We start from the raw sequence: 72,089 nt of genomic DNA on the forward strand, positions 1-72,089 counted from the left end.
GACTCTTAACTCAAATATTTATAAAGCACTTTCAAAACCATAAAAGTGGAGCAAAGTGCTGTACATAAATGCACATTATTACATATTTATTAATTGAATAATGAAACGTGTATTGCAGCAAATGGCTCAACAAACAATTATCAAATATAAAAATATCAAAGCTTCTTGATTGGACTATAGTTTTGTCACTATAGATGTTCATGTTGAACTCTGGAACAGAATTGTCTGTTTTACATTCATGGGTTCAGGAATTACAAATGGGTTTTTAGTATAGCAATGGTTTCAAAATGAATGTTTCAGATGTGACTGCCTGTAATTTATAGAACAAAAAACGAAAGTTTCTTCAAGTAATGTTAACCACAGTCCTTTTTTTTCTCAGAAATCGGAAATATTTTTAAAAACCCTCTGAAATTCCCAAAGGAAACCTCCGGTTCGCCTACAAGTTAATGTCATGATTGAGCAGCTCTGATGTGTTTGTATCAAATTCATGTTTATCTGTTTTCACGTTTATCTCCCTCACACATTCTGACTAAACTTTGTCTTTGATTGATGCCAACTAATCTTTAACACAATGCTCCATTGTATTAGTAGCATTATCAGATAGGAACATCAACCATATTTCCTTGAAGTATGAAACTGGTCATGTTTATATCTGTTTGCATAAAACACATGGGCTTCTAAGGAAACGTCAAAGGATGTTTTCTACAGTCCAGAAGATCCGGTCCAAGTTCATTAGGCTCTCGCTTTTTTTGTGCCTCACATCTGGCCTCTCAGTGCTGTCTTTAATGGCAAACAGAAACTGATGCAAAACACATTCGTATCTGATGCTGTGTCAAGTAATGGTTCTGGAAATTACACATCACATGTGTTGTATTAATGCTGAAATTAAGGTCTCATGCACACATGCACATGTGAATTTACTGTGAAGGAATGTTGTGTCTGTTTGTTCAATGAAAATCACACTTGGGTTGAGAATATAAAAACATATGCAGAGAATAATGTGAACATTCCACTCTTTCACTTAACAATGACAGAATTTTGATTGTTATATCTTTCACAGATATATCTTTCACAGAATATTGGTTACACAGATCTGTTAAGAGACCTGCTGCAAATAGACCTGTTGCTCACTAAATATAGCACTTCTTCAAGTTTTATTTTAGAAATACAAAGTAATGCGTGGTTATGCTATATTAACCAGAAAATGAAAGCAGAATAAATTACAAGGAAATAATGAACATGTATTTACTGTCATTTCTCGCTATAGCCAACACAGATGTCATACTGGCGCAAATAAAATCCCCAAACATTCAGAGCATTGGGTCTGGTTATTCTACAATGACTTACATTTTAAACATCCTCATTTTTGTCATGTTCACCCACCATCTGTTTATTTACGCACTTACCCACACAGCTGAAGAATGAGTAATCAGGAACAAAATATGTATGATTTAAATTTGCATTTACAAATAAACACTACACACCTTTGACTTCATCTGTTAAGGTTAAGTAATTCGGAAAAGTCACACAATGTATGCACCTCCTAAATATTTACTAGTTTTATTTATTCACACAAAACAGAACTCATGCACACAACCTTCCCTGTCACTACATGCCTTGCCTATTTTTGTTTTCACATTTGTCCTGGTAGGAAGTTCACATATAGCTTATACAGTATAGAGAAAATGCAGATAAACATCAGCTCAGTGGGTTCTAGTTTGTTCTTCCTGCTGCTTTCTGCAAACACCTGACCATCTGTTCTCCTGAGACTCTGATGGAAAACACAGATGTTTGTGTGGTGCAGAGGTCAGTCCATACTGCAACGCATACATCATTTATATTGCAAACCATTTTCTTGCAATGAACAATATCGACATATCTGATCCGAAGAGACTGTTATCTGTTTGAGTGATCAAATATCTGATCCATCATTAAGATCAAGAGAGTGAATCTTATAGGGAACGAAGAAGTGGTGTGTGGCCAAGTATGGTGACCCATACTCAGAATTTGTTCTCTGCATTTAACCCACCCAAGTGTACACACAGTATTGAACAAACACCTCGAGCAGTGGGCAGCCATTGCTGCGGCGCCCAGGGAGCAGTTGGGGGTTCGGTGCCTTGCTCAAGGGTCTCACCTCAGTCGTGGTATTGAGGGTGGAGAGAGTGTTGGTTATTCACTCCCCCACCTACAATCCCTGCCGGACCTGAGACTCGAACCCACAACCTTCGGGTTACAAGTCCAACTCTCTATCCATTAGGCCACAACTGCCCTCAGAGGTGTTAATAAATAAAACATTGTAAAATAAGGCTCAGACACTTTTTACATGAAGTAAAATGCTACATCATATACATCATAATTAAAAGTACTGATATATAATATTGTGTGTGTGTGTGTGTCTATAGTGCTACGTCTATTTCCCAGCCTCTTTCTTTTTGTTCTGCTGTCTTCTGCTCCCCTTTTGGAAAAGCACTCTCCTTAATCAGATTCCTCGCATTGATTATTTAATGTATTCCCTCTACGACCAACACGACACCACCAAGGACAGAGAACAGACAGAGAGAAGATGAGGGGAGAAGCAGAGAGAGAGAGAGGCAGAGGCAAAAACAGCACAGACAGAGCGCTGTCTAAAACCAGCAGCCTGTATAGTAACGCATTATGCCTTATCAATGTCCAAACTATAACTTTAGAAAACAAGCTTTTACTTTTAACGCAGTACTTTGTTACATTAATAAGAATGTATTTGGGTGATTTTAAAACATTACAGTTAAATTATGGATTTCCTTCTAAATGTATTAATCTCTGGTCTGAAGACATGAGAATTGCTGCATTATATAACTGACCTCTTGTTATATATATTTAATAAGGTTTTCTATTTATCTGTACCAAAGGCACTTGTTATGTTTATTGATTGGTTGATTGATTGATTGATTGATTCATTCATTCATTCATTGTATTCAAAGCCTTTAAACGCCTGGTCCAAAATTAGTAAGGTTTGTTCCTGCCAAAAATTTGCCCTTAAGGGGCATTCATGATGACATCAACTAAATCTGCCCGCAGTGTCCAGCTGCGTTCAGGGTGGATCACTATCTGTATACCCATTTGTAGTCACCCGTCTGCTTGCTGCACATTTGCATGAGGTCACTATTGCTCATGTCTCATTGAAAATGAAGACAATTACCTGCTTAGTTTCAATAAATGCTCTTTTTGGACTGGGGAGGAAGCTGGAAGTTTCATAGTTTTGAAAGTTACACTTTGATTTTACCTTTTAACCCTATAAAGCATACTGTATATGCAAATTTTAAGGCCTCTAAATCATCAACATGATCAAAATTTTGCTGAAAAACTTTGTACATAGGCATTCTTTCTGCTATGTGATTAATAGGTCTTACTTTTTTAGCAAGGCATTTTTATATCATTTTAGAAATGTTTTTCTGCAAAAGTTTTCAAACAACTTTTATATGGTCACACTTACTGAAGCATTTAGGTTTACTTGAATATGTATAATCGGTTAGAAAAATCATGTTTAAATGTGAGTATCAAATATGATACATTTGAGGAACACAATAAAACTAGAGACCTTTGAACATAAAACCAGGGTTACAGGGTTAATGTATCTCCAGAGGTCATGAAAATTTGATTCTTCATGATTTGACCCTTACACATATGTAGGCTACTAATATACACAGTTACTCATTTTGTTTGTTTGTTTTTTGCTATGTTCCTGTCCTACATGTGCACATCTGTAAACCTAATGGACTCTAATATCTTGATTGCCACACAGTGACACTTACGGAAAGAATAATGCATTATTTTTAGGAATGCCATGTCCAAATTTGCATGCTATAATGTCCACATCCGGCTGCAGATTCCTTGCTGGTAGATCTTTATATTGCTGTGTGTATCATGACTGCTATATCTGTACTGAACAGTGGGTGGCCCATGCTACTTTTCACTACTGCTCACCAGAGCAATAACACATGCACTAATGATCGACAGCAGGGCTGTCCTTAGCTGATGCGGTGCCCGGTGCGAGATAGGGAGCAGGGCACCCTAGGTCTGATCATGTTCCGGGGGGTGGGGGGTGTCCCCCTTGGTCCATTCGCAATCGCATTCTGGAGGGGGCCCCTTCAAAGAGCAGGGCCCGGTGCAACCGCACCAGTTGAACCGCCCAGAGGACAGCCCTGATAGACAGTGTGCAATTGCTGTTATCTCTAATCGCTGTAAATATGTCAGTAGAAACAGAGAATGAAAGAGAGTTTGCCTACATTGTAGCATTTTGATTTATTCACAAAAAATCAAGCCTCAGGTCTCACAGCACAAAGGTGGACACTTTTATTTGTTTATTGAAAGCAACCTACACCTAAAATCCATTTATACAGCCACAAATCTCACAAGGACAACAGCAGAGCCATAAGCAGCTTCATTCAGACCTTCACACCTAGAAAACTATTGCCCATTATGCCTGCACATGTTCATAATAGCAGATCATAAATAGTGATACAAAACGTGTTTTCAGTTAGAGTATTGTTTGTAAAAATTAGTCTATTCACGCTATATGCAATAATGTGGGTCTATTGTTTAACATGAACTCACTTAAAGTACAAGGAAAGATGAGTAATTGAGCTGAATATACTCAGACAGGGTTGAACTATGTGTGTTTCCCTTTACTTCAGTGAGCTGGACTACACAATGACTATTATATCAGCACTACTTTTCCATAGGTCCCTGTTCACCTAATACCTGTTTTTGTGTGTGTATATGAAAGATATCTTTTACTTTGAGCATGTTAAAGCGTATATGTACAAACAAGGTAAACAGTCAAATGAATTTACCTTAGAATGAATGAAACTGAATTCTGAAAAGTAACTTTTTCAGAGACTGATATTCAGCTTGATCTTATAGGTTTTAAGAACTTCTTGTTTACATACATAGATCAAAGATCAAAGATCAGATTATACCATCTGTAGACGTCAATTGAAGCAAGTATTTTACATAAAGTCTGGGTCAGAGAGTGAAGCATTTAAAACCTTTGGAGCTTGGATTACATTCAAACCAGTGATTAGACCACAAAACAACTCGCCTTAATCACGTCATTATTAAAACCTTCAGTTTCAAAAGAAAAAAAGTTCAGTCAGCAGTAGTTATTTGTAATTCTTTCTTTCCTTTTTTTTGTATTTTTACTTCAATTAGAATATTTCACAACTCACTTTTCCTCACAACAAGATTTCTGTCAGACAACATACTCTCTAGCACCTTAAAGTTTTCACTTTCAACAGCTTCCAACAGTTCATTCATGGCATTAAAACACAGCCTAGATCTTCTGCAAAATGCATAAGGCCTGCTATTAATTTTTACTGTTGAAATTAGCAGTCATCACATCAAAAAAAATAAAAACACAAGGTGTTCAATAAATACAGGCACGTTAATATAAATTTATATTGGCAATATCTGGCTGTAACCAGGTAGCCTTGATTACAAATTAACAAGTTAATATTATATGTCTAATAGGAACTAAATGCCATGAGAGTGTTTATGAAAATATTCTTGTGGAGTGCAAACCTCCTCACATCCACCAATAATATAACATTATTATTATTATAATTTTTTTTTTTTAAGATTTCAGATGTTGATTAAGTGTTGGTAATCACATTAATTGAGTATTATTCAGTTCTAGACACAAAATTGACCATTAGTTGATTTAAAAATTGACAACTGAACAAAACAAAAAAAGCAACTTTGGCGTTGAGAAGATAATAAGAAAAAAAAATCAAACAAACAAACTAAATGTTCAGCCAAAGGTCCAGTCGACTCCTTTAATAGAGCGGTCTTTAATCTGTCCTCAAGCACATCTCAGTTCCCTACATCCTTTTAGCCTTATTTATCTCCAGACCTCCACATTATTTTTCTGTGTTGAGCTTCTCCTAGGGCTCAGCATGTTGGATTTACTGGCTGGCCTTCTCCCTTGGCCTCACCGTCTCCTGGAACACCAGCCGTGTTTGATCAGCTGCCTCTAGTAAGGCCTCCATCTCCCGGCTGTCAAGACTGACCAGTTCACCTTCCTCCACCCTTGACACTAGGCCTCCTTCCTGCACTGCAAGATCCTCCTGGACCTCCTCATTCTGCTCCTCGTCCTCTTCCTCTGGTTCTGGTGTGGGTTCGATCTCACCCTCACGGACCTTCTTGACGTGGAAGGTGAAGGGTGGTACGCGGTAGGTGGTTGATTTGGGGCGGATTTTGTGCTCAGGATTCAGTGACTTCTTCATCTTCTCTCTGGAGCTGCGGATCTTCTCACGGCGTTCGGTGCTAGGCGTCATCTTTGTTCCTAGCTTACCCATCTTCTTGCCCAGGGTCTTCTTGGTCTTCTCAAGGTTCTCTCGGGTTCTCAGTCGGGTTTTCTCCAGGTTCTCCTTGGTTTTCTGTCTGGTCTTCTCCATCTGCTCCTTGCTGAAGGCCATCTTCAGCTTGTCCACCTTCTGCAGTCCGCTGCGTTTGATGCGCTCAGCACGAGATTCCTCTATGATCTCCTCAACCTCAACTTCCTCCTCAGAGCCATGTTCTTCCTCTCCTCCTTCACTCAGCACCTGCTCTCCTTCCTCTCCTGCAGCCACTGGCTTCTTAGAGACCTTCACAGGTTTCACCTTGTCCTAAGAAAAAAGGTGAGAAAAATGAAGGAACTAAAATTAGATTAGACCAGACAGTTTAGAGTATTTTTCCAGATATGAACCTAAGCAGTTGGTGTTAAATTAGTCGAATATAAAAGCAAGCGTGTGCAAATACATGTTTCATAAGAGCGTATTCAGCAGACTTTGTTCCTGTCCGTAATACTCAGGGGGTTCATGACCCTTTAAACTAGTTTCATGATCCTTAAACTAGTAAATTAGTTTAACAGTTGCTTTTGAGGGCCAATAACAGGGGTGTACAGGTGGTGAGCCCAATATTTGAGCAATATTTGTCCCTTATATATTCAATCAGAATAATAAGATACTGCCTATGCTTTCATCAAAAGTTGACTAAGTATTAATATTACTGTAAGCCTAGGATTATTGCAGTGTTTCTCTTGTTTTTAAGATGATTGCTTTGGACTATTTTTTTCTTGGTGGAATGGACATAAAATATTGATTGTGGTTGAAATAATTTCATAAAATTTTTAGTATCCTGTTGTTTGTTGTATATTCTGCAATAAAGCGGCTGACTGTACACTCTGCTGACTTAACTCATTATGAGGAGCTAATATCTAATAAGAGTTTAATGACTATTTTGACTTTGAACTTCATTCTGTCTCATGATTTATAATCGCTCTATATTGTTACTCCTAAACCTGTTCTTAACATGTTGTTCTATATCCCTTTGAGTCATTCAGTCCTCGTTTGCAGATCATGCTGACAGACTGATATTTTGAATTCAGGACATGCTATAACTCGTCTGAGCACTGAGAAAGATAATCACCATGATTACACGGGTGGAGGAGATTTGTAGTAAGATAATGAACTGATTTCTATGCAACCAGAATGAGAAAATGTCAATATGATTCATTTTAAATACCGGCCTTTACTAAAATCATATCGAGTCCACAGACGAGTACAGCACTCCATCTAGAGGGCACTGTAAATGGCATGGTCACATGTAAATTTGAGGGGAAAAAAACACTTTTAAAGCAAAACATTTTGCAAAGTTAGTTTGGTTGAAAATTATAAAACAGATAGGCCTACATGAATTACAAATTTGAATCATATCTAATGTGTGTGTGTGTATATACATATGTGTATGTGTCCGCATGGGTTTACACCGGGTGCTCTGGTTTCCTCCCACAGCCCATAGACACGCAGGTTAGGTGAATTGAACACTCTAAATTGCATATATATATATATATATATATATATATATGATTCAGTCTCTCTTGTGCATTCAGCTAGGACTGTATGAGCAATCCAAAGAGATTTATGACCAGAAAAAACATCCCAGAATTCCCATAGAGAACTGCTTGCAAATAAATAACTCCATTCACACACACACACACACACACACTCAAATGCAAAGGCATCTACATTTGAGTGAGGCAAGCCAACATATCTTAGCCACATCAATTAAAAGGGAATGTCAGCAGATATTTGAACACGATATGTAGATAGTTGAAAACATTAATATACTCTGAAAAAAGACGAATCTGCTCTATCCATAAAACAGATGTTATTTTGAGAAGGATAAGCACAGTGATGGTCTCTTCGCTCATCTTATAATTTGACATATAGGCCTAATGTTATTTAAGCATATGCCATGTAAAGACAGCTGGTTTATTCGTTCTCTTGATCATAATGGCTGTATCCAAAAGTACAACACACCCTCTGGTGGTCAAAAGAAGAACTGACACTTGCACACATTCAGGGATCTCTTTACAATTTACAATTAATCATCTTTGTTATCCCTGAATCTGTTTTTTCTCTGGCCCCATGCCAATGGAAGTCCTTTTAAACTTACATGTGTTTGCTTATCTGGTTGTGAAGGCTGAAGATGTGTGTATGTGTTTATTTTAGACCGGCCTTTCCTCTCTTTGCATTCCATCTGTTTCATTCCCTGAACAGTGCTCATTCATTCACTCCTTAACCTATTACTGTATCACTCTACCATTCTGCACCCTAACTAGTAAATACTGATGCTGTCGCTATAGTAACCGCATCCACTGACTGACTCACAGGCTGCCCAGAGGACTGAAGACCTGCACGTATTGTGCTGTGCGTATGTGTGTATGTGTGTGTGTGTGTGAGAGAGAGAGAGAGAGAGAGAGAGAGAGAAAACAGACACCTAATAAACATCCCAGATGAACGGCATAGTGTTAGATGTGCGCTTTACTTGATGTCTTGGCTGACTTTGGTGATGACGCCTCCGTATGAGTTTAGCGGCTACTGTTTGTCTCAGTCATTTGCAATGTCAAAACAAACCATTTCCGTTTTTGATCCAGAGAGGTTTGTCCTTATGTGAACCTGGGTTCAATAAACACCCTGAAACTCCAGCACAAGTCAGAATATAGAGGACTAGGGATGTCTGAGGTGTTACACAATGCTGGAAGTGTGCACTGATCATTGCACATGCACCGCAAACACTCCAAACAGCCAAAGCCAACAGAGAGAACTCAATGTAAACACACAAAGAACTACTGAGAATTAAATCACATAACTGGAAAGGTATTTTTCCATAACAATTTGCCAAGCCACAACAAATTCCAGTAACGCGCTGCCTGGTGAGTAATACAGATTTAGGGAATACCGTATGGATTGCATCATATTTTGCGGTTGAATCACAGATATTATAGCACAGTTAGCAGCTGTTCCAAATTATTTCCATACATCTCCATGTCTTCTGTATTAAAAGGGTCAAGATCCACCCAGAAACATAAAGGTAGTTTGTAATGTAAATTTACAGATGAGATCTCTAACAGCAAGGAAGTCAAAGACTTACTTTTTAATAATAAATAATGCAATTTTACTTATTGAAAATATGAAATTAAACAGCTAACTGGTAAAATACCATGCAAAATATATTTAAATAAAATATTTTTTTATTCAACTTATTTTTCAAGTACAATTAAAATATAATATAATTGCAAAATCAGTATATATTATAGAGCAGCAATTATTTTGTATAATACCATGTTCTTAAATAGTTATTAAATCCATTAAACGAGCTTGTATTATACTGTGAATTTTAAAATAATTATGATACAGAAAATAACTGTTGGCAGAGACTAATTGAAATGAATGGTAGAACTGTAAATAAATATCTGCAAATGCCATGACTTATCTTATAAAGCAACAGGCAACTTTTCATGCAGTAAATCATTGAAATCACTCAATTTTTTTACCAAAGAGAAATAAGAAAATTCATACTGTATATTGTGGCCATTCCTGGAACATATCACCCGATACTAAGACTAAAATTGTCAAAACCCAATCAATGCACACAGCAAAGTCAATATTTAGACACATTCTTGTAAACAATTTCAGTTATTGTAAATGTAACAATTTAAGCAAACCAAATGACTAGAGTTGAGTCACTGGCTACAAGTCCAAAACTAAAGAGTCCAAAATTAACACTTACCATACATCCCAGTCAATATAGAATTTTTTAGAACTACTATTATCATTTCAGGAGAAATAACAAAATACAGTTCCCATGGCTGAGAAGACATATTTATGACCAGTAAATTCTCAAATCACACAAAAATTTCATTTTGGATCCAGACTGCATTTATGTAGTACTGGCTAAAACAATAGTGCAAATACAGTAATCATAAACACCACATTAATACTGCTGCCAGAGCATCTGGTGCCATGTAATACCCTCAAACTCCTGTTCAAAAGCTCTAAGCTAAAAAGAATGTCAGTCCACACTGTATATATAGAAGGGTCCCCATCTAACCCCCTAAAAGAGGCGAACAATTACCCAGATTAACAGCTGTGGACCACGGCCCCATGACAACCGTTACCAAGACAGTGGCAAACACATTTGGTGCAGTAGTTCGCATGACACATACAGCCAAACAAAATCAGCCGGTGATGAGTAGATAACAGCTGTGTGTGTGTGTGTGTGTGTGTGAGGCATGATGTTGAAAGGCACGATAAGGTTGAGGCACTGAGCAGCTGTTGACTTCTGTTGCGTTCAGAGCAGCAGCTGTACAGCAGAACTCCGACCTGAAACAACCATGCATAACTTTAACCATGACTTTAGTATGGGTTTCATGATAGGTATTACAAAAATATGATCTCACTTGCATAAGAGACAAGATCTGTGTCAGTGCCCGTCAGGACACCAGAACCACAAGTGCAAAAGCACTAGTTTTTCAAGGGTAAGATGCCATTAACCAATGAATCAAACAGACACAATAACACACACTATTGGTTCTGTCTCTGATTGGCTAAAGGCTTTATTAAACTACTGTGGCTGAAACAGCAGCCATCTGTTGTTTTGATTTATCTGACAGCTTCATAATGTCAAAGCGGTAAAGGCTTTTCTCCCATTAACCTCCTTATACATAGGACTTCTGGATATACAATTGACAGTATGTATACCAGTATTAAGCAGCTCAACTGTTTTCAACATTGATAATAATTCAAATAAATAAAATAATTTTGAGCATCAAATCATCACATTAGAATGATTTCTGAATGATCATGTGACTGGAGTTATGATGCTGAAAATTCAGCGCTGCATCAGAAATAAATTACATTTAAAATATATTACAATAGAAAACAGTTATTTTAAACTCTATTAGTATTTCACAATATTACCCTTTCTACTGTAATTTTTGATTAAGTAATTGCAGCCTTGATGAGCATAAGAAACTTTTAAAAACATTAATTAGTCAATCACCTCAAAGAACCTTTTTAGTGTGTGTGTGTGTATAACTGACCCTTCGCAAAGACCCGCCCCCTTCCTTACTTTTGCTATGTCTGACAAGCCATGTCAGAGCAGGTTACTTTTGTGAAATAAAGTCTCAGCTTTCAAATTGCCATTTTGTAAGAAATTCAAACAATAAATACAGTTTAGTGGCTCTTTAATGTGTCGTGACAGATCGCTGTAGCAGCACTTGAAGCGATCATCTCTTCCTCTTTATTAGTTATAACATGAAATAAACATGAATGAACATCAGAAGGTATCTTGTTTCAAGGTATCTTGGAAAGATGTAAATATACCAATTTTGAAGTCCACTGATATTAATCTACTCCCCTGTCTGGTTTGTTTGTTGGACATAAATGGCAGATTTGCCGTTATGATTGGTCAGATCGCCTGTCAATCAAACTCCCTGTGAAGGGTCAATTGGAATAGAGTGACTCCTAATCCTGGTTTATTATAAGTAAAGGTGAATTTTAGCTTCAGATGTGCGTGGCTGTGTCTGGCTCCGTATTCATCTGCAGCCCTGCCCCATGCAAGCCATATGAAAGAATGAAGTAATTCCAGGACCAGCATGCAGTTGCCATTTCCTGTATCCCATATTTGACATATTATGTAACATATTAAAAAACAATAATAAGTTAAAGTAACCATCTCTTGTGATGCTTTGTAAACACATGCACACACAACATACCGGTGGCAACTCATGCCTCATTTATTCTCAGCCCATTCATCAAACAGCACATTCTGGCCCAGACTAACACACAGTCTACCTCTACACACGCTCACACGCAACACACACTGCTGTCTGGGTAAATCTGATACCCTGAATTCAGTGCAAAAATAGATCAGAGGCCACCCGTACTGATGGAGATCATGTAAAACCCCCATAAGTCACAGCCACACCTCATCATCATCTGCCCAGCTCACCACTACCCAGCAAACTCCTCCACCAAACCCACTTAGAATCCAGCTTTTTCTTAGACTGCAAGAGATAGTACACAAACAGTCCTTGTCTGTGTGCACGAGGAACCTAATACCATTAAGATGATGTGCATCCCTTAAATAATACAATATTGACATGCATGTTCACCATAGGTGCACAGCTGCAAAAGCAAATCATTTCAAACATTTCAAAAAGATTTGGTACCAGTATACTGAAACAACCAAGAGGTCAGAGGTCACTGGCTATTTCATCCAATAAACTAAAAGGGACCTTATATAGCTCTACTTGTGTTATAAATGCAGCTGTTCTGATACTAACTTCCAATGAGAGTTTCTGAGCATAATGATGTTAATGTCAGTTCTGAATAAATCAATTAAAACTTCTATTTATTTATAGCATAGCAAATATTAATGTGTACTTTCTCTCTCTCTCTCACACACACACACACACACACACACACACTTGTCACCTACAGGAGTCCAGTTTTACAGGGGTAATTTATGTAGGTCTCAGAGGTCTGTGATTAGATATCTGATAAATGCCAGTTGTGTAACCTGCAGCCTCAGTGGACATTCCACCAGAGAAGACTGAGACTTCATGAGCAATTAAATCCACACACACAAACACATATGCACATGGACACACACATACACTCATTGTGAAATATTATAACAGTATAAATAACTGTTTTTATTTGAATATGTATTATATTCCTATTTATTCCTGTGATGCAAAGCTGTGTTTTCAGCATCATTACGCCAGTCTGCAGTGTCACATGATTCTTCCTTCTCAAGAAACTTTTGAAATTGTTGAAAACAGTTGTGCTATTTGATATTTTGTAGAAACAGTGATACATTTTTTTCAGGATTCTTTGAATAGAAGGTTTATAAAAAAAGCATTTATTTGAAATATAAATATTTCGCAACATTATAAATGTCTTTACTGTCATGTTTGATCAATTCAATGCATCTGTGCTGAACAAAAGTATCCATTTCTTTAAATAAAAAAATCGGACACCAAACTTTTGAATGGTACTGTATATAGTGTCCAACTCATTCAAAAGTCTGCGATTACAGTGCAAATCTATTTTTGTTCCCCTAGAAATAATTTTATTGTAGTAAAACCATTTATGCACATCATTTATAATAATAATAATATATATATACATTATCAAAAATGCATTTAGCGTTGAAACCAGATGCTTTTTGGATCATCTTAACAGATTTTACACAGATTTGTGGCGTTCAGGCAGTTTAGGTTTAGGTGCATGCACAAAAAAGACTATTTGATTTCCAAATTCAGTGTTAATTGATATACTAATGATATAGTTTGTAATTGTTTATATTGATTTTGGAAAATTCCAAAATCGAATTGCATATATCTACAGTGCCCATATTTTTCCACATGTGTGTTTCAGAGTTTGCTCATTCCCATGAGAGATACACGAAAAGTGTTCTTTCTGGTGCATCTTCTCTGATTAGCCCTAACAGACTATAATGAACCTCATTAGGCAGCATATGCCCAGAGAAATGGGAAATAGCTAACAGGACATAATCTCACAAATATACCAACATATGACCTCACTCACTCCTGTCATCTTCCATCCTTCAGTTCCATCTGCATTAAAAACATTAGAGACCAATTGCATCAGCACTGTTTCCCCCCTGCAGCCCCTCAGAGCAGCGCTGGAAGGAAATGACTCGTTAGTGGGCTAAATGCAGTAACGCTGGTGCTGGGTAAACAACAGCAAAGTGCTGGAACACACTGAACCTCAGCCTGTCCATGTTACATGCACATTAGATGCTTCTGCTCCAGCGCAGTAATGTCAGATCACAAATAGAAAGGAATAATAACATAATGACTGGCACAAAATGACATCTGTGGGTTTGAAGAGTCATTAAACACAATTATATAACGAAAAACATATTAATGTACTATCCACTACACTGTCAATCACACAGCTAATGATTTTACCATATAGGTGGACAGAGGCTGATATAGGTGATTTTCTGTATTTAATACTGTAAAATGGTGATATAAAAAGTGCATTTATAAAAATAAAATTTATAGTTCATCAATAAAATACAGTTATTTTATATTCATGTAAATTGTCACTGTCAATCACACTGCTATAACGATATTATTATATGTGACAATGGCTGTCATGCAAGGTAATTTATTGTATTTAATTATATAAAATGTAAATAATTTATTGTATTTAATGCTAAAAATTTATATACAATTATATGTATTACATTAAGATATTATATATATATATATATATATATATATATATATAACCAGAAAGGTCTTAAGTCGCTGGGGTATATTTGTAGCAATAGCCACAAACATATTGTATGGGTCAAAATTATTGATTTTTATTTTATGCCAAAAATCGCTAGGACGTTAAGTAAAGGTCATGTTCCATGAAGATATTTTGTAAATTTCCTACCGTAAATATATCAAAACTTCATTTTTGATTAGTAATATGCAGTGCTAAGAACTTAATTTGGACAACTTTAAAGGCAATTTTCTCACTATTTAGATTTTTTTGCACCCTCAGATTCAGCTTTCAAATGATGTATAAATCTCAATTTCCCAAAAATTTACTCTTATGACTGGTTTTGTGATCCAGGGTCTCTTTCTCTCTCTCTCACACACACAAAAACACACACACACACACTATATATATATATATATGGAACTGTGAGAAATGACAAAGCTCAATGCAAAAGTCAGGCGGTGCTTCTAAAAGTGAAGGATTCTCTTTCCCTCTGGACTGATGGTAGTGTCATTATGATAGCCTTGCAGACATTACCGCATTCTGCACTATAATTAGACTGTAAGAGAGAGTTTGAAGGGGGGTGGGGGTCTCAGAGTAAGTCTCCATCCATCCATACTGCGATCCAGCACGCTCTAAACACATTTAATCTGACTCCAACACAGTCCAGCTCGCTTGCACAGGACTCTTTTTACAACTGCACTCCACACAGCTGCGAAATCCTACACCCTACACACTCATCTAACATTTTAGCAAAACACGAAAGAAAGAATACACACTCTCTACATATGAAGTGTGTGGTGCTATTTTTAGAGTAACTAAACACCATTGCACTTTTGCACATTTGCTAACCTCATTCACTAAAACATCTTATTCCCACAGTTTAGTTGAACCAAGCGTGAAATCAGTGTTTAAATAATGTCAAGGTCAATCTTTCAGCTCAAATACGCCTATATGTCTATTGCTCAATTTTATGAAAATAAAAAAGACATACGTTCACATCATTTTTCTTGATCATTCTTTGCATCACAGCCTACATGGTGAAGAACTGCATTAAACAAATTGCATATTCATATTCTATACAACAGTGTGAGTAAACCATACATTCTCAATAAAGAAAGGTTCACTTGGGAGGTACCATAATGTACAAAAGCCAGAATCTTTATTCATCCTTAAATGATATATCAATACCGGAAGTGTGCATGTTAGTACTTTCTGAAATGGTACTGATCCAGTTACATTTTTTTTAGTTATGCAAAAGACATAAATCTTAATGTCTTCATCCTATACCTCAAATGCCAGCCAACTATCTGTCTCACCCAGCTATCGCAGACACAACAGCGAGAGAGAGACACAGGCACATTAAGGAAAACGTATAGGCCTTCTCTTTGCGCAGGCAGTGTACAATTACTTTATTTCCCAGAAAGCACATGTACATTGCTAAGACATCTGTGAAAGAGTGCATCATCTGCAAAGCATTGCGATCTATTTTAAGCATCGCATTTGCAAACAAGCACAACAATTAAATCTCTTCATAAACATCTTCATTCAAATAGACTTGTGTGGGGTCAGTAAGTTCAAAGAAGAAATTAATACCTTTATTTGGTAAGAATGCATATAATTGACCAAAAGGGACAATAACGACTTTTACATTGTTACAAAAAAATGGTTTTTAAAACAAAAGCTGTAATAAATCAGCATATCATAATGATTTCTGCAGGATCATGTGAGACTGAAGACTGGAGTAATGATGCTGAAAATTCAGCTTTACATCACTAATAAAATAAATTCAAATAGAAAACAAATAGTTATTAAACTTGTAATAATATATCACAGTATTACTATTTTAACTGTATTTTTTTATTAAATAAAGGCAGCATTGGTGAGCATAAGAGACTTTTTTTCCCCAAAAACATTAAAAACTAAAAACCCCATATTTTGAAATATACAAATTATTTTGTTTTTGAGTATGGATCATGGTTTCATATATTACATAATAAATAAGATAGATAGATAGATAGATAGATAGATAGATAGATAGATAGATAGATAGATAGATAGATAGATAGATAGATAGATAGATAGATAGATAGATAGATAGATAGATAGATAGATAGATAGATAGATAGATAGATAGATAGATAGATAGATAGATAGATGAACAAATCGTAGCCATATGCTCTTTTTTTCCATGCATTTTTTAAAAACGCTCCTTTTTGATGAACATGCAGTATTTGCAGTTCACTCGTGGTGTGTGCTGATCCAGCATTGTTCAGAGGTTGCTGTGAGGTTAGACAGGAACCTTTGAAGGTTCACTTACGAGTGGATTGGCACTTTATGATACTGAGTGGGGAATTCAAGGCCAAGCCCTGCAGAGGAATCCATGTGTACTCCAAAAGAGACCTGGGAAGGAAGACTGCAAATACACACTCATGCAGCAGAACTTAGCAAAACAACACGATCATGCTTATCAGTTATATTAGTATAGCACATTATATTAGTACAGTACATGAATTATATAAGTTGACTAGCAAGCATATTATAGCAACCGAAGTGTTTGATTGCATTATAAAAAGCTAAGTCAAAGGTAACAGTGTAAGGTCATGATTAAGGTCATAGGGAACACATCACATAAGGTGGTCTAAGACTTTGCCTATTGTTTTTTTTTTTTGTCTATCCACCCCAAATACACTTACTGTAGTAAAAGCCTGAACATGAGAAGCAGAAGAAGAAGAAAAAACACATGGAACTGGATTTATACATGTATAGGTAATTCGAAAGCAAATCATTTGTTAATGCGTCTCAGCCTCAATGATATGATCGAATTTACATTTTCCCCCAAATTTCTACAAGCGTGCTTCATTACTATGACACCAGCGTGGAAATGTCAGCAAAAGCAACTGCAGTCTGAATGAATGAACGAATGAATGAATAAATGAATAAATAAATTAAATAACATCTGTCCACACTAAAATTGCCGTTTCAACAGTCGGATTTGTTCTAAAAAACTAGACTACAACAGCAAGAAAAAGACCACAGACCACCTGGACTCCAGTTTTTATAACCAACCACAATTAGCTCCAGTTCCACAATCAGAAGGTGGTGTAGTCCATTGGTTAGAGCTGGGAATGGTAACAAACTACTGTAGGTTCAAACCCTTCAAGAAGTGAGCCATGCAGTTGAGTAAAGCAATCAACTACGGGTTGCTTGAGGATTCCTTTAAGTTGCTTTCGAATGAAGTACGAACTAAAAGACTAATTAGTAGCCATTAGTTAGGACAAATGAAAGGAGATGGAATGCCAGACCAAAGACTTGCATATCAAAGACTTCGCAGTCTGTCAAGCACTCACCTGAAAGATAAGCACTTTTAAGTTCTTCCTCTTGAGGAGCTCATGTTCATTGTTCTCCAGTTTTTTTATCTGTCCCGCTTGCTTCTCCAGGTCCGTGCGCACGCTCTTCACGTTGACGTTCACCTTCCGCACCTTGTCCAGAAGCTTGTTGACCGTCCCGGCCGTCCCAATGTGACTCTTGGCCAGCTTGGCTAGCTCCGTCTGGATGCTGCTCATGTTCTTCTCCATGGTCTCCTGCTTGGCCTCCAGACCTGTCTGAGTCTGCTGGATCTGGTCCACCACACCTATGATCTTGTCTAGGAGAGCCAGGACCATCACGCCTGTAGCCTGGGCCTCAGACTTCTGGGCCTCATCGCTGACGCCTCCATCAAGTCCTGGCCCCAACACCAGGTCCACCTCTTCCTCCGGGTCGTTGTCGTCGCCTCGTTTTGATTTGAACACCTTGGAGGTGGTGGCAGGTTTGGTGGCAGCAGGCACCAAGGCGACCTCCTCATCGTCATCAGAGACTTCGGCAAAGACGGCACGCTCCAGTCTGAAGTCTGTGTTGGCCATGGCTCGATTTCAAGTAGACTCCGATGAAACACACACAAGCTTACTTGCAGACAGAGGGCAGAAGCATGCACACTTGTGGCCCGGTGTGCAAGAACGCAGTCCTAGGGTAAAAATAAAGTACTAAAAAAAGACTTGAATGACAGTAGACACCCAACGATCACAGTGCAACGACTCCAACTTGCAGAAAACAACTCTTCTTGGCTACTCCTAACCAATCTTCAAGTTATCTGCACTACCTACTACCACTAAGGACTACTCTCTAGGTCTGCTGTAATGCCTCAAACTTTCCCTCCCTTCCTCTTTCCCTCAAGTCTGCTCTGGGACCTCAGCCAGTTGGTGGAAGCAGACTCTCTGTCCAAGGTGTGTGAGTGTGTGTGACCACAGCTCCCTTGCGAAGCCCGTCCGTCAGGTCTTCCCTTTCCCTCCTTAGTCCAGCCCTCTGCTGTGATCACTTACTGTAAGGTCACACCCACACTGACCCTTTAAGGGGAGTCTCCACCCTTCATAAAGAGCCTGGCAAGGGACACTAGAACACACACCCACCCACTCATTTACGCAAGGGTATGAGACAAACAGCTCAAATCGATTTATGACTCATTAAAGCGTAAACCTGATCCTGAATATTACTATCAAAGACACGCTGCATTACTGGAAACACCATAAGCATTCCAATATAACTTAATAACATAATAGCATCCTAACGTGTTGATATTTAGTTCAACAGGATTAAGACGTTTCTGTTCGTATGGCTCCGATGGTGTTTGCGAAGTTGTGAGTGTTGTGGAGTGGAAGCAGTTGTTGTGATTTTGACTTTAGCGAGGAGCGTTTTTTGTTTGAAAGTTAAATGTTTGCTTATCACCCTAGCTCTAGCAATTGTGAGCGATTAAAGGAATTTTATAAGATGAGAAAGGGGAAACTGTAAAGCTTGGTACATTTTGTTAGCGTAGAAAAATACAAACTGGTCCAATTTTGTCTGAAATGTAATTAAGCAATATCACAAGAGTACAAGTGCTGTCGTTCCAAATATCAGCATGGCTAATGTGAAACAACAGCAATAGCACTTAAGAAAACAGAAATATTATTTAATCATTTAATGTTTATTAAAATGTATAATTATGCCATAATGCTTAATTAGGTTTAAATTAATTGTATTATACATGTATAGACATATAGATATTTTCAATCATGTAAAAAAAAAAAGAAAAAAAAAAAAAAAAAAAACGAGTTCAGATCCACTCTTCACTCTTTATTGACAAATAAAACAGACATAATCATTCAGCTTCATTTACTGCTTTTACTTGGTGTAGTTATTTTCTCCAAGACTCCCTCTGACATCTATCAAACCAACACATTTTTGAGGAGCCAATGCATGTTCATGATGTAAACTCATTTATAAACAAAGATTCATGAGATTAACGTAGTTTAGATGTGTATTTTGCATAAACTGCAACACCGTTCAAGGCCAACTAAAATATAATTACTCTTTACTTACATTTTCTAAAGGAATGCAAAGATCTGCAATACATCTGGGGGAATATCTGCATCTGGTAATCAGATATGCTTGATAAGGATATCCTCTCTGCAAAACTTGTGAAATGCCATAAAGTGAAGCTTTCTTTGCTGCATTTGAAATGAGGTCCCTTTGCATAAGAACTATTATATAAATGTGTCAACATAAAGGATAAAAGTTACATAAAAAAAACAAACTCTAATAATTTAAGAGACTGGAAAAAATATAGACAAAATCTCCACCTATGCAATAATGAGAGGGCAACTGTAATGATATTTGCCTTGATTGAGGAGTACAAATTTATGAGAACAAAAACATGCTGTTCATAATCCTGTGTGATGTATGGCAACACCACTTGAGTTTGTATTATTACAAATCAATACATATTGCTGCAAGAACTGAACAGTTATGAAATCATTGCAAATATGTTATGCAGTTCTAGCTCAGATTATTTTCAGCTTCAACTAATTACATCTAGTTTACCTGCTTGTAAATTATTCCATTTATGTCCTGATGTAGAACACCTGAGAGAGATAGAGCCTTACAAAGTCACAGTGTTCACAAGAATCATGAAATCTCACAAGCAATCTGATGGGCTCCTGTAGTTTGGAGGTGTGGCAGTTGGGGAGGGAGAGAATATGGGTGTGGTTTAGTCTTCAAACTTGCCCTCCAGAATGCTGTCAAAAGTAAAAGGCATGAACTTGAAGCCCTGTCCAGTGTAGAATTTATTCTGGAACTCCACCCTATAGAAAATAAGTTGGGGAACAAGGTCAGTGGATTGCAATTCTGAGTTTAAAATAAAATAAAATAATAAAATATATATTTTTAGTTTGGTTTTGTACATAGATTTGATAATAATCTTGATACCATCTTTTCAGGAAGTGAGTTTATTTTCAGAATGCAGTTCTCTCGCATGCAACTAACGTTTTTGTGTGTAAAGAATAACATTAAGCACACAGAATAGTCAATGTAACTGTATTTTGCTAGACTAGCAGTGTGTACGTAGCCACTGAAAGGGGGCGGCATCTGTTCTTGAAACTGTTCAACTGTTTTAATTTATAAAGCCAATCATTGTATGTGTGCCCTTACCAATGCAATCTGAGAGCATGAAGGAAGGCGGACAGCCCTTCCATGATCAACAGAATGAACACTGTCAGTGTAGCAAAGAAGGCAAAGATGATTGACAGCGCAAAGAATCCACCAAAATTCCTAGACGCCAGACCCATGTGCATCACCATTGTCCACAAGACCTCAGAGAGCTCTGGAAGAAAACAAAGACTTTTTAAGAAGTTTCTTGTAAACAATTACTCAATTACAAATTGCAAAGTGAGAGGATAAACATGTACTGGCATTTGTACAGGGCTGCAGTTTATGAATTAATTTAATAGAGATTACAAAGACTTTAATTATTACTCTACAACTGAAGAAGAACTGAGCATAATCAAATTTCCATGTATTTTCAATACAATAAATGCGAGTATGCGTGTGTGCATTACTTACGTGCATGGGCCAGACTCAGCGCCCAAAGCCGTAGATAAGAGGCAGTATTTGAGATGCAGCCTAAGCAGTATTCTATAGTGTGAATGGCTTGATGCACTGCAACATCTGCAAAATTAAACTAAAGAGAGAGAGAGAGCAATAAGAGCTTTTCAGACTAATGAAGACACAGAAATCTAATCCCACTCCCAGCTCAATCACAGCATGATTAGCAGCCTTGAATCTCACAGGCATGAGAACAAAATCACAGCGTGGGGCCTTTCAGATGATCGGCATCACTTGATATGATATATATCTTAATCACAGCACGGCTCACTGGATCATTCCCATGTAATAATGGTGGCTAAAACAAAGGAAAATGAGTGTCTAGAAAAGAATCTATCTAGATGTACTGGAAAAGGATCGAACACCAACTACAGGAGATTACCCAACACTGAAGCCAGCAGGAACACACACACACAAGCCGCAGAGCAAGAGGACTGTATGGGGTGATGGCACACATACACATACACACTCACAAACACAAATGTAAAAAACATCTACACAGAGTCAAGAAGGCTGTCTGCTCTTACCACTTCCTCCTCTGACTGCTTGAAAGGTAATCAGACACATGCACAGACAGACACACAGGGTTAAAAAAGGGTTAATGACAGAGTTAGAATCTGATGAAGAGATGGTGAGAGGAAAAATACACTTTGGGTTACAGAAAATGCACAGATCTAATGACCAACACATTTATTGTCAGTCATAACAAAATGCAGTGGCCCCAAAAAGTATTCAGAAGCTTAAGCCACACCTACAAATGCATGAATGACTAATTAAACAAAATACAACAAAGCAAGTGGCATTTATTTTAAAGAAGCACAGCACACTAAATAAAATATTTCATAAAAAGATTTGTTAGGTTTGAAACAGACATGATTTGGACAACAGTTTGGGCATTTTCTGTTTGTCAAAAGAGTGACGTGATGTGACTAACTACACCTGCTGCTAGGACCCCTTTGTGAAAAGTGGCTGACTCTGCAGCTATGTTCACACTGCAGGCAAATTTATTTTTTTTGCCCACATGTGACTCAGATCTGTTTTTCTCATGACATTGTGAACAGCACAAACCACGTGGAATCTGATCTTTTCAATTCCGATTTGTGCCACTTCCATATGTGGAACTAAATCCGTTACACTTCAGATGCTTCGCAACAGTGGGAGGGAAGCAATGGGAGGATTTTGTTGTGAGAGCTTGGCAACCCTGCTTGTATTTTTTTTTTCCAATCACGTGTGCTTCAGTTCAAACCATGATCTGTTCACACTGTAAATCTGATATTGCCACATTTAAAACAAAAATGTGAACAGCTATACAAAAAAATCTGATCTGAGCAAAAAATGGAATTGAGCACTGAACCTACTAAATGTCTACTAAAAGTAATTTGAGACCAGTTGGTTGAAAGTAATACAAAAATAGCTGAGGAAATTTATGCCATTTATGAGGTCTAGCATCATTTGTTTGCAGATGCCACTTGATTTTTGTAAAAATGAAGATGCGTTTTTAAGTGCAGCTTCAGTGACCAAATACTTTATAGGGTCACCGAAAACGCCAAAATGAGAGAGAGAAACAATCCCAGGGATTTGACTTCAGTCTCCAGTAAACTGACTTTAGTGGCTGGTACCGGCAGGTCTGTTCGGAATGGAAGGAGGAAGATTATTTGGCACTAACGCACTGAAAAGACTGCATCTCAAACCTCAAAATAATAATGCAGGTTATCTGCCTCCATTTTCTTTCCAGTGTAGAGAAACCCAATTAGCTAGGTGGGTGTTTGTTTAGTGTTTTGAGGCTGGTTGCCACGGGATACAGTGGTTGGGGGGGAGAGCCAGTGCTTTTAAAAGGGGCTGCCCCAGTTTAGACCAGCACTGGTATGTAGATCCCAGATCCAGTGAGTCACAGAATGGAATGCCCACTGCGGCCATTTTTGGTACCTGGAAGTTTCACAAAGACTACTATAAAGAAATTCACTTTAATTATTCTTATGATAAAGCGTCAAGTTATTCTCAGGATCAACAGATCGACAAAAACTCGACCCAAACAAATATCCAGATAAATGGGTGGGCAGAACACATGTCATTCTATGGCTGTAGAAAGACTATTGTTAGAGTTCACAAACTAAAGCATCTTTGTAAAATTAAAAATAAACAAGGATGGGTAAAGTATTTAATTAGTAAAATTATTAGTTATTCAACAGGCTAGTTTACAGACAGACAGATAAAAAGAAAAGAAAAAAAAAAAGACAATTCCCTCACCTCAGGTGAGTCTTCTTCTAAGTTTTGGGAGAGCTGGTCATGTTCGATGATCCCAGCTTCATCCTCTGTGGGGCCGTTGCCCACATGGATTCCCCCAAAGTTTTGCATTCCCTGCAGCAAAAGTCACACTAGGTCATGGTTGTGTGTACAAGTAATGTATACGTTTTACCTTTCAAAGATTGTATTAATTTCCATGACCTTTCCAGGCCTAATAATTATACTTAATAGACATTCATGTGGACATTAACGAATATTCTGAAGAATTTCACGACTGATGTACAATGATCGAAATTAAAATAAAAACAAAAAAAATAACGAAAGGAAAATAAAAACAAAAAACACTGTCTAAAAATAAAAAAAATTTAAAACTGGACAAGTAGGAATCTCTAATGTGGCGTGTCCAACAGGTCCTTACCAGACGTCTTCTCCAGAGGTATTGCCTGCGCATTACCAGCGTCTTTACTATGAGCATACACGGTACACAGGCGAGAGCTATAACAACTAGCAGACACTGAATTGCAACCTACAGAGACAGAAGAAAAGAGAGAAACATCAGTTTTAAATGTCAATTTGTCTCATTTGCCACATATACTGATGAATTTACATGATATTGGTGTGTGTACCTGTGCCGTGTAAAATGGCTTGTTGGTGGGATCATTGTAACTGAAGAGGCACATGTTGATGAAGGTTATAAGAAGACTGGGGGCTTCTTTTGAGTTCTTGGCATCATACGCCAACCACTTGTAAAAAATGAGCAGCACCAGGTAGCCAAACAGACTGACCATGAAGATGATCTCAGGAATAAAACCCAGGTAGATGTTCAGAGGTTTTTTGAAGTACCTTCACACGTAGACAAACAGACTTAAATAAGCATTAAATGTCGATACAGACCTGTTAAGAGTAACAACAGACAAGTGCGTACAGGTGATTGAAAAGACTGAGAGTAACTCCAAACGTCATGTGGATGACTCCAAGAATAATTGACATCTTCATCTTGAAGGAGTTCAGAAAGGTCAGCTTATTGGTGGCGATGTTCCAGATCTGTAAGAAGAGAAAGGAAACAGCTCTCAAAGGGCTGAAGTTAGACTATCTTTGCCACAGAACTGTTTAGATGTTTTTACTAGGTGCTTACTGGGTCAATGCCAATTGGATAGGGTCCATTAAACACTTTTGGCACAGCAGGGTCCAGCTGTAATACGTGGTTATCCTTCAGTGTTGTAGGCCTGAATGAGTTAATGGAAAATCAGTGTTAAAAATAATAATGACATGTGATGGCCACACATGAAGATCTGACTTGAATGATCAATTCAAACAAGTGGCTGATTATGAGAGCTACATTTTCTGAGGGCCATAAAAAATAACAACAATGAACCTTTAAAGCAAGATCGATGTAAAATCAATGGTTTGGAATGAACTACTTACGTCCAGTTGCCTCCTCTCTCTCCAAACATGGGTCGGACACTCCAGCCCGAGCCAAAGACATTGAGAGATTTGGAGAAACAGTCATTGTAGATAATCCCAGTATACACTGAAAATATTCCCATCAGGAGAATAATGTAACGACCCGCAAAAACCATGTTAAACATCTAGAGAAAGAGAAAACACCGTGATTTGTAGTAGCCCAAATGACCAAGTAAATGTAGAATCGTTAAAAACAAAGTATATTTAGTATAATGTTTGTTAAATTGCTAAATTCCTTACTTTTTTTTTTTCATTTTCTGAGTAAAAGATATAATTTATGCCTAAACTGTACATTTTCAGACCATGTTGTTTTATTAACAGAAAATTATAAATCTTATAACTTTAAAACTAAACTTTAAACAATCATCACCCAAACACATAACAAATGTCCCATTTATCTTTGCCTTTATTAAAAATAACCCATAACAAAAGGAGTCTGTTTTATTCTCCACTTCAAAACTTTAATTTTCATGCTAAATAACACTACTTAAAAACAATTAGGATCAATATTTTCTGTATTCAGGATCTATACGTAAATAAAGCTATATGACATGAATATTTGATTTGAACAAAATGATTAAATAATAATTATGAGATGGGTGGATAAATGGATGGGAGTATGGATACCTCATTGTCGTTTTTCTGGGCAATTAATCTGCTCTCTCGCAGTACCAAATAAAGTGCAGCGCAGGTCATGAGTATGCCATGACCTAGATCGCCAAACATGACCGCAAACAGGAAGGGGAAGGTGATGATGGTGTATGGAGCTGAACATAGGAGCACAAACATGGATACAAACATTATGCTGAGACACCCACAAAATAAATAAATAAAAAGGTAGCACAGCAGGATCTGTTGATCTGTAGCTTATTTTAATCACTGCAGAGGATTTTGGGACAAAACTATTGAAGGTCAGGGTTACCTGGGTTGATTTCCCGGTAGTTGCTGATGCCGTAGGCATCAACGATGCTCTGAAAGCCAGAGGTGAACTTATTGGTTTTGTTGTAGGTGGGTGGGGTCTGTTTGGTCTGCATTCTGTTTAGGATGGAGGGAACAGTGGATCCACTTCTCTCCTGCATGAAATAGAGCGGAATTTAAGACAAACATTCATGCATGAAAACAAATGCTCCAGTTTGCTTCCCAGTAAACAGTGGCGCAGTTGTACGCATGCCTCTATATTGCATTTATGTAAATGCTTATTTATCTGTGGAAATAGTGTCACTTGTTTGCTTAAATTTCAAACAGATGCTGCATATTTTGAACTGAACTTGAACAGCATGTAAGTGCATATGAAGGCAATGTGTAAGACAGCTGATATTAATAGCTGCTAGTTAAATAAGGCATGAGGAAGAATGCCATGTGCAAGGACAGGCTTTGAACTAGCACGCAAGCACAATCCTTCACATTTCAACACACTGCCTACATGAACTTAACACTATTACACTTCTAGTTTAAGTTCAGACGGAAGCTGCTTTTTTGTTACCAAAACAATGCTTTACATGGATTAACAAATTGTCTGGAAGAATCCATCTGTAGGTTGCTGGCTGTAAGTCCAGCATTATATAAAGAATATATAACCCCGTTTTAACTCTATAAAGACAGAGGCAGACACAGAAGAACAGAAGGTGAATTTGTGTGAGCAGTTAATCCTCTTACAGTGTGATTATTACAAGGTTAACACTGCAGTGACCTCTGACCCTTATACTACATCCTCTCACCACAGGGATTACAGGTATCACACCTGCTCTACCCTTACTGTCCTGCAGTAAGGTGTGACATCCCAGACGCCACAAAGGTATCACACCTTCTGCTGTGAATAAGCTATGAGAATCTAGAATCCATCACTCAAGTGATCTTCAGCACGCACTATATCAAACAAACAAACTTATCAAATTTTGGTTCATGTGTTAAGTCAAAGTTCAGACTGCTGTGCCAAAGCGTTGACAAACAATCATTCTTACTCAGTGGATATTAAATGAAGGCACTGTATACTTGTATGCAATAAAAACACAAAATAAATGTATTTTAAATACATTCAAATTTTTCTTTATGTATTTTCCAATTAATCAAAATCAAAGAAAATTTGAAAAAAAAAAAAAAAAATCATTCACTATTGGAGGAAAAAATGCAAAAATCACAAACATTATGAAAACTGAGGGAATGGATTGCCTCTGCCTATCTCATCCATCGTTTTATCAGTTTTCTCATCAGCAGAAGTGATGGACAGAGTCCACTTGTGGTGCTGTGAGAAGGGGATCAGGTTTCAGCAGCTCTAGACCACAGGAAAATTAAAACTTTGATCTGAGAGGTCTCATGACTCAATGTAAAAGCATCTGGGCATTCCGTCCTAGCACTCAGTCTCCTGTGTGCATATCTGTGTGTCCTAGGATAATAGAAGCTAAAACCATGTTTACAAAGTGTGAGTCATTGTATGTGATGACAAGAACAAATCGGCTACTCCTTAGAGACAACACGTGTGTTGGTAATATATGTGGTCTAACATGCCAATGTAAAATGGACTAAATACAGCCCCAGTGTAATGCAGCTTACATCAGGAGTTGTGAAATCAAATTGAAGACTTTAATATAATTAATAGTTTATGTCCATACAGATCAAATCAACACAATTTCAAAATAAATCATGTATCTCAGATTCTTTTGCTTAATTAAACACATCTAACTGTAAAATAGGGTAACTGCAAGTTTCAAATACTCAAGATGTGTTTTATTCAAGAGATACATATGCATTGAAAATGTTTTATGTACTAATAGATTAATATATATATTTGAATTAGAGTTCAATCGATATTGGATTTTGCAGATATGATAATGTGTTTAAAGAAAGGCAGCAAACAGATTATAGTGCTGATATTAGTAAAATCTTTATACTGAATGTGTTAATGTATTTTCTTCCTGTGACAGGATGGCCCCCCAAAAAACTGCTAAAGTTATTATACTTATGCATTTAAAACAAACCAGCAATAGCAAGCAGCAAATTGTGGTTCATGGCTATTACATAAACTAAAGACTACTGCCTATTAAATATGTCCCACAACTTTGTATCGCCCCATAGCAATATTCTGTTTTAATAGGATATAATGTATGTCAACAACAACCATCAAGCCAGGATCTTTAAAATATCTATAAACTACAACAGTTCCAATATGTCTAATATTATTTATCAAATTAGCCTAAATACATCTTTAGTAGAGCCTTTATTAGAGTTCAAATGACACAGGCCAATTGTAACATTTAAGATGTTGATTTGAGATCAGATATCATAAATGACAATGAATCACTTTATCAGTGATGTGCTCATTAGAGAGTAAATGTAATTATAAAGAGTAAAAAGTCATGCTGTGTGATTTGATTTGCTGGATTCAATTATAGTAGGTACCAGCCTGAAGAATGAGACACTGTACCAACCTCTTCTGGCTTAAGATCTTAGTAGGTTTACAGAAACATCAATCAATATAAGTGTATGCAAGAGTGTGTGTTCCTCACCGTGCCCCGACGCAGGGCAAACTGAATGGAGTCTAGATCGGACACAGGGCACCAGATCTCAGCAATTAGACACTTCTGAGTGACATCGATGTTGCAGAGGTTCAGAGTGTGATAAATGGCTTTCATCTTCCGGACCTTGATGAACCATACTCGGACAGTCTTGGCAGCCGCCTGCAAAACACGCTGTCTGTGATCCTCCGTCTGATTCAGCACCTGGAACACACAGCAGAGAGGAAGAGGAGGGGTCAAAACAGGAAACATCAGATCACTGAACAAGTGAGGTGATATAGTCACAATTATAGCTGAAAGAGCAACCTGAGTCTGAGCAGACTGCAGTTTAGTGTCAAGTCTGACATGGAAACACGGTAAATGTTCAATATCCTTTAAATGTCTGAATATTTTTCAGAAAAAAAAAAAAACCTGTTGTGAATATCTTTTGTATGACTGATGTGAAGTACACACAGTAACGGTTCTCCGTTTAGTTTGAATCATGACAGAAAAACATTTGGAGTTCAGTGAGGGAGTTCCATAATGATAGTCTGATTCAAACCATTCCTTTGCTTATGAGCTTGTAAATCTTTTTGAGGAACCATCAGAAGAGTTTTTTTTTTTTTTGTTTTGTTTTGCATGGAACAAAACAAATCTGAAGTATTTAGCCAATGCCACCACAATTTTGTCACAATATTTACAGGTGTAATTCAAAGCTATTGCAAGAATAGCGACAAATAGGTACTCAACTTCAAGTTCCCCATTTAATCAGACATGACAGAAAAAAAAAACATTTGGGGTTTAGTTCATTAATGACTCTGGATGATTCACTGACACAATAACAGTTCTCCGTTTAGTTTGAATCATGACAGAAAAACATTTGGGGTTCAGTGACGGAGTTCAGTAATGATAATCTGATTCAGTTAATCTGATTCAAGCCATTCACTCACTCGTGAGCTTGTGAATATTTTTGAGAAACCATCAAAAGACTCATTTGTTTTTGCATGGAACAAGAAAGATTCCCACCCCACTTAGGTCACAATAGTTGTAGGTGTTATTCAAAGCTAGCAACAAATAAGAGCTCAACTTTGAAAAGTATACAAGCACCCTCTGTCAGCTACTGTATGAACAGGAAAATTCAAGAGCCACACCTGTTGGTAAACATGTTTGTGAATCCCAAACATTGGATGTGCGAACGTAGCCAATATGGCTTCTATTTAAGTAAGGTGTATTTCTTAATCATTCAGGAGTGACCAGGGAAGTGTGCCAGTATCTGGTTGGCATGTTAGACAGATAGAGTGGCTACATTAACGTCCAAGTGCGCATTCTCGCTCACACGGGTGGGACATACGCAGCCGCCCACTCTAAAAATCAGACACACTCGCCCACGCTAGAATATCCCACATGCTCACCCAACGCTGGAAACATACTGAGACTCACCCGCACTGACAAATCAGGCAAACTCGTCCACTCTAGGATTTATGTAATCCTTTATAATGTGTCCCAAAGAGCTTCCGTCTTGCTCAAACAGCAACAGAAACACAAACATGGCCTGTGTACTATACTAAAGGGTACCAAATTCTCCCTAAATCTGTGAGAGGATCACAGGGACATGAATGATTCCTGCCCGGCAGGCGCACACACACAGACACGTGCATAGTGACCATTCTCTCTCACCTCAGGGGCAAACAGGCCCGCTAATAGCTCGAAGTGAGTCAGTGACATGGAACTCGAGCGCATACTCAGTCCCGGCCCTGTCAGCACTCTTGTGCTTGGATAGGTTCCTTCATTTCTTTTGAATACTCAGAGAGCAAACGGATATGCATGTGGGTTTTCAGAGGGTGTGGGATAAGAGAGAATCAGCGAATAACTGGCAAACATGAAGAACAAACTCCCACAGCATGTGGATATGCACAGACAGGAACTCTCACTATGAGACAGCCGCTGTGAAAAGCACCTCACAGTTGTAACTTGTTGTGATGCAATAACAACAAGAGTTTCTTTTCAGATTTTTGTCAATCAATTTCTATGTTGTCATGTTTTGAGGGTAGCCTTGCCTACAAATCTTGCTCCACATAGCTGTCTATCGACCTAAATCAGGTTTATAAATTTAATAGATGAAAATGAGGCTGTCAGGGACAGGTTTACAGTCTTTACAATAAAACGCACTGTAAAAGTCCCTGATCACGTGATTTTCACAACTTTCAAAGCTGTTTTATGGAGTTTTTGTCCACTGAAAGTTTATTTCAAAGAGACGTCTCATAAGCTGAACAATCGGAAAGTTGTTAAACAACAGTACAATTCACAGAATTTACTGTACTTCAAACCCTCTAGGTTTTCACTCCTGTCAAAAATGTTATATGGCACAACTTGAATTTTTTTAAAGAACAAATTCTGATTGGCTGTGATATTACTGTCAGCGAGTGCAGAAAAATGGTATGATGCGGAAACTTGTACGTGCCACTGTGCAGACACTGAATAAATTTAACGTGAGAACTTAGCAGTGGTGATAAACTGCCCTGCCATGTGTGGGCATCTGTGTGGGTGGGAAGCTATGGGTACTATATAAATGCATGAGGACACACTCACCCAAAGTTATCATCCCAAATAAGGTACTATGAAAGATTCTCTCAAAGACCCAGTGCTGAAACACCATCCAAGCAGTCCCCCATTACGTCTACTGGTAGCCCCTAATGACTCACTGAGGGAGATTCCCTCAGCCGTACAAACCAACAGACACCGACTGTGCACTGACACAGCCAGTGGATAATTCAGTCAAATCAACCTACACTTTCATGTAAGTGTGTTAGTTTAATCTCAGCTCAAGAGAGGGAATAAAAAAGAAAAACAGAGAAGAAAATGAGAAAAAGACAGTTCCCTCCCAGAGTTTTGGGACCTGAAGTTTAATCCAGAGGTTTTCAAAGTGATACACACACCCGCAGGGGGCGCCACAAGCCAAAAAAAAAAAAAAAAATCTAACATGAATTAAAATAAATGTAAAAACTAAATACATTTAATTAAATAGCCATGCACTCTCATACTGTAAAGACAGTGATCTGCACTAACTGTGAAATAATCTTATTGACATAAGAACAAAAATAGATCAAAATTTCAATTATGTGGGCAACAGGAAATATTTAGGGTCTGTTTATAGAATAATGTAAGTTGCTATGATTAAAAGCATCACCAAATGTATATGTAAGTTATATGACACAGTCAGAGTGCAGTGTTTTTTGACATTTACTTGTAATTTATTGTTTAATTATTTATTTTACTGATAGTGAAATCCACCCTGTTCTAATCTAATCTGTATTTGGTACAGCAGACAGTTTCTGATCACACTCATTATGTCATGTAATTTCATTACGCCACTCTAGCTGGAGTTTAGGAAGCAAACGGCATCAATTGATGTACTGTCAAATCATATTCAGTCATATCACTACAAAACCAGCAGTGTGCATTCACGAGTTTGTTTGCTTTCCTGTTTAAATCTTTTAGGCACTCTGTAAACAGCTACGCTTTGTTTTTCTAACTTATTTTATGATCATCATTTTATAATCTCTGATGTAAGAACCTCTGATCAGACTGAGGTCTGTTCTTTCACATACCGCTCGGATAGAAACAGCAGAGACACACACAAACACACACAGATGAGGACATTTCGACTTTGTTCAGAGTGCAAACAGGTGGTCTTGCCATTGTGTCGGTGCTTACATTGTTACTATAGCAGCTGACGCAGATGGACCAGATATTGGTGATAACGTTTGAATAAGCAGATCAGATTTCATCATTTGTAAAATGACAGTGCAAACAGTGTGGCAGGATTTGAAAACTAATTCAGATTTATGGACAAACAAAGAAACAGAGAACTATTCTAACAGAACTAGATCAGGTCTGGATGCAACCATAACATTTAACTCACCTCATAAAATAAAAAGAATAACTTAAATAAATAAAGACTGTCTCTACATGCACTTATTTTGGCCAAATAAATAAAAGACAGTTATATAATCTTTGCTCATAAGGAGAATGTGTGTGTGTGTATGTGTGCGCACATGTTGCACTTATGTCTTACCATCTGGAGATCATCAATTCGAGTGTTGACTCCAGCTGCCATTTCCTTCCTCTCTTGAGGGGTCTCAGGACAGGGGTACAGAGATGCCCGAAACCTAACATAAAAATATTGGTAAAATATATGAATCTGGAGTATATTAATTTTACGAATATGTGAAATACAGATTACACTATCAAAAGTTTGGGGTGAATAAGATTTTTTTTTTTTTTTATTAATACCTTTATTCAGCAAGAATGCATTATATTGATCAAAAGTAACAAAGAAAATTACTACACAAAAGATTTCCATTTCAAATAAATGCTCTTCTTTTAAATCCTGAAAAACGGATCATGGTCTCCATAAAACTATGCACAACTATTTCAAACACTGATAATAAGAAATTGTAATAATATTTCACAAGATTACTATCCTGTATTTTAAATAAATAAAGCAGCAACAGCCTTGATGAGCATAAGAATCTTCTTTCAAAACCAATAAATTTTATATCAACCCAAAGTCTACAAAATCAGAAAACAATGTAATGTTTTCAAAATCTCATGTAAACACCATTTTCTTTTGTTTTGGTCACTCTGTATTGAGACTGGGCAGTGATGCTCTCGTACCCTTCACAAATCTTCTTGACTCTGTTTTTTAGCTGGTCTCCCTGGAAGAAAATGATGAACACAGATTTGTGTACATGGTCTCCCTGGAAAAAAGGAAAATAAAAAAAAAACATAAGAGGAAGCTCATATTAAATATACAGTTAATGATCCAAAATAAACAATTATATCTTGCAAAGCTATCTTAAAAGTTATTTATTTTTATTTTTCACAGGGGAAACTGACTGTGGCGGGGTCCTCAAGTGGTTCCTCGATATCTGCCTGTCGCAGGAAGACATTTCCACGACAAACTCTCCACAGCATCCTCTCAAAGGTGGGAATCCTTTCTCTGCCAATTACCCCTGCAACAAACCTGCAACCAGCATCAAAGGTGAGCGAATTATATCAGTATCCTCCAACAGCAGACATCTGAATAATGAAGGTTTGTGAGGTAAAATGATACACTGAAAGCAATTCAGGCTGTACTGTAATTTCCACATGTGAAGCATCCATGTTTTAGCTGTCCATAACATAGCTTAGTAAGACAGAGATCAAACCCACTAACATAGCTGCTCACCCAAGCCTAAGAGGAGCGGCACGTACAACCTCATTGGGATCCAGTAGAGTTGACGACTCTTCCAAAAGTGCAGGGTCTTCCATCTAACAAAAACGAAAAGAGAACAATAATTAGATTTATCTCTTCCTGTAAAAATAATCTGACTTTCAATCAAAGTTCATTGTAGTGTTGATAATATTGTTTCAGGAAATAGTTTTCTAATAAATAAAGGGCCCTTTAGCAGGGCAAAGGTAAATTCAAGTATCATATGTTAAGGTAAAGTACTTCTTTCATATTACATAAATAAGACAAACGTATGTTTAACTTAAGTTTTCAATTAAATTACTGTTAAAAAATTTATTTAGAGGATTTATTAGAGTAAATCTTGATATTTAATAATACTCAACCAGCTGACTACCTTTACCCAAAGCAAATTACAATACATGTTATTACAGGGAAAACCAGGGTGATGTGCCTAACTCGAGGGCACTGGGATTGTAGCACAGGGATTGGTTCTTTGAATAGTTAGAAACGGCTGTTTTTTTTGTTTGTTTGTTTTGTTTTTTTATTTTAACCACTGAGCCAAACCACCCTCACACCACCCACCACCAGTCTGTGAGAGAGCCCAAGTTAGCGGAAGTGTAAAGTGAATGATTACGAGACAGCTTACCACTTACAACTTAACTGCTTGATCTCAAACGATCTTTAACAACTTGTAAAATAAATATATCACAACAAAATGCTAAAGTTCAGATCCAGGAAGCACAGAAATGTATGGTCAAAGATCTCCAACAGGCTGAAAGACAGAAAAGAAACACCCTGGAAGTAGCAAATTATCCCAGGCACAAAAGGTGGAGCAATTTTTTTACAGGTTCATGAAACGTGTGAATAGGGAGTCGAACACCTTGCAGAACTGGTCTTGGGAAGGGCAGAGTGACATCATCACCAGCGGCTGAGATGTGACCAGGAATTCAGAGAATGGCCTTTCAATCTGTTAGACATGCATCTGTCTTTGTCAGCTTGAACATTATCACAGACATGGGGAAAAACATGGTTCCTCTGTTTCTGTTAGAGTGCTTGTTGATTTGACTAGTGAATGGTGTTGATTTTTCTGATCTGATGGTTTGTATTCAAATACAACCACAGTATGACATTTGTGAGTAAAGGCCATTTTACACGGTAAAGGGGAACAGCGAGTTCCCAGTTCAGGCTAAATGGAAGAGAAGTGGATCATGGCAACACGAAAAACAACACAGAAAGTGCCACCGCAGTAAAGTTAAGCACAAAAATACAGTTTCTGCTAGCTTTCTTAAATGTTACATGCCATTGACCAATCCAAGGTGATTTTACTCACAACCAATGGAATAGTTTTAGCATTTACTTGGTCAAAAACAATGTTGAAGAGAGGTTTATTGCAGTACTTTATGGCTTCATTAGCCATCACTTACATAAACAATGTAACAGTAATTGCCCCGTTCAGATGCAGCATGTTTTTGCTCAAGCTGAAGCAGCAGCAGATATTGTTGTGGTTGCACAGGTACATTTCAAACCGCCTCTCAAGAGTGTGAAAAGGAAGAAGACAACTAAGACTGCAAGATCGCAAGCAAAGCTTGCAGCCTCTCATGTACCATGTAAAATGCCTCAGGAAATACCACAGGAAACTCTAAAGGCTTAAGGTTTTGTAAGAGATGAGGTATTACAAACCTCATCAAAGAACTGCTGTGTTCGTCTGAGGATGTGCTTAAGCTCAGTCAGTTCCAGGAAGTTCTTCTTCAATGCTTCCTGGTTGGTGTTGATCTCCTTGAGCTCATTCTCCAGCTTTTCAAAGGTGGCCTACAAAAAGTGAAAGGAGGACACAACTCATTAAATGCATTCAAAACTGTTCACAGCTTAAGTCCTCTGAAATTGACACAATAGCTAATAAGCACAAATAAAGGCAAAATAATCTAAATAAAAAAATGTATTTATTTATTCTATGATGCAAAGCTGAATTTTCAGCATCATTACTCCAGTCTTCAGTATCACATGATCCTTCAGATATTATTCTAATATACTTATTTGCTGCTCAAGAAACATTTTCTGTTATTATCAATGCTGTGCTTAATATTTTTTTGTGGAAACAATCATACTTTTTTTTTTTCAGGATACTTTGATGAATAGAAAGTTTAATAGAACATCAATTACATATAATTCAATGTTTAAACCTAATAAACTACTCTAATAAAAAAAAATCAGTATTGAATAACATAAGAATATTTTGCATTCACACTTTTAGCAGACGTCTAAACCAACAAAAGACTTACAAATATTTGTAATCAACAACCTCTGTCCTCATGCACAAACTCTGTGTTTTAGCACTGTGCTCTTCCCAATGTATTATGGGTTGGATCCAATGCTGCCTTAGAATTTAGGAACAAACTTTTCATCATCCCTTGATACAGTGCCTCTGTAGGCAGCTCATAATGTTTCTAGACTAAGCGACTTTAATTATGGGTTCTTTTTATTTCTAATTCAAATTTTCAGCCTTATTTTGAGTTGTCCATTAAGTTTTTATACCTCCAAATCAATCATGTCTCGTGGAAAAGGGACCTCTGGGTTCTCCCCGGTGTCTACAACAGGTATGTTAGCCTTTTTGATTTCCTTCTCAACAAATCCTTGAAAAGAAAAGAAAAAAAAGCAGAGAAAACAGAGCCAGAAACAGAAAAGGAGAGAAACAGCGTGTTCTTGAACATCTTTCCACTGAATTTAACCAGAACTCATGATGCTGTGTCAGCAATGATTTTCAGCTCACTACGTCAGCAATGCTCACTCAATAACTCACTTAGTTTGCGGTCCATCTCCTCACACCGGCGGACTTCATTCACAAACTTCCTCTGGAATACGTTCACATCGGGGTTCAACTGCAATTCAATGAAAGAGAAAAATTCACTGACCAATTAATATACAATTACCATTCTCTCAAAGACAAGGAAGCCACATTCATACCCAGGGGTGTAAAGAGAAACTGCAAAGTAGTCATATTCACAACGGAACAATGAATCCACATGAAATAAAAACAACACTGTTGGCTGTGAATAACTAGATGAGGGTTCAAGGATGAGTGAGTGCTCTTAGGCCACTTTGAGCAATGTTTCATAATCACTTCCTGAATGAGATCATAACGTTTGTGTATCTGATTTTATTTAAATTTAAATCTTCCCCAATTCAATTTCATCTGGTCTTAGTCTCACACTCTACTGAATATTCTTTGCTCTCTATCTGTTTCCCATCCCAGTAGCAGTCAAATCAAGTTTGCATGGTAAAGCAATGCTCAAAATCTTGTATGCAACACATCTGTACTATCGCAAAATCATCAATGCTGCAGGGACATTAAAACTGAGGAAGGAATTACAACACCACTGTACAGTACATGTCTGGTCCGGACGCAGTTCCAGTAGTGGCATTTTTATAACCAAAAACTGTCAAAACAAACTGAATAGTGCAAACTCTTAGAGTGAAGCTCAAACAGAACAAATATGATGTGAAAATAAACAGAAATGTAACGTCAATACTGGATCTTTAATTAAGGCAGCAACTTTTCTCAAAGGCCATCAAATGTTTACCTGAAGTAACTTGTCCCATTTTATTGTAGACACTGAATGTGCCTACACAAGAAAGTCTATGAATGTGTATAAGTTGTGATGCTTAGGGTAAACGCACCTATTAAGATATTGGTTTCAGTACAAAAGTTATGTTAAAATATTAATCTCTCACACAAAAATATTTCATTTTATTTTAAATGACAAAAGCATTTCAATTAAGATATACATTATTAAATTAAAAAAGTCTGGCTGTGCTTAATGTGTAAATTTGTGTACCCTTTAAGCACACCCCTGCTCCCATTAAGCTCACATCATGTTTTATTAAATATTCTTGCTTATTTAAAGGAACATTTTTAAAGAATAATTGTAAAAATATATCTTTTTGAAGGTACAAAGTCAATCACAAAAACAGAACACTAAAATCAAGCAACAAGGCATTCAATTTGATCAGTTATATATTCATAATAAAATGTCATGTAAGCACATTGCAGCATGTATACTAGTCCACTTTCAGCTAAGTAACACATTCAAATCAAATAAAACAAACCAATAAAAATTTTCTTCATGGGGATGAACACAGAAACTAGCCTCAGTATGAAACCTCTTTTTAAATGGATGTCTTATCTATAGTCTCTTAAGGCTGGAATACACTACACAGTGCTGGAGAAGTTGATGCTAGTTGGCAAAGATCAGAGCCAGTCTGCAGATTTGAGTTGACAGAATCCATAGAAAATCGATTAACTTAACTTAAAGTGACAACCATCAGTTAATATTTAAAGTCTATTTATGAACTATTTACATAGACGTTCAATGTGGAAGAGCTTAAAGAGAGCACAACCATTTTTTATAAATTTCATGTAATTTAATTTATTAAAATGACAGGATTTTTGCTAAATAAATAGTCGAGGTCATGTATTAAGTTCATACATATTTTAATATGAACAACTATTATTAACAATGTCTATGAAATTATACTTTTTCTTATTGATGTCACACTGAAGCTGTGTGATTTTCATAGTAGTGCACCCTTTCAGCTCACCTTAAAATAATATGAAATCTTTCAAAACTACAGCACTGTAAAACCACAGGCCAGCAATAAACTGTCAATTTATAATATTATGGATGTAAAAGTACAAGCCAGTAATGCCTGTGAAGTAATATATTAGCGTAGCAGACAATCTCATACAGCTAGTCAGCTAACTGTGTTTTGTAGCATCTGCTGGATCTAATGTAATTATTTCCCACATCCAAATTCTAGGTTATAATATGCAAAAGTTTGAACATTAATCTCTTAATTTTACAATAAGTAGTGAAACTTACCCAACATAAAGGCTTAAAAATCTAAAAAAAATGCACATTTAAGGGGCTCCTGTTTTGGTGAAAGTTTTTAGACATATTTCAAAACGGCCACCAGGCAGTGTGCACACATGGAGACTTTTTATATTTTTCTTTTTATAATCTGATCTCAAAAATGGAAGTGTGCTTAATGGGTACGTGAGCTTAATAGGTACGTTTACTCTATTTCTTCAGTTATGCTGACATTTGTTGACAATGACATCAATGTTACTGCCATGAGTCACTATGAATGAAGCTCCACCCTCTGTTGTTTTGATTGGGTTTGACAATGAACAGTAAATATTCTAGGAATTAATAACCAGTGAATTATGACGTGGTCTATACTTACATCTCTGAATTGCACCATGCCGATCTCCCCCAGCTCACTGACACAGCAGTAGGCAGACTCAGACTGGAGGAAGAGCTGAGCCAGAGTCATCTCCTCACTGCGAAACAACTCCCCCATAATGCACTGCTCTCTACTGAATGCACTAAGGGGAGAATGTCTGAGGGAAGAGGAAGAAAACACAAATGCTAATAATATAAACAAAAGGTTTCACATAAACAGAGTAATATTTCTGTTTGACACCAAGCACAGTGGTTAAGCCACACTGACTATGCAAACGTAGAGTTTACTTTAACCAAAAGGAAGGAAGGCAGCCCTTAAAACAGCATGTCAGCATTTATATCCTCAACAATTCTGATCTGTTTACTGATTCTGTGCAAATTCTGTTATGCTCATAGTCCAGCAAGATGACGATACCACAGATAAATGCTCTGTGACATTGAGCTGAGCTGCATTGGACACAGCTGATAGTTTACAAGTCATGAGAATCATAGGAATGTTCTGTTTTCAAAGTTTTAACATTTAATGGTTATCTGACAGTACTGTACGAGAAGCTTGCTTATAGATATCAGATCAGCAGCTATGAAAAACCAACTGCAAACTGGCGCTACTCAATTATATTTTATTTTATATGATGTTATATATTTTAAATGATATAACTTTTAATGTAATTAAATATAGCGCGAGATCTAATTAGTCTAAAAATAACACCAACTATGTTGCAAATCAATTCTGATTAATCGGCCAGTCCTACTACAAATCAAGGCAAAGCTTCTGGAAAGATTCCACAATCTTGTGCCCAGAGGGCATGCAAAGAATGCTACACTTCTTTGCTGTTTCACCGTTCTCATGGCATGTGATGCCCCAAACAGCTGAGAGAATAAGCACATGCTATCACAGAAGAATGAAGAAAACACACAGGCGCATTCAGTGATTACACCGAATAACCCGATGAACTTTACTTTCCCTGGACCTACCGCTACAACTGCATGGAATGTGCTCTCCTAGAGCAAATCCTGATCTTCTCAGTGAAATACATGTGGTCCAATCAAAGGAGTGAATTGTAAATTGTAGCCCATTCTTCAAAGCAGTCCTTCACTGAAAGAAGTTTACTATTCATTAAGAATGATTGTACGATGGACTCCACTCACAGGGAGCGGATTATGGATTAAGCTGCGCCATGTGACTCTCCATACTAAACATTACCAACACAAAGGCACTTTGTGGCAGATTAAGACACAAAGAAAAACGACAGAGCACAAAAAGCCATTTCATATTTTTGTTAGGTCCATTTTACAACTTTTAAGTGGTTGAGAAGGGAAGCGAGTAGTCTTTGTTTCATGGGTAATTCCACACGTGCTGAATAATGCAGCACCTTGGGGAATTATCAAGATGCAGATACTCTTTCAGCTGTCTCTCTGTATCCTGCTCTTTTTTCCATTCTCCTGTACAACTACATACAGCCATCCCAGCATCATCGGGTATCAGTGCAGTGGACCAATGCAAGGTCTTTCAAAAACAGAGCCTACAATAAGACATCATATTAATAATGTGAACTCCTGTGGCAGGGCGTCTAATCAGGTTGAGTATGCAATAGAATAGAATAGAATAGAATAGAATAGAATAGAACAGAATAGAAGTCTTTATCACCCAGAAAACTGTTGAAGGTACAGTTGTCCAGCCTATCAGCACAATACTGTAGCATACAACAAGGGCTTTTAATCTTTTAGACCCCTCAAATATGATCATCCTCAACCAAAAAAATCCCTGTCTTAAGACCCAAGACAGCAGCTATATAGTATCATTTATAAAAACCCAATTTATACTTTGAAAAATGTGTAAAATATTATTTGGGAAACGTTTAGTTTCTATTACGCTACATTAGGTTTTTTTTTTCTACTGCACTGTTAGATTATTTATTAACTACGTTCTACTTTAATAAAATGTTTTTATGATTCCACTTAGTTTTATCTTGTACTTGTTTTATTTATACACTGTTTTCCCTCCACAACACAATGTCATACAGAAATCCCATTCACGCTAAATGGTGAGCAGTCAAAGTTTTCTGAGCCCTTACTGTATACTAAATACCTAGCGGAAACTACTTCGGCAATAAAAGGTGGTATTGCATCGTTGAACTGTAAGAAGAGGTAACGTTAAACACAGACACCGTCTTATTTACTAGCCTGACATTAGTCTAGCTGTCAACCCAAGCATTGTGCGTCAACAAGTAACAGGGCAAAGTGGCACATTATACACTTCCGTGTTTTATTGTAACAAATGGAAGGGGACTCCTATCAGGTTCAAACTTGAAATAGTAAACAGCAATGACAGAGAGTTAACGCGCTAATGCTAATCATCACCGACAGGTTGTTACCTCAGATAACTTAACGTTAAGCTGAAAGAAAACGCTCTTCTCTTCCAAACACAACTCTCTGGGCGTTTCAGAATAGTTATTAAGTGAGAATACAGTTATTTCAGCAAGAACAATGTAACTTACTGAGTTTAATCAGTTGAAATGGAGAGCTGCTGTCTCTGAGTCTTCAGCGTCGCGAGCGTCAGCTGACCAGAACGAGGCAGAGCTGGCGTGACGACATGAAGTCCTGGTCACGTGACCGAGGTTACCTGTGAGAGGTGGCTCCGAAAACAGCGCGTAAACTGGGGAGTGTATCTGTTTGTTCGCATACTTTCTTTCCGCTTTTATTTCTTTATTTAACATAGTTCTTATTATGTCGATAAATATTAGCTATTTTTCTGACAGCATCTGTTGAATTGTAAATTAAATATATTGTCCCATAGCCATAGTGCTAGAGGAAGACCTTCCCAAACTTAATTTTTTTTTTCTACCCCAGATTATTTTTCAGTTCCTCAGTCTGTGGTTTGAAGATGGTGGTTACTCTGGTATTAAACCACTTCCTGTTGCCTCATTGTCATTGTTGCCATCATATTTTGTGCTTTTGATACACCAGGATCAGTCAGTAAACTTTTTTCTTTAACACTTTTATTATTGTTGTTGTTGTTTACTTCTGAGCCATACATTACCTATGGTGGCCGAGAGAGCTCAATGCGCTGCAACTTCAGAAAACACATGCAAATAGAAAAAGCACCAGCAAATCAAGAAAACATCTTCATCAGTTTGACAGCAGGTGCTGCAACACCATGCATTACTGGCAGATTGAAATAGCGCTTGATGTAACCATCTTCTACCTCACACGGCCTGGTGCCTTTTTACCTTTTTAATTCAAAAGTGACCAATATTCAATTTTCAACAGCAGACAATCTCAAACAGTTGCTCGAGCTCAAATGCCAAGAGGTCACTGTCTGTAGAATCTGTCACTGCCTCTTTAATGAGGGAAGAACTACGCCGAGGAGGATGGGTGAATTAGCACTAGTGTGAAAATTTAGAGTCACGAGGTTGACAGGACTATTCTAAAGTGCCGTGAGCAAACAAATCAGACAGCTCGATTTGCCTGTGACAAATATGGCCTATGGAGGCGAATTAATTAAGGACGGTTATCGATTTTAAACAAGGTTAGCTAAGGTAATGTCAATGGGAAAAAGTGGCCCAATTTACCTGAATTCACCCTAAGTGAATAACAATTATATTAAACGACAGCCTTGTTTTTCCTGACCATATCATTAAAGGAGTAATGACCTCAATAATATAAACAAACAAACAAATCAATCAGTCAAAACCTATTATTCCTGCCTACAACACAACAGTAGACTATTTTTGATACTTTAATGCTGCTTTTGCGACATTTTTAAAGCTTAAAAGTTCCAGCCCTCGTTTCTACTTAGAAAAGAGCAATGAGTACATTCTTCAAAATGTTTTTTTTTTCTTCATAAATTGGAAGTGCACATATGCTTACATTTGATTTCATAGTAGTCATATCCTCCTCAGCATTGGCCTTAAGTGTGTTTGTTATTGCAGCGCAGGCTATGAATAGTGACATCTGTTGGTTGCAAAAATACTCTCCTACTAAATCAAAAAAAGAATAGCATTCATCTAAATGGAAGACTGAAGAGTGGTTTCTATTAAGAGCATTTAGTGCGTATATGGAAGAGCTGTATGGAAATTGCTCTTCTATGAAGCAAGTGTCAGTAGATACAGCATGTGTAGGTATTATTAGGTCATGCATTGGTGTGTATGAACATGATGGTGTGTTTATGGCATATTATCGCCTTATAATGTAGGCTAACATGTATTTCCCTTCTCCACAATCCCAACAAAGTATATAGGTGCATTTGATACACTTCAATGTGAGTCTTAACTGGACTGGAGTGATAGTGTGATAGAGACAGCAATGGTATAAAATACACAAGAGTGAAAAGTTTGAAAGTATGATAATTAATGCTTTCTAGATCCACTAGGTAACATCAACAGGCAACAACCTATTTCCGTTCGAGTGCGCATGCCCATGCCCATGTGCCTCCAACAGGTGACGCACTCCCTCTAGATGCCACTGATGGCATATGCAGTACGTCCTCAAACCACCAGGGGGCACTACAGAACTACACATTAGCACAGGTCAAAAAACTACATTAACCGGTTGTAAAAATAAAAATACAAAGATGTTTTAAATACTGTTTGGTTAGCGTGAATACTTAGGACTCCTAATATTCTTTATATTAATAGGACACTTGAGTTCTGGTTCGATGTTATTAAATATCTCATTGGCCTAGAACGTGATACAAATTTAACTGTGATGCCTGAACCAAAGTATTTTATTCTTAGATAGAGCCAGGAATATTAAACTCATCAGATATTTCCCAAGATACCAGGCTATTAATGTGAAATTCCAAAGTCCATTAAAAAGACATATATGAAGTGCAAAGAACATTTCTAGGCCTACACCAGTGAAATGAACCATGCTAAAACCACTTGAGGCCGCATGAACCAGGATTCCTGTCTGTGAGTTTTTTCACAAGTTATATTTTATTTAACTAACACTGAGATTATTTTGTCTTTGAATTATAGTGAGATTTAATTTCCCTAAATGCCAGAAGTTCTACTCTCTTGCCAACTTTTTAGCCTGTTTTATGTTTTCTTATAAATGCATTATGGTTATGAAGGGTTTTATTACTTTTTCACAGTTATAAATTCCTTTTCATGAACAAAATGTGAGCATGCCGTTGACTTGTCTTATAAATAAACAATAATATCAACACACAAAAGGCTGAAGGAGGTTAAAACAGCTCAAGAGACCTCTGAGGAACTTATGTGAGCAACTGCTATGGTGTTTATTTGTACAGTATGAAGGCCCCAGGAAGCATAATAACACACGGAAGTAGACCCAACAAGGGTTGAAAAATGCCTTTCTACTATTTTTCAGGACTAAACACTAGAATTTTTAGTTGCACAACATGCAAGAGAGGAGGTGTCAATGTGCTGTCCCACTTGAGGCCTATATATATGTTATTTAACTGAAACTGAGGTTATTTTGTCTTTGAATTGTAGTGAGATTTAATTTCCCTAAATGCCAGAAGTTCTACTCTCTTGCCAACTTCTTATTAAGGCTTCTTATTGCAGAAACCTCTGGTTTCATAACATTACCTCAGGCTCTTGGATATAATTTGATGGTTTCCCATGTGACAGAAGCATGCGATACAGCCAGTTTGTTGCTGTAAAGCTGCCAATCAGTCTCCCAGAATCTCATTATCTGTCTTGAATATTCATAGTATAGAAGCCTGTTTTCACCACAGAAAAAAAAATTATATCTCAAAATTCTGAATTATTTTCCTCACGATTCTGAGAAAATAAAGAAAATAGAAGTTTATTTCTTGTTATTAAATTTTTGTTTTAAATTAAATGAGTTTACATCTCGCATTTCGTACTTTTTTTCTCAGAATTTTAAATTTGATATTTATTTTTAAAAAAGTGATTGTGACTTTATCTCACAATTCTGTCTTTTTTGTATAATTGGTGGCTAATTTGTAGCAGTTACTGAGGCATGAGCAGATCATATGAAAACATATCGCTAAAATGTACGGTTATGTTAATGTTTTAGACCATCATGTTTACTTTTTTCTAAAAGTCATATGTTCAGATTACTGAAAAGGCAGAGGAAAGTAACCTTTTACACTTTTTCTAAGTTATTGTTTTGTGTTACATATTCATTCTACAGTTTTACTGATAAGCCTATAGTAGGTTGTTTAATGACAGGTTCCACAGTGACAGCATGCCCCTCTATTAAAAAGGCTACTGCATTCATTACATTCAGTACATTACATTCATCAACTGAATCATGCTGTTCTTCTACATCTGTATTATTGACAGGCCAAGAGAGAGAGAATGCATTAGAAACTGTGCTTCCTTCTCACATTCCTTGCTCGAAGGCTTAGAATTCCATTGATCTGTTTTTCAAACTTTGTTGTGATTTATTACCCACTGGAGATGAGTTTAGTCTGAGCGCTGTATCTTCCTTCACCTTAGGTCGCTCATATTTCAACACAACCACCACTACAATATGTCCTAATTTCATTTAAAGGACTGATCAACTAAACTGTTATTTATGGACACGCACATCTCAAACACACACACATTCACAGGAATTTTCTGGTGATTGTCATGTGTTTTCAGTGGGCTGGAACTCAGACGATCACCCTTCTGATAAAGCAGTACTGGATCCTACAGGCTCGCTTTCTAGAGCTATAAATAAATAAACCCCATTAATGTGAAAGCAGACGGATGGCATGAGAGCATGAGAGAAGGTTTGTTTTTCCTCATTCACGTGTCCAGTTGCAACCTGTTTAGTCTCAAGTATGCAAATATTGATGTTATTTTCTACTTTGCATTCCTCTGGGAAAGAGATTGTGTAATGTATTCCAACCTTTAGGTGTGTGGACACCACAGAGTAAATGTGTATTGCCTATACTTCTTTACTTCTTGAAGCACAGAAAACACATTTAATAATTGTGGTCAAACTACATTACTAAATAATTAGTTTGTTACCATTTCAATTCAAATCAATATTATTAATAAAGTGGATGAGTTAGTTCATTACAAAATAAACAGGTGATCAATCTGTACAAGTAAAACTGTGAGAACCATGAGTGGGCGTCTCCTCCTGACATGATTGGCATCTGAGTGGGTGTGGTCATGATTCATGTTGTACAGCTGAGCAAATGCCACTCAAGGTAATTCTGGAATGGGGGGGGTCTAAAGTAATCAACTGGGATACACCTTTTCCTATCAGCCTTGTGAGTGACCCTGCCTCGGTGATAACATTGTTTCTCACACGCATTATTATGACCTGCCGTCCCCTTTCCATTGTTCTCATTATAGGAATGTGTCCGTTTATTTTTAATGGTGTAAGATTTAGATGATTACAGCAAGATGTATTCAACGGAATATGAAAAACTGGCAGAAACACTCAAATAGTCCTATTCTTTATAAACACAGACAAACACACACATTAATAAACCATATTGCATAACCTTAAGGAAGCTTGGAGCACAGACAAGGCACAAAGCCCAATGGCTTCAAATGAATTCTGGATGGCACTCCCGCAGAAAAGTGAAGTTCAGGGAAAATGAACTCAGATCCATTGTAAAGAGCTGATAAAGCAGCTGCTAAAGAGAGATCATACCTTTATAAGTCTTCATGCTCATGGCACACAAGCACATGGCACGCTCCCATATATAGTAGATAAGATATATATCGGAAAATAAACACACACACAGATTCTCTCAGGCAAGATCCTGGAATGATGATCGATCTAGATTCCCATGTCACATCTGCTCACCTTTACAGAGGCAGAAAAACAAATATTATTATTTTGTGATAAAGAAAATTGCAAGGAAAAACAAGGCAGAAAATTCCTTAGTTCAAACGTGTTTTGATCTTTTGTAAGACGGTTTTGTTTCAACTTGTAGAACATAGAATAAATAGCTGCGTGGGACCAAAAATAGCTGTGTTTTGTGGGAAAATGTGGTTGTACCACAGGGGACTAAACACAATTAACATGACCTAAACTTGGAAATAAACAGAAAGTTTAAGGGATTTAAAAATGAATAATACAATTTAGAAAGATTTTGATGTAAAATGAATTGAAAAAAAAAAAACATTTTCAATTCTGAGCTATTTCTAGGTTAAATAAGCAAAAGAATTTGTGACTTTGGTAATGTGAACGTCTGTGAACTTCTCAGAACAGAAGGTCAGAGGTTCTTGCTTCCATTGAGGAACATGATGTTCTCTGAATCATCTCGAATCATGCTGAAGAACTTGATCAGCAGTTTCGACACAAACATGTGGAGTTCATGCAGCTCGAATAAAGGTCGTCATAAATATGATGTTCATGTTATTTTTATTATTATTATTAATCTTCGCATAAACAGTTTTGCCGATAATAGAAGATGAAGATGTTGTCAATGGTCTTTTTCAGAAAATAAAATACATATGAGTCATGAATCTATTTTATAGCTCTTACAAAATAAACAAGTAAACACACCTCTTTCCACTTTAAAGAGTTATTCATCTGTCTTCAATGTTTAATTTTCAACAGATCTGGAAAGAACATGTTTATGTTGGCAGCTGTACAGCAAATTACTAGAGTATTAGTCAATACAGCAGAAACAAGTCAAAACAGCTTTTCTTACACAATACTTCTATTTCACATTTAATGATTGCTAAAAATGATATATGACCATTTGAAATGCCCAATTAGTCTTGACAACATAATGCACACCTGATAAAAAAAGTGATTTTAAGTGCCAGCTCAAATTTCCTCAAATGACTGCATCAAAACTAATGCTGATCCTTCAAGTGTATTTATAGTTGTCCTGCATTTATAATTTAACATTATAGCAGTATATGTTCTTGCTGTTATGCAAATTAAAATCCTTATAAATTCTTATTAATATATATATATATTTATATGTGTGTGTGTGTGTGTGTGTGTATATATATATATATATGTATATACACACACACACACACACATATATATATAATACACTTTCTATGCTCCCTGAATAGAAAGTTTTCAGGATTGCTGGTGAGACCCTGAATTTCCTCAGCTGTCGCAGATGGTACAGTCTTTGCCTGGCTTTCTTGACCTGTGTGTGGATGTGTGTAGTCCAAGTCAGGTTCTCAGAGATGTTTACACCGAGGCACTTGAAGCTACTCACCCTCTCCACAGGGGTCCCACTGATCATAAGAGGAGTGTAGGGCCGCTCATCTTTGCCGCTCATATTTTACCAAATAAAAAGAACAGCACTTTTAGAGTTCATCCCACTCATTGATGTGAGCATAAGTATTGGGACAGTTGAACATAAGGCAGATATATTTGTAAATGTCTTGACTCCACAGCCAACAGAGCAATTTTATCTTTACTGTTCCAATACTTATGGAGGGGACTGTATCTATCTATCTATCTATCTATCTATCTATCTATCTATCTATCTATCTATCTATCTATCTATCTATCTATCTATATATATATATATATATTATTATTATTTTTTTTTTATTTTTATTTTTTTTTGGGTTGATGGAGGATGGGAAAATATGGTCAATGCGACTACAAACTTTAACTGGCCTAAACAGGCCAAAAATCATTATTGTTGAGCCCTGCATAGCGTTGTTTTCTGCTTCCAATGCATTAAATCCACCACAAGCAGAGCATGTAATATGTTGATAATTTGGAAGGCAAGAAAATTCTAAATCATTTTTTTGAAAGGACATGTAGCATAGAGCAGACATCTGTTTTCAGAATATAGTGATCCGAAAGGGAGGTTATGTCAAACAGGATGAACTTAAAGGCAGCGCTAGAGTAAACAAACTCATATTCCATCACTGACCTCAAGATATATGATATATTACCCTGTGAAAAGTAATTTGAAACATTCATTGCCTTATGCATGACAAACTCACACACACATTTTGAACACACTTCCGTGAAGCAGAGATGGCTCCCACCTTTCATCTTTCATTGCTCATTAATGTGATCATCTCCATGACCACTTTTCGCTCTCACTCTTGTTCTTTTTCCTCTGTGTGTCTCACCTTAATGAGCTATAATCGGGTCAGAGGCGTAAAGGAATGTCCTGGTTATGCAAGAGTTCAGATCTGCCTCCAGGGAAAGTCACAGAGGTTAAAAATGAGAGAAAGGAGGTTTGTCACTCTGACGAAAAGTCAAGGGACACAGAAAGAAAGCATCATTAATTGTAATAGCACCGATATTATAGAGTAGCTATATACAGCTGTTGAATTATAAAAACACTGACAGCCAATCAGAATCCACCCAACTCTTGATAAGGACTTAATGCGAGGGGAGATGATCCAGTGTTGCCAACTAATTTTCAGAGAAAGATGCAAAAGACAGGTCGATTTGTGTCTCAGAGTTGCTAAACACATTTTAGGTAATCTAATCAGACTACTTTTTTCTTACATTTAGATTACTCTTGATCTAACAATTTAATTCAATGATGGGAGAGTTTATATTTTTGTGTGAATCATTCTCTCCCTCTTTTTTTTCAAATGTTTGACACCTTACCAGCAATCAAATAAAATAAGTAAAAATCTAAAGCAACGATCTTGGTCATGGTTTATGTTTGGGAACATTACCTTCCAAACAGACAGATTATTTAGTCTGTGTTTTCTGAATTTAGTTGTGCTTCATCCGTTTCATAATGCCCTTCTGACCTCCACAGGTTATGTAACTCCAAAGGTGAGCGGCTCAGACCACTGATCTGATGGATATTCACTTTGTTCCCATATGTTTTGAATTCCTGATCACTTTCCGGAATTTTCCTTGTTACTGCGGCCCTCTGCTGTGAGGAATTGGAAGATGAGATTATTAGAGATGACATTTCAGAATGAGTTTCAGTTGCACCATAATGTCACAGTATGAGAGGGGGCAGGGAAACTGAGGAAAGGTTCAGAGATTAAACAAACACAGAGCGACCAATCACTGCAGCGTGGCTCGTTTCATCAGTATCAAAAACACATAGAGGACCTTCAAATATGCACTGAAAACCCACTTGAGATTCACTTTTTATATCACCTAAACTTGATATCACCTAAATCATGATATCACCTAAACTTATGATAAAAAGCAGTATTTTTCAGCATATCAACTCTTTTACATATATACATTTCATTTACTGTCATTATATTATGTACTTATTAACATTATATTGGTGACCATTGTATGATAGGAGTGAGTAGAAGTAATGCAGCTGTATTAGAAGGTGGAGATACTGTAGAAAGAATGGAAAGAGAAAAGAAAGGACAGGAAAGAGAATCTGCTTGTCTGAAAAACAGCATTGCATTCCTCTAATTCCCATGAGAAACGGGAACTCAAGAGACAAGGGTGGGAGTGTGTGTGTGTGTAGGAAGAACTCTAACATGCAGAGGAAAAGCACATTAAAACAGGAATTATTGGCAGACATCAATGTTGTTTAACCTGCATGTGTGTGTGTGTGTGTGTGGAGGAATGCAGGAACGTGTTCACATGAACACATAGCATTTCCTGTTTGTGTGTTTGAAAATTCAGAGTAAGGCGCACATTATTGTGATGAAAAATTGCTATCTAAAACAACTTTCTTTTATTTTCAGGGGAGAATCTGGTAAGATGTGCCGTCTTTTTCCATCCAAAGCACCCAGCTGCTTTTGACTGAGAGATGCACATAAGAGTGAGTTTATTTTCTATCCGTCAGGCAGAACGAGATTTCTCTTGGAAGATAGATCTTTACACAAAAATGATATAATATTTTCCTGATATATACAATTTCATTGTCCTACAGTTGGTTAAAGCATGCCAGATGCTTCAGGGTAAGAGTTCATGACTCAACCAACAGTGATAGTAAGAAAATATACTTTTCTGAGGGAACACTGGCAAAGCGAATCACACCTTTCAAAAGAAATGATGGATTTTTTTCCACAGTCATTTCAAGAGGTTACCTCAGCCTCACAAGGTTAGGAAAACAGCAAGGAGCAGCAATATTTCATATTTCCCTGTATAACCTTGATGGCTGGAATGTGGAAACTTGATGCCTTAGTCCAATAAAGGATCATTTTGCACACTTTTGTATGTAGATTAAACGTGATAAACTGATTAAACGTGACAGTAAAGCAATATTTCCATAAAATATTGAGCAGAACAATGATTTTCAACACTGATGAAAAATGATTCTTGAGCAGCAAATCATATTAGAATGATTTCTGAAGGATCATGTGACACTTAAGACTGGAGTAATGATGCTAAAAATTAAGCTTTGCCACCACGGGAATAAATTACATTTTCAATATATGTTTCAATAAAAGTTATATCAAATTATTTCACAATACCATATTTTTGATCAAATAAATGCAGCCTTGGTGCATTTCAAAAGGTATTAAAAAAATCTTTAAATGTTTATATTAGTGCTGTCAAACGATTAATCATATCCAAAATAAAAGTTGTTTACATAATGTGTACTGTGTATTTATTTTGAAATACTTGTATATACATTTATATTCTTATATTTTATATTATAAATATATTTAATATAAACATTTTTCTTAAATATATGCATGCATGTGTTTGTATTTATATCTATTTAAATATACACAGCATACACACATTATGTAAACAAAAACTTTTGTTTTGGATGCGATTAATCGCGATTAATTGTTTGGCAGCACTACTTTATATTAGAACCTATTAGGAGGTAAACAAAGAATGTTCTTCATAAGTTTAATACAAAAAGATCATTTATTTGCTTCAATATTTTGCCAGGCATGCCAATAATACATAAGTAGTCCAACTGGACGCAAGTGCAAACTTTATAAGCACAACCGGTTAAAAAATAATCTAAATTAATATTACAATTTATTTTCTCATATTAATCATAAAATACCACAACTGTAGAAAAATACTTCTTTAACATTTTAAAATAAAAAAATACAATTATCAAAGCCTTTTGTTTTGTTGTGCTCTGTTTTTCTGAAAATGCAAACATCTCCCACAACTGTCTGAAACGCTCAAATCCCAGAAGACTGAGCAGCCCTCAGTCATAAGCCCCACATCACTGACGACTTGGAAAATTTACCTCTCGATACCCATGATGCCTTACCAGACACAAAAATAACATACACAATATATTACAGGAAGGCAAGAATATCCCTCGAAAAACAACGGTACAAGACATTTGTGCAATTACAGCAAACTTATGAATAAGAACAGGAAAAAAGTGGTACAGAAATGGTGTGACAAACCAAACAAACAGTGGCTATGCATGACCATGCTATGTTGAACTACTTAAATGTGCTTGTTGGGAGATTGGAGTATAAATTTATTCCCACCAAAAGTGCTAGAACAAAAGTAGTCTCTGTGAATCAGTTCATTAAGATGCAGGTGCCACTTCTCAAGAAGCAGAATGATGATAAATCTACTGTTCTGAAAAAAGTTCTTCATAATATAATATGTTGGTCCAACGATGAGCGATGATGAATAAAACACCAATCGATTTATCAGAGCTTTCCATTTCCTTCCTACAATGCAGCAGGCACTTCCTGGGGAGACTCCGACTTGAGTTTTGGACCAAGTACAGACAGCAGAGAAGGTTCAATCCACTCTAAAAGTATAAACAATCCATTGTGGTGCATTGAGGAGTTAAGAACCTTGACCAAGAGCTTAAGAATGCTTTATTAAGGGGCTTAAAAATCTCATTCAGATCTGTTGTAGACACACGCGCACACCTCTGCGGTCAGAAGGGAGGTCAACTCACATTCACAGACCAGGATGGCTCTGTATCTCACACAAGACGACACAAAGACTTCACACGCACATACAAACGGTGCTGCAAACACCCGAGTAGACCGCCGCTGTCCAGTCCACACCAGTCTGGCAGGTCAAGTCTTTCGGTCCCTCCGACTGGGCAATAAAGTCTGTTGCTTAACAGATGAGCTCTTGTTGTATTTCGGGACGAGGTGGGAACGGCTCTGTGAAACTGAAAGTGTCCCGTCCTGTCTTCAGCTCCCCCTGGCCTGGACAGGTGGGATATGAAGGGATGACTAGTTCTGGGGAAGGAACGGGACTTTCAGGCTCTGATTCAGATTGGCTGGCTTCTTGCTCATCTAGAGGGGCTTCCACAGCATGGTGATGAGAGTCGAGCCTTAACCAGGGATGATTTAGACACTGTTCCACTGTGGCTCGTTTTCTAGAGAGAGAGAGGCGGGGGGAGACTGTTTAACAAACATTGTGATTTTTTTATGTGCAATATTATGCAACATCTTTTATATCAGATTGTACAACATACATCTCAGGACTGGTCACAACATAGTGTTGACAAGTCACATTCTCATATTGGCACATGAAATGATGATAGTACAACAATAGTAGATATAAACAAGCCCTTGCATTAATATTGGCAGTAATATTTTGCCAGGAAAAGAAAAACAGTTTTTTTTTTGGAGTAAATGAATAAAATTATAAAATTATGCATAAAAAGAAGGGGGAAAATATTCAATATCCAAATAATAGGTCAGGTTATTTTATTTAAAATAAAAATAGTAAAAAAAATAAAAATTGTTCGGCTAAATTAAGAAAAAAAAAACCTGTTTATTATTATATTTTATATTTTAATTCACAAAAAATATTGGGGAAAGAAATGCAAATAATAATAAACATCCATGAAAAGTGAAAAACAAAAAAAAAACCACTTCGCTCATTAAGTGAGCAAAGACCGTGAAATTGGCCTATGGTGAAAAATTATAAAGTGTGAGAAAATGTTAAGAGTGCTTTTTTCTCATCAGCATTTGGGTTTCTCCACCACTCTGCAAAAATGAAAGACTCTCACACTCTCTCGTTTAGGTTCCCAGATTTTTCCTTCCCCAGTTACTCACACTCAAAGGAATTTTTCCACATTGCTTTAAGCTATCATTTTTCCTCTTCTGCTTTCTCAGTGGCAATGATCTAAAAGCATTAAGTTTTATGGAGTGCAGATTATGGTTCTGGATCAGAGACCATGCTCCTATCAGTTCTCATATAGCAGTGATGGCGGAAGGTCTGGACTGTCATTTGTTAGACCAGCAGACCAAAAAAGGCTTTTACCATTCATCAGTTAAAGCAAAAGAGCATAGGGATGTGGGGGAAAAAAGTAAGACTGAAAGGATCATTTCACGGTATATTCAAGACCCAGGGTCCATTACATTTTAATGAGAGATTGAAGCATGAGATTACATGTCTGGAGCAGAGCCAACTGAAGCCACTCCATCAATCAGGTTATGTAAGCTTGCATAAACCAAACTAGAGCATCCCAATGTCGTTTCACTTCCACATTCACGAAAAACAGCAAGTATTCCTACCTGGGGTTTTTGATAAGCAGGGACTGGATGAAATTCACAGCGAGGTCAGAGATGCCCTGAAAGACGTCCTCTGAGTAGTCCACATTGACCTGGGACACGTTCAGGAAGGTCTCCTGCTTTTCTTCTCCCAGAAAAGGCGACTCTCCTGTGAGCATCACGTAAATCAGCACCCCAATGCTCCTGTAGGGGAAAAACAGCAACACAGATCAGTACAGCAGAAAAACACGCCTTTAAATCTGATGTTTTATCACATGATAATAATCAATAAACCTACCCTGCTCTACTAAAAGAAAAGAAAAAATGCTGGTTTTAGTTGGTCTCCAGTGTGATCTGACTGGTTTTGGATTTTGGGCATTTCTTAGTTGGTTTGGTTGGGAGACCAGCTTAAACCAGCTAAGACTAGGAAACCAGCTTGGGCTTCAAGCATGTTTTTTTTTTAGTTAGGCTTACTTAAGTCATAAGACACTTAAGTCATATAGGTTATAAAGTTAATCTCTGAAAGTGGGCATGAAATGGAAATCAAACCTATATTCTAAACACGTGCTATAGATCTTATAGTGAACAATTCATTGTGCATATACATTTTTTTTACCATTTATTTAAACGTATAATTATTCATTCATAAGTTCGTACAATTGGTACATTGCAAGAAGAAACATTACAGAAAAAAGATCCGTCACTACTTGTTAAATTGCAACTTCAAACAACAGCAATAATCCTTACTTGGGTTAGAGGTTTGTTCTAAACCCTTAAAAAAAAAAAAAAAAAAAAAAAAAAAGACAATGACTGAAAACCCCCTTTTACGTCAATTAAAATGCATGTGAACGTTCTCTAGGGAACATTCTAGATCAGAGGGTTGTAAACTGATTGCACATGCTGACTTTTTACCATGCATATATAAACGCAGACATTTATTGTACTGCTAGATTACAGAAACGCATCATGCAACTTGTATCTGCTTTTATAGGCCCATTTATCCAGATGTCAGCACAACGGTAGATGACCTTTATATAACACCTCATATATGTGTCAAATACCACAAACTCTTTCTCCCTCTCTCTCACACACACACGTCTGGACTCTGAACACTTAAAGAGTTCAACTTACCACATGTCAGTAGCTGTGCTGATGGGCTCATAGTCCAGAATCTCAGGAGCTGAAGAAAAGAGAAACAAACATCTCATTACCCTTCACAACACAGCTACACAGTAAATGTTCAGTATCTCAGCAGTCTGATATTAAAAGGGTTCAAAAACTGGTTTTCTACAGATTTTCCAAGACTGAGGGAGTCACAACCAAGTCAATAGTCACGTGAAGTTTCACTAGTCTTACACTAGGCTTTCGGTTCACCCCTCCTCCTCACTATACTGAGCTAATAAGACTTCACATATCCGTTTTTGCAGCAGTAATGCTGTGTGTGGGGAGGATTTGAGGTTTCCAAATGAAGGAGGTCCGACTCACCCACATACTCGGGAGTACCCAGGATCTCCCGTACCTCTGACACACTGTCCACCCGCCGAGACAAGCCGAAGTCGACGATACGAATGTCACCCAGCGGCTGAGCACTCGTCAACAGGATGTTCTGAGGCTGGAGAAGACATAACGAGTGTGAGAGAGGAACCACTGAAGTACAGGAGAGCAGCCCCCATTTCCCCAATAAAAAAAACATTAAGAAAAATTAGCGGTACTAATATTTCATTTATTTACTTTTTAACTGAATCCAATAGTTGCGTGTGAAAAGTACCCTTCTTTAAATGCCCCATTAACCAATTATTAAAAAGTTTCCACCTCAAGCGTGCACATAATAGGTTCACTAAAAATCAAAGACTTTCTTTCAGTCTAACATCCCGAGGCACAAAACTAGCGTGTATTGCAAGATTAGAGCCGTTGAAAGCTTTCACACAACAAATTAGTAATATTACAATTAGATTTAAGTGCTTGGTGTTATTATAACTGTGCATTTAATCAGGTCTGGTTAATTGTCTCAAGAACACTATCAGAAGTCCCATTAATTCGCAAATGTTATCCAACTTTTTTGCTGACCTCTGCCTCATGTTATGCAATAAATGTTGATGTTATAAATCCAGGGTGTACTATATCCCAAAACAGAACAGAGGGGGAAACTATTTGTAGTTCCTTTCTTTGTTACGCCCACATACACAGACATAATACAGCTATTTAATCAATTACTTGGGAGCAGAGATGTTTTAGCCCTCAAGTGACTTTCAGGCATATTAGTTACAACAAAACTGTTTTGATTCAAACCCAAACTGCCAAGAATGGTCAAAGAGATGTTTGAGACATTCCAGGCCTCTGATCTAATCATTATCATCATCATCATCTATATGTGCACAAACATACAAACAGTACACTCACCTTAAGGTCCAAATGAACTACGTTGTTTTTATGGAGACAAGCCACGCCCGTCAGAATCTGCCTGGCCAATCGAATGACGTCTTTCTCTGTGAAGGCCTCGTCATTATCAGCAACACACTGGTTAAAGATTTCTCCTCCGGCAGCACTGAAAGACAGAAATAGAGTGAGAGGATTACAATTTAGATCTCAAATTACATTCTCACATGTTACATGGTTTCAAGTTGTGTTTTACTGCGCCACAAAAAAATCCTATTAAATGCATATGATTAGAGACACCCAAAAAGACACAAACACACCCTCAACCATCCTAGAATAATAAGTTTCACAGATGAGGGTGAGGTGTTTCATTGTCCCATCTGATATCAGTGTTTAAGCCATATCAAGCATATAATGAGCTTGTAGAGTGGTTTCAACTCTATGCCAGGTGCTTGGCACTCCTTCCTATACATTATAATTGGGCCTCTCCAACAAGACAGCTAATTATTAAATTAGAGGAGACCTCTGGGTACCGACGGAGGGGGAACTTCATCCTTGCATAACCGTAGCAAGGGTTACCATGAGGATTTGCAGGCGGATACTCCTTTGGGCGATGAAAGACTGGGAAAATCAGGGCCATGTGTAGTGGATTTTGGGCCGCACACATACACCCTATCCAATACACACTCACGTTCATGCCTTTCAACTACAGTGAAGAGTCTGTATGTATTTGTGTGTGGTGTACGTTACATAACAGCTGAATCCAGCTGTATAAATAGGGGATTCTGGGTATCGCTTATCAGATGAACAACTAAAGGCTTATAAAATAAAGGACACTGGGATATTGAGAACCTTTCGTCCCCTTTTAATCAAACACGTCACAACAACTCAAGCCCTTCACCCTAATGGACTAAACCCTCCACTCTCAATTCCCCGTCTTCTAAAGTAACAACAGCAAAACAAACCCCAAAGAGGTCTGTTAATGCTCACACGTGCAAGGTCAAATCCTCACAGTCTTTCATGTACGGAAAAACATTGTGCGTGTGAGAGAAAATTCAAAGCATCTATAAAGTGGTTCAATGGACTGACTCGGATTTATGACTCAAGAAGAGCAGCTGTAGCATAAAATAAATCAAAACTACAGGCTGATGATGCTGACGTCCCATTTTTATTGATTTCACCAAATCAAAAAGCCACTGCAATGGCAAGCGATGAAACTTAAACATTTGTCAGATGAATTGCAAGTTTACTCTGTGGTTTTGAAGCCATGAGAATTTGGAGCAAAGGCAAAGATTTGTTGCTCAAATAAACTCTTTTTCTGGAACAGAAAGCAAGGATAACAATATGCTCATCCGTTACCCAAGACCACCAAGAGCGCATTTCCCCTCTCACGAGAAGACGAGAATGAGTACTCAGACTTAAAGGGTCTTGCAAACGATGTGAAGAATGCTCTCCAAAGGCAATCATCTGGAAATCAGCAACTCTGAGAAACACGTTTGTCGTCGATAGCGATTCAATTCCATGAATTTAGGATGGCTTGTATACATACCTACCGTGGACTGCATCAAAACTGCTTTCATACTAACCAAATGGTAACATACTCGACAAACGAATTTAGATCAACACCAAAAGCTCAAGTGAGAAATCTCCTTTAGTTTTGTAATTTTCCTTAAAATTCCTTATATTAAAAAAATTGACATTCCTTAATCCATGTTGCATCTGGTATTGGTACTAACAATTATTCTGTTTCAGAAGATCACAAGATTCCTACAGTAAATGAACAGTGTGTTCAGCCTTACAAAAACTCACTTTCCAAGCTGCTCAAAAAGAGCTGTGAAAAAGTCTATAAATGCCAGATGTCTGGTCTCTCTGGCTTTATTTTGGGGTATTAACAGTGTGCTGAACCAGAGGCAGTTGGACACTGTACATCTGCATCATTCAGAAGGACTTTAAGCCACTGAAAGGTCCATTTCAGAGACTTCTGAGGGTGTTTGATCAAGCAGATGAGGAAAAGAGAGAAGCGTGATGAAGACGAAGACTTATGACAAAAAGACTTACATAAGAGCTTTCCTAGAAAGATAAATGCCAAACTTTGAGCAAGGGAGGGCCCCTTTCATTTTAAGGAATGAAAAACAGATCACCACAGATAGAGTAACTTTTTTTTCCAAAGAACATGCATTCTCAGTGATAAATTCTGCCATGATGTGGGTGGTTGCTAGAGTGTTTTTCCAGCCCAAAACAAAAGAGATCACCCTAAAATATCTATTCTGGTCTCTAGATCATTTAAAGTCAACGCAGACTGCTTAAAAGTAAGAATAATAGTTTTAAGAAGATGAAAACTCTCTCTAACCTACAGTTAGGCCTGTTACTTGATCTGACCCATTTTAAATTTAACAGCCAGTCCCAAAAACATCCTAAAATCTCATTTTACACCAAACACACGTAGATGTGGCCTAGCAGTGGCTAGTGTATTTATGTAATAGCCTGTGCTAGTGTTTCACCGCAAATTTGTGTGGGGTGTCTGTGTATGTATGGTAAATGTAATTATGACCTTTCCTATTCTCAGTTTTACAATAGCTACGGTTTTAACTTTAAATGGCAGCGAATGGCGAGAATTCTGTTTGTGTCTAACAAAGGATGTGGTGATGCATTGCACATGCAAGCGTGAGTATGTCGCAGCTCTGCTTTTAGAAGAAAAGCCACAGGAAATGGAAAATTAAGTGTTTCTTTCTGTCTGCGTCTCTTCGGTTTAACTGGTTTTTACTGCTAAACCTGCTCACATCAAGTTTAAGGATTTAACTAACAACAGAAAACCAGAGTAAAGAATTGGATGCATTGTTCCTTACCAAACCAGACAGACTGTTCAAACATGAAAGCAGACAGAAATATGCAAACATGCAAAAAAAAAAAAAAAAAAGAGTGGGGCTTAACTTTCTCACATATACATATATATAAAAAATTCATAATATAATTCATTAATATAAATGTCAGATTTAGCCTTTATTTTTATATATACTATGTGCAAACAGAACAACCAGACCTTGATGCGACTGAACTTGCACAACAATTGACGAAAAACAAGAAGCATTACCTTCCTTATAAGGTAAACTTACTCCACAGGCTGTCTGCACACATGCCGAGGTGCGTGCTAACAAGTGACAGCTTGACACACAGCTGTCTCTTCAGAGGAAGTGGCTTAGCTGTGTGCAGCAAGTGGGCTGACTTTTTTCTTCTTTTTTTTTTTTTTTTTTAAAGAGAGATGTGATCTACCAATTCTCAAAACCTCCGTCATTCAACCTGTCAGCATCCTGCCTCTCTGTACACATCAACACGCACAACGTGCAAAAAACCAGACTGTTGATTTTATGCAGAATTTGCAATAACACAGACAGTAGGGGAAAAACAATTACTTCAACAAATTAAGGGGAAAAAATAGATTTGAATGATAGATACAGAGAGAGCTTATGAAAAGCATTTAAACTTAACGACCTGTCATTTCCTCCTCATTAGTAAATGTGTTCTGCTTCTGTTTTACTGGAAAAACTCAAATAGTGTGATTACGCTTCAGCTGAACATATACAGTAAAAAAATTCTCAAATATGTGGTGAATCTCAAAGTGTTAAATGAAAACTCTTAAAAAAAAAAACATTTTACATGATTTTACATTTTTACGTTTACCGTTTATTAAATTCAGAAATTTTAAAGAATGTCCTGGCTGCTCTGTTGCATTTGATTACAATGAATGGAGACAGGAGCTTACAAAAGTATCAACTTTTAACACTCATTTTGTGTGACACAATGAAACCCATATGGGGTTGGAACAATGTAAGGGTAATCTATTTTTATTTGTTGAGTAATACAGTGAATGTAGGTTTGCTTTAAAACTCATGGCTTTAAACTGATCGGTCAGGTCTGCTGTATGTTTTTAACTGAGAAGTTCAGCAGAAAACCGTATGGCAAAGGAAACAGGTTTGGTATGATTTTGACCTAGTTGCAGTGTGGTCAGAAAAACTGCACTCACTTTGCGGTGCTTTCTGAGAAGCGTTCGGATTTGACCTTTCACAAGGACCAAGCACAAGACCACCACATTCTCACAAGGAATTTATACATTGGTGTCTTTGATTTCTTTTTATGGTTGTTGTATTGGAACATTCAGCTCACTCAGTCAAAAGAAGAACGAGCTCGACTGTGGTCTGCGGTAACCTTCAGAAAGGTACAAACAACACGCTTTCAAACAACAGCGTTTTGAAAAATTCCTGTTTTGATTTACCCGCTGTGCCATTTCTTTGTGCCTGTAATTCTAATCTTCAAAAGCCCTGGTGACTCGGAATAACAAAATTATGGTGCGAAATGTCCAAATCATCATAAAACACTCCGCATTGCCCTTCACTTTCGCGGTCAGGGAATGTAGCTACATAACTGTGTGAGTGCGTGTCTTACCACTCTAATACGAGGATGATCTCTGTGGTGGTCTCGTAGACCTCGTGCAGCGCCACCACATAGGGATTTGCCTCGGCTGACTCCAGCACAGCAATCTCGTTCAGAATGTCGCTGCGGCAGTCCTGACCCTTCCGCCTTTTCCGCAGGAACTTCGCAGCGTGCTCCTTGCCAGTAGTCTTCTCCACACACTTCTTCACTACTGCAAACTTGCCCCTGCGTGCACACAAACATACACACAAGAGCGATTAAATAAACAGTTTAGGAAATGTTTGGAGAATGAAAATGAGGAACTCAAAATACAAGCACTTTGAGTAATGATTTTAGTGTTGAACGATTAAACATGAACTTTTATTATAGAGCTCTCCGGAACAATTGGTTCCGATCAAGCATTTACAGCTTAAAAAAAAAAAAAAAAAAAAAAAAAAAAAAAAATTATATATAAATTTTTTTTTTTTTTTTTTTAAAGTGTTAGATATGCATTATATACACACATTAGAAGAAAAAAAATCAATTTAATATTTCCAATTTTTGTTTAATAGTTTTAAACATTTTAAAAATATTTTTAAATATAACTTTTTCTTTACAGGGTTTCATTCATTAAATAGCAGAGGGCTGAGCATGCAAAACCGGTTCACAAAGTTAGCATGGTGATAATGACTTGTTTTAAGAGTGTTGCAGACTGATAAGACACTTGTTTTTTTTTGTTTTTTTTTAAATGCTGCATCTTTCACACACTCACACACAGAGAATAAGCAAATCTTCAATCAACTTTTACAAGGAAGTGTTCAAAAATAAAAACTATTTTTAAAAATCACATGACATTAGAACATGAGCCACTAATTCTGAGGTGACTATCGTATGTGTCTTTTTGTAGCTTAACAGCCATGACCTGCTGCAAAAATCAAATCAAAAAATACAATTTTGCAACCAAATAAGGAAGTGACAAATAATAGGTAAACAGCTACTTAAGTTTTTTTCATGCACAGTAAGAATTGACATCACAGTTATAGTGTTGTCATTATTAGATCATCTGCACATTGATGATGAACTGTGAACATCTTTGTATTCATTGTTAACCTGTCAATTTTGCACTTGTCATGATCATTCCCTCCCTTCTTCATTTGCAATGAGAGCCTGACACCCAAATGATAAGAATGACAGTTGGAGGCTGGAGCCGTCTGAGCTCTGAGGGCACTTACACAGACTCATTCACACCAATTTCCTGCCGCCTCACTCATCTGACCTCATCTATCAGTCAAAAGACAGACAGGGCGCTGCGCACACACAAAGAACAGGCCTGTCAGCGTGGACATTCTCTTGTTTGACAGCGAGAGGGATAAATGGCTCTTAACCACACCTCCTCTTCAGGCCATCTCATAAAAGGACAGAAGTTTGTGTGTGTGGTAGAGACCCCAACAGACAGACCACCCAACTCTTCCAACACCCCTCCATTGAGAGTCAATGGTGTCCACTCCTCCCACCGTCTAGTTCAGCCAATGACCAAACATGACAATTACAAACAAAATACAGCCCCCCCCCCCCCTCCCCACCCACCCCGCGTGACCTCTCCTCTGCCCACTGATCGTCTCTTCCCATCTACGTTTCCATTAACACCCTACTTAAAAGTTTAACACAGACACGCAAAGAGACAGGTGGAAAATAAAGATTCCGGATGGAGCTTCAGTTCTCAAAGCATCTCAAAGACCTAATCAAATGGCCAAGCAAAGTTGTCCTTCCTGTGTCGACATGTGATCCTGGACCACAAAACCAGTCTTAAGTCGCTGGGGTATATTTGTATCAATAGCCAAAAACACATTGTATGGGTCAAAATTATAGATTTTTCTTTTATGTCAAAAATCATTATGATAATAGGTAAAGATCATGTTCCATGAAGATATATTTTGTAAATTTCTTACCGTAAATATACAAAAACTTCATTTTTGATTAGTAATACTCATTGCTAAGAACTTCATTTGGGCAAGTAAAGACCATTTTCTCAATATTTAGTTTTTTTTTTTGCACCCTCAGATTCCAGATTTTCAAATAGTTGTATCTCAGCCAAATATTGCCCGATCCTAACAAACCATACATCAATGGAAAGCTTTTTTTTTTTTTCAGTTGTCAGATGTATACATCACAATTTCGAAAAATTGACACTCAAGACTGGTTTTGTGGTCCAGGGTCACATATTTGCTATTGAACAAAGACAGGGAAGAACTTAAAAAGTGGTTAACTTAAAATAAAAAAAAATAAAAAACAATGAATACTAAAATTATACGTAAAAACAGATAATTAATAAAAAAAATAAAAAATAAAAAGTGAATAAAAGCAGGGGAGGAAACACTCATTGTATACACAAAAAAAAAAAGTGATTTTAACAAAAAACTGAAAATGCTACAGTAAAAACCTGTTAAATGGTTAATGGTAAGTTCCTGTAAAATTTACAGGGAAAAAAAAACTTAAACTGACGTTCCCAAAATTCCCTGCGTTGCATTTCAAATTTAGTTTGAATCTGATGTTTTTTTTTTTTTTAAATAAGTTTCTTCTTGGTATATTAACATTATATCAGTTAATGAAATTACTGTATTTAACTAAATTGAAAGTTAAAACTGTAAAACCTAAAATGTTACAGGATTTTTTACGGTAGAATTCTGGCAACCACAGCTGCCGTTTTTTTTACCGTACATTTTACGGATTTTTTTTTTTTTTTTTTTTACAGTGTAGAATGTTTTTTTGGGCTCAAATTTAAACATTTTGGCCAACTTTGCCATAAGAAAAAAACTAGCAGATATACATAAAATAAAGATGTATCTTTTTTGGCCACAAAACATTAAACTTGAAAATTATGGGGGCTTTAAAAAACTTTTGTTGTTGGGTCTTGGTGTTAACAACTCCTATGATTGCAAACCATTAAAAAAAAGTCCCTGAAAATTTCCAAGGGTGCGAGCCAAAATGCATGCATTGACAGTGTTAGAGTGATTTTCCTGTTAAACGCGAGTATGGTTGGCAGGAGCGAGCATGTTCCAGCGTCTGAGCTCAGAACGCAGTCGGACTACAGAGTTCACAAAGAGTACAAGAACCACATGTGACGATGCAGACTCTCAGAACAACCCAGTTGTTTAGTAGTTCAGGCTCTGATTAAATTATCCTGAACAAAAAATGTTTTGACTGCTGCAGACACAAAAGTTTACAATTTCTGAATTGCAAAACACCCATAAAGTGTTGGATTGAGAGTTGACAAAGTCAAAGGTCACTGCATTAGATGCCATAATTCTGCCAACCTCACATTTCTCCTGCCCTCTTCTCAGAGGGGTGAATAGAGCTGGTTTGAAAAGTCAGGCATTCTTCAAAGTTCTTCCAAAACATAAAAAAAAAAAAAAAAAAATTAAAAAGGCCAAACCAATAATGCTCAGCACTGCAAAGATGAATGAGAAATCAGTAAAATACCACAATACTCTGAAATACCAATGAATACAGAGTCTCAAACTAAAACAATGACTGGGCAGGAAATGTACATTCATCTTTGGAGATGACCCAGATACTCTGGTGGTTAGACTTCCTGTGCAAAAAAGTAAAATCACACAGTCTTTCACAGTCTATCCGTCTCCATCTCTCGGTTTCATTCTCATGGCCAGATGGTAGAAACATGTTCACTTTGAGAGTCAAAGATTGGATAAACATTTAAAAGACCAAAAGGCATGCACGTGTGCATGAACACACAAACACAGGACCATTTAGACACAAAGATATACAATCTCAATCCATTATTAAAGGGAAATCGTACAACCCCATTATTAAGCGAAGGACTGAATCACATGCACAGCTGGCCTGCCTGCTACCGGTATGGCAGAAGGCTCAGTCAGCAACCCAGAATTCTGCAGTAAAACATTCCTCACACAGACCACCTCGGATAGGGGATCACTAAATTCTCAACTGAACTCATGAACTTTATTGGCATCCTGAGGATAAAAAGTGCAGATAACCAAAACAGCCGCACAGCAAGAGAAGAAAGTGTGGTTTCATTAAAAAAAAAAAAAAAAAAAGGTTGAAAATATGAAGTTAATTGAAAGCTGGTGAAAAGGTGGTGCGAGGACTGATGAGGTTGTATATCTGTGGATGTAGTTCCTCAAATAGATTTTGGTGCATGATCAGTGGTAAGATTTTGAAGGTTGGTGTTAAACTCATTTTTGGATACTCTAGAGGAGCTCCAAAGATGATATGCTTAAAAATACCCTCTAATCTCACTGAATTAGGACACAACTCATAAGAACTTTAATGAACTAGGACATCCACTACACTGTGCGTCAGGTGACCAATTCTGGAGATATTCAAGGAGAACAGACATAAGTTTATTACGGCATTCCACACTTTGTTCTCTCACAGCATCCATTTCCGCACCAGTGTTGACTTTTGGTTCTCAAAACATTAATGAGTACTATTGTTATAAATCTGAAGAAATAAGGGGGAGAAAATGACTGGAAATGGAAACAGAACTAAACACGACTGATAACTAAACTGATCTTCCATCAACTAAAACAAGTTGTCTGGGAACAAACTTTGGATTTGATCTCACTGAATAATACGGAAATTGCTGTTTGGAGCTTTGTGTCAAATGAATGGAGTGCTGACAACAGGGCCAGATGGCTTGGCCATTCAGTAAGACGAGTGTGTTCAGCCACACACACACACACACACAGAAACATACATTTTACCATCCAAGTTGGGTTTAAATGCAGAAAAAAATCTAAGCCAACGAATGTGTTATGTTCATCTGGAGAGCTGAAGAATGGTTTTAAAAGGTGACCCATCACTAAAGAAAGATTTTGGTTGCACTCCGAGGAAATCACAAGACAAGCTGGCCCACTCAACTTTTCTGCTGCAAGGCTACTTTCACATGAAGATGTTGTATGTAGACATGTGATAAAGGAAAAGAGGAAAAGGGATGAAATCAGATTAGGTTACGCTGAAGGAATGCAAGATATTTGTGCGACCGTCTCCCTCTGCCTACCTAATCAGCACATCAATATCCACCAACATCTGCATTCCTCCATTCCTCATTCAATTCTAGCTATGGTAAGCAAATCAGATAGGCTGCATTATAAAAATAACGGCTTGCCTTATGACTCATGCATGTGGTCTTTTCATGCGCTTTAATTACAGGAAAAACTTGAGAGGATTCTAAGGCATGAGTAAATAGTGCCATCTCGCATAGTGTGTGGCGAAATGTGAAGTTTCAGAGAGAACCAAATGCCAGCTAAATCCAGTCCAAATTGAGACATTTTACAACCCAATCCACAAATTACCCATCAAATTGGGTTAAATGATGCGGAAAAGGCCATGAGAATTAAAATCCAGATACTTGGAAAACAAAAATCACCTAAAGGCAGCAGAAACGGACCATGCAACTATCAACAAGCGCATGAATGTTTAAATGAACACATCTGCCCAAGAGAAAACAAGCTACAGTGGTCAAACGATACCATCTTGTCTATAATTAGTCAGTGGAGCATTAGAGGACAATGTCACGGCAAGCAGTGATAGGATATATCCATCACACATTGGTCCCGTGCGGCTCTGAATTAACATGTTTTACATTCTTTGTTTCCTTCAGAACACGCACTGAGAGGATCCAAGTCTGGTTTTCAGGCACAAGGGGCCCCTGGAAAATGCCAATAAGCATGTACGGCGGTTCACCTTTGTTTGATTCATCCCAGTGAACCGATCCATTTGAATCCATTCACTAAAATGATTCACTATGATTTGTTCAGGTGACAAGCAAATTTAGTTGTAATGATCAATGAATCCTTTACTCAACTGATACTTCCACGAACAAAACAAGTCTGACTATCCTTTATTTAAATGCGTGTCTATAGGTCGACTAGAAGCGATTCTATAAGCATTTCCCTCACAAAAAAACAAAGAGATGTCAGTGTTTCAACTGTGGTGCATGGCATCAAGCCATACTGTAAAAACGACTAATAACTAATATCTAAATAACCTCTTTACATCAATTTAATTGTCTTTAATCAGAACAAAACTCAAAACACGACTGACTTGTGGTAGTTCAGAGCACCTACCAATGAAATACTTCCTCACAGCAGTCACTGGTACCCATTATTTCGCACTATAGTCAATCTCTGAAGGAAAGAAAGCCAATAAAGCAGTTATGCGCCTCACAAAACTTAAGTGCACGAAAATATGAGTCAATGCATGGAAGTGAACGACAACGATTCGTTGAATTAACATATTGGTATACAAAAGAAACTCTACTAATTCACCTGATTGCAGCCCCACACTGCAAGAGAACTAAAGCGAACCAGAGAACGGTCCCATTATAATAAACGCAAAGTTGGATTATTTTATAAATTCGTGTAGTTCGTTTGCAATATTGGCAAACTGCAATAAGGGTTAAAATCTGTCTGGTTGATCCTCAGATTACACATGCTGGAGCCAAACAAATCTCTTTCGGCTTCCAGCTGGCAGTGATTCACTCCCCAATTAAATCTCACGCCGGTTCTCAACTTTGTGAAACTTCCTACAGGAATATGACAACATTTATTGTACACATCTAAATATTTTAAACGCGCTAATTCGTCTATAGAATAGATAATTGACAGTGTTTTACCTGCCAAGCTCTTTGCCAACCAGTTCATAGTTGTTCTTGAAGGGGTCGGTCCTTATCCGCGTGCGAATCTTTGTGACCATTCCGTTCCTGTTCATCATTGCGCCGTTACAGTCCTGCTGCAGGATAATGCCTGGAGTTCTCCGGAGCACTGAGTAGAAATACAAACGTTTAGTCCATCAGGTACCTATCATAGAGCGCTATTCAAGCAAACTATGTTGTAAAAAAAAGATGCTTAGTTAACTGTTGCAAGGGCAAAATTTCAAAAACAAAATATTTGTTTATCACAGCGGTGCAAAGGTTCTGAAACTATTTAATGGTTTCCAAGACACTCACAGAACTTGTTGAGGACCGCGACAGATCACCGATATGCCCACGTCCAAGCAGCGGTAACTCAGTTTGAGAATGCGGACAAACATTCCCAAGCACAAGGCTCTATACAAACCCCGCCCCTAACGATCCGGCCAATGGGAGTGTAGAATCCTCGAAGGAGGCGGGGCTATAGAATGGTAATTCATAGACTAATTTTGTATTCGCAACTCCTCTGTAGAAAATCTGTCCCGTGAAATGATCAGATAAAAAGTTCTACAAAACTTCTGGAACATATACATGCATAACAAAACTGTTTATGTTTTCTATTTTTTACTTGTTTTGCATATTGTCAAATACAAAACATATCTAAAATATGTTTAAAATTATACATTTCAGCAAAAATATATTTTGATATTTTAAGGATTCAAAAACATATATTTTTAGAAAAATATTTCTTTCAACCGTGCTATTTACAGCATCAAATATTTTGGGCAAAGATTTTTATTTTATTTTATTCTTTACTTCTGTATATTTTATTTAGGCCTATTTACTTTTTGCCATATGGGAATATTCGTCTTCCCTCCTCTCTCACTCATATTTTCTGTCACACTTTGAAAAACACTCTTTCTTTTTAGATTTGTTCACTCAACTCCAAGTCTGTTGATTCCTTTGTTGTCACTGGCAACCAAACAGACAGTGCCCTACCTTGACTTGCCTCATACTTTACTAAATCATATCTGTCTCTCACTCTCTCACGCAAATAGACACATGCAAACACAGTCCCTTTCATATGAAGCATCAACATCAATTAAATCTCATGGGTCTTAGACTATAGTGTACCAGGCAAGTTACAAGCAAGTCATCTAGAGAAAGAAGGGTGACAGTATGAAAGGAAAAACAAAGATTACTGGCAGACAGGGAGTGAGAGAGGGTGTGTTCTGTAGCCAGCTGGAGTGACAGGAATCCTGACACTCATCAGGTAATTAGTTTTTGCAGATACCAATATGATGTGTGCACAGCAATTTACTTTCATAAACAGTTTTGGTATCCAGGTGATGCAGCACTGACTATGATGATCAAAACATGCCTTTACAAAGCTGACTAAATGGATGGATGGATGGATAGATGCAAAATTAAATTGGGGAAAACGCGCTCCTTTCATTTCTGCTTTCTGTCCATGTGCTGCAGTCCAGATCATGTTTATTCAAACCAGAAATGTGTGATGAGTTTAAAACCAAAGAGCCAATAGGCCATGTGACAGCATAAACAGGAGTGAGAGAGCAAGAGAGAGGAGAATGAAATGGGAAGAAGATTGAGTTTAATGAGAAAAGGGCATTCCTGCATTGGTTGGTCTGCCTCTCTAGCTTATGTAAGACAGTTTTGCTTGACCTAAAGTGGTTACATCAAGTTTTAAGGATTTGACAAGCTCTCCCAAGTCTTTCTTTGTTTGAAATGTCTAAACAGCCTTAAAACAAGATAAACCTACTTGAGAAGTAAAGTTGTGTAATGTCATTTTCAGGGAATACACAAACTGAATGGAGTTTATTTTTCTTACCCAATTCAGAAATGGTTTGGCTGTAAAGGCGGGGGTCTTGTGCAGGCCTCCTTGGTAAATCTGACTGCTTAAATAGTTAAACTCTGAGAAATGTTTGCTGGCAGATGTCTGATGGAATCTCAGCTGCTTTGTTTTGCTCTACAGGATCAATGTACCTTGACTGAGCATTTGCTGTCTTTCTCTCTCTCTCACCCTTGACTGGCTGCTTTGGCAAAACAGGGAGCTGTGGGCTGCATTTTTGGCTTTGCTGTCCATTCATGAGAGCATGTGCACATTAGTTTGAAAGGTGACAAGAGGACATGCAACTGTGATGCCTGAGCTAAACAAACACCTATTGTCATGTTTTTGTGTCTGTTTGTGGGGATTCCAGGCTGTGTGTTGCTATATGACGTGGAGGCCTGACGTAGTATAGCATTGAGAAAGGAGCACAGCAGGCCTATCATTTTTCAATTAATCCATTGGCTGGAACACATGAAAACAAAGGAACAGAAAACAGAAGAACTCAGGATGAGATATTGAGGTTTAATCGGCATTGCTCAGTCATGAGATTTAGCATGTGTTGGGGAAAAATCATTTCATTTTAATGATGATCACGTTCTCTCATGATTTGAGTATGATCCATCATGCTTTAATAGAGCCAAGAACATCTGACCATCTATACAAAGACTTCATGTGATCAATGTCACAAATTCACAAATTGACTTATTTGATTAGTGATGTACGATCTTAAATATACATATAAATATTAATATAAACATTAACATTCATCAGAATCAGAATGAGCTTTATTGGCCAAGTATGTTTACACATACAAGGAATTTGTTGTAGTGACAGAAGCTCCACAGTGCAACAGAAAGACAGCAACAGGACAGGACACAGATAATAAAAACAAAATAACAACAAATAGCCAATGACCAATGTAAAAAGCAGCAAATTTTTTTTTTATAAATTTAAAATATATTTTTTTTAAGTTTTACCATTTTAAATAATAAATTTAGCATTTCTGTTGGTAAATCAATCCATTAATAAATAAATACATGTTTATCAAATGAAGCATTTTAAAAAGTTAATTTTTTATAAAGTTAAGTTGCTTAAAAAGTTTTTACAAAGTTAGGTTTTTCAATAAATAAATATTAGTTATTAATTATATTAACAATAACATGGACATTAAAATTAATATTAATAGTATTAATGTTAATATACTGAACATTAATATCATTTTTTATTAATACAAAATAATTAATTTATTTATTATAAACTTAAAATACACTTTTTAAGTTTGGCCATTTTAAATAATAAATGTATTATTTAAGTTGGTAAATCAATATAATCTTTATCAACTTGTTTATCACTTTTTAAAACTTTTTTTTTTATGAAGTTAAGTTGTTTCAAAAGTTTTTAGAAAGTTAGTTATTAATTATATTAACATTAACATGAACATTAATGTTGTTTTTTTAAGTATTTTGATTGAATGAATACGATGTTCTCTGGCATGATTAATATGAATATTTATTTATAATTTTTAAGTTTTATAATTAATATTAATAGTTATGTTTTTGTTTGTTTGCTTGATTGTTTCTTTAAACATTTTAAAACATTTTAAGTTCATTTGCAGGCTTGAATTAGATTTTGAAGCAAATCATTGATTCCCAAAAATGTGCGTTATTTCATTTTCTACAGCTGCACCTTCATGTACTTTTGCGATGTCTAGTGTCCCTGCACTAAAAAAGGTAACCACAAAAGCCTACTGTTTAAAGCCAACTTACACCCCCACTATACACACACACAGAAGCTTTCACTTGAACAGGTCCACGAGGCTACACTAAACTAAATGCTTTAGTTATTAAATGAACGTGCAAACACATCTTCAGTGCAAGCTGTTAAAATGTAATACTGCCTGTAAAAGTAGTTCTCTGAACAGAAGCTTATTTAACGGTCTAGTCTGATATAGAGGGAAGGCCAAATCTGTATAGTTAAAACAATAAATCTCAAACTGCACATGTATTCAATTTTTTCATTTTTATATAAAGCTTGAAATTCCAGTAACAATTTGTGACAAACCAAGGGGCTTTTTTTTATCAGGTTGGAGGTGTAAGGCAAGTGACATCATAGCTCAGAATGATAAAATCCAAGTTATCGCTGACAGTGATAAGAGTGAGTGACAACAGAGCGCTCAACTTCCTGTTTCTTAGGTTCATCTGAAAGCAGTCAGCTAGGAGCTCACCGCTGTGTGGGAGGAAACATCAGAAAAATACAGAGAAGCGATCATGTAAAAAA

At 37.1% G+C, this 72,089-nt stretch overlaps 3 protein-coding genes across 4 annotated transcripts; all 3 read right to left on the bottom strand.

Moving 5' to 3' along the window:
• Window positions 1–5,179: 5,179 nt before the first annotated feature.
• On the bottom strand, window positions 5,180–18,905 carry LOC306850874 (caveolae-associated protein 1-like). The gene is made up of 2 exons (XM_079386817.1): window positions 17,963–18,905; window positions 5,180–6,644 (listed from the first exon to the last, which is right to left on the bottom strand). The coding sequence occupies exons 1-2, from the start codon at window positions 18,512–18,514 to the stop codon at window positions 5,943–5,945; spliced, it is 1,254 nt and encodes a 417-aa protein (XP_079242943.1). The 5' UTR covers window positions 18,515–18,905; the 3' UTR covers window positions 5,180–5,942.
• A 694-nt stretch (window positions 18,906–19,599) lies between these two features.
• Window positions 19,600–41,812, bottom strand: LOC306844818 (V-type proton ATPase 116 kDa subunit a 1-like). 2 transcript variants are annotated; one of them, XM_079377205.1, is made up of 22 exons: window positions 41,737–41,812; window positions 39,240–39,396; window positions 36,796–36,874; window positions 36,531–36,628; window positions 35,679–35,807; window positions 33,996–34,078; window positions 33,665–33,791; window positions 33,443–33,525; window positions 32,841–32,934; window positions 28,778–28,990; window positions 26,197–26,347; window positions 25,902–26,041; window positions 25,236–25,399; window positions 24,946–25,036; window positions 24,736–24,854; window positions 24,437–24,653; window positions 24,229–24,336; window positions 23,814–23,924; window positions 22,094–22,111; window positions 21,525–21,642; window positions 21,114–21,285; window positions 19,742–20,767 (listed from the first exon to the last, which is right to left on the bottom strand). In XM_079377205.1, the coding sequence occupies exons 2-22, from the start codon at window positions 39,354–39,356 to the stop codon at window positions 20,674–20,676; spliced, it is 2,526 nt and encodes an 841-aa protein (XP_079233331.1). In that variant the 5' UTR covers window positions 39,357–39,396; window positions 41,737–41,812; the 3' UTR covers window positions 19,742–20,673. The 2 variants fall into 2 exon arrangements, with proteins under 2 accessions (XP_079233332.1, XP_079233331.1); XM_079377206.1 differs by lacking the exon at window positions 22,094–22,111 and having other exon boundaries at window positions 19,600–20,767.
• A 10,108-nt stretch (window positions 41,813–51,920) lies between these two features.
• Window positions 51,921–68,373, bottom strand: LOC306856707 (serine/threonine-protein kinase 17A-like). The gene is made up of 8 exons (XM_079396120.1): window positions 68,282–68,373; window positions 67,949–68,096; window positions 61,324–61,536; window positions 56,908–57,052; window positions 55,993–56,119; window positions 55,639–55,687; window positions 54,532–54,711; window positions 51,921–53,384 (listed from the first exon to the last, which is right to left on the bottom strand). The coding sequence occupies exons 2-8, from the start codon at window positions 68,044–68,046 to the stop codon at window positions 53,120–53,122; spliced, it is 1,077 nt and encodes a 358-aa protein (XP_079252246.1). The 5' UTR covers window positions 68,047–68,096; window positions 68,282–68,373; the 3' UTR covers window positions 51,921–53,119.
• Between the last annotated feature and the right edge of the window lie 3,716 nt (window positions 68,374–72,089).

This window comes from Barbus barbus (assembly GCF_936440315.1).
Source record: "Barbus barbus genome assembly, chromosome: 3".
In the NCBI taxonomy this organism is placed as follows: Eukaryota; Metazoa; Chordata; class Actinopteri; order Cypriniformes; family Cyprinidae; genus Barbus; species Barbus barbus.

Bases quoted from the DNA above. Each gene is read 5' to 3' on its own strand.
- LOC306850874 (XM_079386817.1), bottom strand. From the start codon at position 18,514: ATGGCCAACACAGACTTCAGACTGGAGCGTGCCGTCTTTGCCGAAGTC. The intron at 6,645-17,962 runs GTGAGTGCTTGA...CTTTTTTCTTAG, and splicing joins TAAAAGTGCTTATCTTTCAG to GACAAGGTGAAACCTGTGAA.
- LOC306844818 (XM_079377205.1), bottom strand. From the start codon at position 39,356: ATGGGGGAGTTGTTTCGCAGTGAGGAGATGACTCTGGCTCAGCTCTTC. The intron at 36,629-36,795 runs GTGAGTTATTGA...TTTCTTTTCAAG, and splicing joins GGAGATGGACCGCAAACTAA to GATTTGTTGAGAAGGAAATC. The intron at 32,935-33,442 runs GTACGAGAGCAT...TTTTTATGTTAG, and splicing joins GTCAAGAAGATTTGTGAAGG to GTTTCGGGCATCTCTGTACC.
- LOC306856707 (XM_079396120.1), bottom strand. From the start codon at position 68,046: ATGATGAACAGGAACGGAATGGTCACAAAGATTCGCACGCGGATAAGG. The intron at 54,712-55,638 runs GTAAGTTGAACT...TTTCCCCTACAG, and splicing joins AGCACAGCTACTGACATGTG to GAGCATTGGGGTGCTGATTT. The intron at 53,385-54,531 runs GTAGGAATACTT...CTCTCTCTCTAG, and splicing joins CTGCTTATCAAAAACCCCAG to AAAACGAGCCACAGTGGAAC.